Genomic DNA, 72,089 nt, shown 5'->3' with positions numbered 1-72,089 from the left:
CGATGGTGCCGTTTTCTAAGTATCTGAAGAATCTTTTTAAGGACACAAATCCGCAAGTAATTTGAACGTGTCACACTAGTTTAGACAATTACACGCTCACAGGGCGATGCATGTGAGGCGAACAGCACGGCGTCAGGGTGTCGGTGGGATGAAGTGCGTGAGCAGGCGGACTGGCGCGGGGCGCCTAGCGAGTGGGTGTGGGTGGTCTGGCGGGCGGGTCTGTATCGGGTGACGGTCGGCCGGCGAGTCATTAGGCGCGGCGCAGGGCCATCATTAAGATTCAAACGTCGTTAGCCGCCGGCCGCGGCGCGGATAATGAGGCGGAAAAGTTGCGCCGGCTGCCGCCTGGGCGCGCTCGTGTCGCCGCCGCCTCAGCGCTGGCTCCAGCCGTCCGTAATGGCGGCGCGCAGTGGGCGTGGCCCGAATTCCCCCGAGCCGCCACGGAAAATGGCGACCGTCGCTCGCGCATAGCAACGGGAGACACAGCTCGCTGTTCTGACGGCTTTATATTTTGTGCCGCGGGAACGACTAGCCAACTGCTCCCCGCCGTACCTTTGGTTTGTTCCATCTCTTACGTCACCCCGCATTAATGCTGCGGCTCCCAGTATTTCGGGCTTTTCAGACATCCACTTCGTTGTTCTCGGGACTGGCATTCGGAGTATGGTTAAGGACAAGTGAAACAAATGTCACAGTGCTATTTTGTTGAAAACTGAGATCGTGAGACCGTAGCACGTGAGTTCTTGCTGGCAATGAAAACAGCGTAAATAGAAATACCTGTGTGGAACCGGCACACTTATTATTAGACACAGGAATCTGTAGTCCGAAATTCACTGTAAGTCCATGGCGGAGCGTACTTAGCTTTGTACCAGTAATTACGGTTCGTTCCGTTAGAATCGCGTCTGGAGCGCGGGAGGATGATCGTTTAAACGCCTCTGTGAGTGCAGTAATCAGCCTAACCTTTCCCTCAATATCCCTATGGGAGCGGTTCGTAGGGTTATACTATACCATATGCCTAGATTCAGTGGTTAAAATAGGTTCTTGAGAGTTGATAAATAGGCTTTCTTGGACTAGTTTTCGTCTGTCTTCAAGCACATACAGGCCATATTCTTCAGTATCTCTGTGACGCTTGGCACTAATCAAATAAACCTGTAACCACTTGTGCTGCCTTCTTTGTATCCGTTCCATATTCCCTGTTAGTCCTATTTCACACGGATCCCACACACTTGAGCAGTGTTCTATAACACGTCGCACGAGTGTTCTGCAAACATTCTCCTTTCTAGAGTGATTACGTTTCCCTGGTATTCTATAGATGTACAGATCTCTGCCCCTTCCTCTACCTCCTTCAGCTTACGACATGATATACTGCGAACCGCGGATGAAGGGCAGCAGGTAGACTCCCCATTTCCGAAAAGCATTTGACAAGGTACCTCACTGCATATTGTTAACGAAGGTACGAGCATACGGAATAGGTTCCCAGATGCGTGAATGGCTCGAACACTTTTTCAGTAATAGAACTCAGTGTGTTGTCCGGTGACGGCGAGTGTTCACCGGAGACAAGGGTATTGTCAGGAGTGCCCCAGGAAGTGTGACAGGGCCGCTGCTATTTGCTTTGTAGGCCTGTATAAATGATCTGGCTGACAGGCTGGACACCAGTCTGCGGTTGTTTGCTGAGGATGCTGGTGTGCGGGCAGGAGTCGAAGACGAGTTACTGTAGGATGATACACGCTGACTTACACATAATTTCTAGTTTGTCCGATGAATGGCAGCTGGCTGCAAATGTAGAAAAATGTAAGTTAATGCGGGTGAGTAGGAACAGACAAACTGGTAGTGTTCGGATAGAGCATTAGTAGTGTCCTGCTTGACACAGTCAAGTCGTTTAAATATCTGGGCGCAACGTTGCAAAGCGATATGAAATGGAACGAGCAAGTGAGGATTGTAGTAGGGAAGGCGAACGGTCGACTTCGGTTTATTGGGGAGAATTTTAGGAAAGCGTGGTTCATCTTAAAGGAGACCGCATGTAGGACAAAAAAATGGTTCAAATGGCTCTGAGCACTATGGCACTTAACATCTATGGTCATCAGTCCCCTAGAACTTAGAACTACTTAAACCTAGCTAACCTAAGGACAGCACACAACACCCAGTCATCACGAGGCAGAGAAAATCCCTGACCCCGACGGGAATCGAACCCGCGAACCGGGGCGTCGGAAGCGAGAACGCTACCGCACGACCACGAGCTGCGGACTCATATAGGACACTAGTGCGACCTATTCTTAAGTGCTGTTCGAGTGTTTGGAATCCGCACCAGGTCGGATTGAAGGAAGATATCCAACACCTCAGAGGCGGGCTACTATATTTTTTGCATGTGGGTTCGAACAACGAGTAAGTGTTACGGAGATGCTTCGGCAATTCAAATGGGAATCCCTGGAAGGAAGACGACGTTCTTTTTGCGAAACACTTTAGAGAAACTTCCTGGTAGGTTAAAACTGTGTGCCAGACGGAGACTCGAACTCGAGACCTTTGCCTTTCTCGGGCAAGTGCTCTGCCATCTGAGCTACCCAAGCACGAATCACGCCCCGTCCTCACAGCTTTACTTCTACCAGTATCTCGGCTCCTACCTTCGAAACTTCACAGAAGCTCTCCTACGAACCTTGCAGAACTAGCACTCGTGGAAGAAATGATATTGCGGAGACACTCCGCTGCAGAGTGAAAATCTCATTCTGGAAACATCCCCCAGGCTGTGGCTAAGCCATGTCTCCGCAACTGAAATATCAAGAACGTAGTAAATGGCCGTTTTGGTGTACACGGGATGCCCAATAACGCCACTTAATGTACCGAAATAAGGCCATGTCTAGGAAAGGATGGATTGGAGACAGTGAAATGCTGAATTAACAGTCAAACGAAGTTTATTAAAAGAAAAGCAATGAGAACAAATGAGATTTTCGGGCTGAGATTTGAACTAATCTACTTCACAATAGGAATACAAATAGCTCTCAACAGTGCCTCTTTTGTCGATCCCGGCACAAAGTTCGTGAACGTACAGTCGACAGCGTCAACAGCAAATCATATCTTGTACCAAGTCTTCAGTGCAGATGAAACAATTAGCTAGATGGGCTTCATCAGGCTGCACTGCAGGTATAGCTTGCGTCAGACCGATCAGGCAGATCAGGAGCATTTTTGTCACCATTTAGGGAGTCATCATTCTCCATTACACTCGTCATGAAGTCATCTACGCCACTAGCTGCTGTTTGTGTAGATGCAGGGTTTTCTTCCCGAGTAGCTTCTCTGGGAACAAAAAATTCAAAAGGGCTGACATTGGGGTCAAAGAGGTAAGTCTATGTGCTCCGAACCTAGAAAAACCATTGCTCGGTGTCGAAGCTCTTAGCAATACTTTTGAGAAAAGATTAGCTCTTAGCAATACTTTTGAGAAAAGATTCCCGAATGACAGTTTCGTTATTCTCTTGTTAGGGTTGTTTTCTCAGCATCGCAATACTTCGTCATCCCAAAATGACTCGAAGGACTTGAACACAGACTTGTCCATTGGTGCAGGATGTGGGTTGTGTTACTTGGTACACAGTAAACAGTAATATCATTCTCCTACGCTGTATCAGAAATGTTTGCGCCACGATGAGATGAAGCTCCATCAAAAATCAATAAAGCCCTACCATCCTTTTTGTATTTGGCAAAATTTTTAAACCATTGAATGAAAAATATGGATTTCCTGGAGACTTTTGGTGTCATTAAGGTCACTAATCCAGCAGGTAAGTTTTCTATCTATGGAGGCTTTAGTCTCTTTCTTTTGAACAATATCATGGGGGGAATTTATTAGCCTAGAGCATTTGCACAAGCCACAATCATTACATTTTCTCCATTTTCCGGTGTCCTTAAATGCAGGGTTTTTGGTCAGAATCAATGGCGCGTGATGCAGTGTCAATCTGCAGCCTTTTTCATACATATTGTAAATGCCTTGTGGTTTGTAAATCAAATCGGTTTGTATCATCACCAGACCTATGGTCATAGATATCCAATGATTCAATTTCATTGTACATGCGGGTTTCAAATTTTGTATTCTCTCTTGGACTGCGAATTATAAACCCACGAAACTACTTCCTTCCATCCCCGTCCCTTCCATCCTTCCATCCATCCCTTACCCCTGAAAATGGGTGAGGAGTATTATTTACTGCTCAGAAGGCGAACACTGGCAGTCGAATAGACAGGCGTTCTGGGTTTTCCAATACCAGTCATCCAGATATTCCTCGAAATTAATTTATTTTCTTCGTCAAGGTGGAGCTATGGTAGACGGCCTACAGTTTCTACCTCAGATTCAAAACTCAAGGTATTTCTTAGTGTTTTGCGAGACACTTTTAACGCTCATTCCATTCCTGACAGAAGCCATAGGCTGATCCAGCTGATCTTCGGGCCGGAGTCCTCTTCTTGGAGGGCTTTTCTTCCTCCTTATTCAAGGTCAAGTTCGAGCCATCACCTGCGAACACAACAATAAGGAATCAAATAATAAACTCTCAGGCAGAGACACCTACAAGGATCATAGGAAACGAATTAAATTAATAAAAATAAGCTGATCTTAGTAGCTTAGCAAAAACCTCCAAAACCAAACATTCACTTCTGCATCTGAATAACGTAAAGCGTTGAGCCTCTTCTTCTCTTTTCTTACTAGGAGGCCATTTCCAGCTGTACCATCCGAAGCATTTGACTGGAAGTTTCTAAAATTAGTGGGGGGGGGGGGGGGAGGGTAGGCCTTATTGGAGACTATGGTCTTATTTGGCACCAACATCTTATAATTTCTAAGGCAGTGCACAACAGATTACCTAAACTAGTTTTCGTAAAGCAAAGAAGGTGTTTTACATAATAGTTTCAGTAGTTCCACAAAGCAATGGAGAAATAATAGCTCTACCATTGTAGAGAGTGTAGGGCATCAAGCAAGACGGCTGAAGGCGTTGGCTGATTATGAAAGGTAACTTGTTTGGATTGTTTGATTGATTGAGAATGTTGGCAAAATTTAGTGGAATAACAACATTTATTTTACCAAACAAGACATCAATTATACTTAACAGGTTATAGATTGAATTCCCTAAACAACTAACAGAAGATTAAACACTCCACTGGGTGGCGCCTGGTTGGCAAAGACAGTGAGTCAAGTACTCAGGCCCTAAAATGTGGATAAAGCAAGCTGAATTGATCTGACGTTGAACAGACTTTGATTGATCAAATCTAATGAAGTTTCTCTACGTAGGTGCAGCTGAGAGCAAGTGGCGATCTGTACCCCCTGACAATGCCGGAGCGACCGTACGTTGCCGTGTGTGCTTCGTGCGGCGACGTGATTTGCAGCTGGCGAGATGTGTGCAGCGGAGGAGGTGAGATGTGCACAACTTTCGTGGTCTAGCGATCAGGCAGATGGATCGCAATTTACACTCTACCAGAGCCCTGAAATTACGGTAGATTTCAGTGTGTGATGCACCCGTTCGCTGGTCTTACCAAGGACCAATTTGGCTCACTTATACGACAGAGCGCACAAGGATACCAAACGTCAAGACTGGTAAACCAGAAACGCACATGTGTGCCCTCGGCAAACGAGTAGTCCGAGACGTTTGAAGTCACACTGTCAGTACAGTACGAACTTCACCACAGGCTCCCCAGTCTAAACTACTTGCAAGTGAAATCAGTCTCAGGACAGGTCCCAAGTACCAACCACACATACCAAAGCTTCGCCCAGAAGAGATTTCCAGCCCTGAGATCCCCGTACCCAAGAGCTTCCCACCTACCCAGACAAAATGCCGTTTTCTCACAAAGTGCACGAACGACACCGCCTTCACACCGTCTTGAGCCAAGCACAAGACTCTAGAGGCGAAACTCAAGTCGAACCAGAACAAGCGTTAAGAAACCTGCGTCACTGAAAAAAAAAGAAACCGCCAATTACTGGTTTTTTTCTTAAGTTTTCGCAGAGGGGGAAAGATGAATTTCTCTGAAGTCGTGTCACTTCCCACGGCAACAAGTTAACATATACAATCTCAAAGATCTTTATCTAAAGCACCTGTGCCATTGTAGCTTGTTAGTCCTAGCTAAGAGGTGTAATAAAGATTCCACCCCTAAACGTTTCTCAGATGCCGGAGTTTCCTTAAACAACAGGGGCGGCAAAGGGAAGTGGCTCACTGGCCTTTTTGTAATATTGGCAAACACAAAAACATGCGAATTTTTATTACACATGGCTCTGCACATAATACCCGGTTTACAACTCCACTGTGTAGACATGTTCTTTTAGATCATCGCCCCTGCCCAGTCTTCTGCTGTCACTGCGGCAGTATCGTGGCATTGTTCTGCTGGAGCCCTGTCTTGACGAGAGGCTGCCCTGCCTGCCCTGTACGGCTGTGGGCCTGTCTGGCAAGATTTACTAAGGGATGGGCTCGCCGCCAATTGCTTTCAACTCCCAACAAGCCGTTTCTATGAGCTAAGAATCGTAAAAATACCTCATGTTTTAAGCGCTCTACTAGACTATCAACATCTGCTCAGGCACTTAACGTTATGGAATCTCGCTCAAGGTGCGTCAGGTTGTAATAAAATATTTAATAATTTTTTGTATGTGACAAATACGTGAGAGAGTAACTTGTTCTCTCTCAATTATTTAGCCTACTCCTGGCATGCTACAAGATCTGAACCTGTTGACCCAGTCATTGAACCGATCACTCCCTATGAGGTCATGTGAAATAAAAAGTAGAACAGCGCAACGGATAAGCAACTGAATATCTGAATTAAACAGGGGTGGCATGAAATGTGGGTAACACAACTCACATTGAAATACTGATAAGGTCAAAACTAAAGGTCACTATAATAATCGGATTTATTGTTAAATGCGTGAATGTGATTCTGGTTACTGAATGAACAGTACACAAAATTACGAAAGGGCACAAGTATGCAAAAATATGTGCGAAAGACCTTGGCTCAGGTGAGTGTGTTTGTGATAGACTGATGTAAAAACTGAGCGCACGAACATTGCCGATGATTGCTGATATGTTGACAGCCCAAGGAAAAGATCCAAAAAAGTGTGCACGAGCACCAGTTCACTCGTCCAAGTGCATACCGAGAGCGCTAGCTGGCTGTGAATTATTCAGATGAAGGAAACCTGAAACAACTAACTTCGGGGTCCCCTCGTCACGACGCACGGAAATGCGGCCCATACTTACTACTCTGTTGATACTCAAAGTCGAGGATGGCTGCAGAAGTGGCTGAGAATTCTAAGTGCAACCCTGGTATATGTGATCAGCTCCAAACCGATTCATTTCTGCAATACTAGTGTGATCTGCAGTCCCATGATGAAGTCCTCTGTGGATCTGAGATGAGTCTCTATCTCCTCTTAAACACAAAATCTAACTGGTTCTGTCAGCGTCGAAACCGCAGTAGGCAGTAGCTGTATACATTCAGAGTTCCAACCAATCAATAGTTTACAACAGTTGTAACGATTTCCCTTCTCCTAATGGAGTGGTTGTGGTTAACAAATACACCTCAGTTCTCTCTTGAGGTGGGACAGTAGCCAGAAATTTTCTCCCGCTATCATGATTTGTGCTATAGAAACGCCTGCACTTCCCGCTCACAAGTCCCCATCAGCACATTAAAATTAATTATCATGAGCTAACCACATGCTTCCTTACAAAAATTTAAACGCCTACACCTGCGATCCACTTCGGACTGCAGTAGCTGTCTCTCAAGCTGAGTGTGCTGAGTTTTTCTCCTGCCTTCAAAGATTTCATCTTTTATCTGTAGCTCTTTAAGCTCCTTGCATTCTGAGTGGTTACACCGTTCTGGACACTCTCTCTTGGCCTGCCACTGCCACAGCGACTGCCTGGTGTTTTTGCATCTGTGGAAGGAACAGCGCTCAGTTCTCGGTCCATACCTGACCGAGTGCTGATTGTCAGCAGAAACATTTTTATGGTCTGCCTGCTGCACTCCCCATCAGACCTCTTGTTCATTCTCATGGATAGGTGTTAAAGGAAACATTACTACATGTATCTGCAATCATCGTTATTAGTTTAATTGCATGCCCACTACCAAGCAGAGTTAATAATTCAAATGTACTGGATCTCCTTATCGGAATAATGGTTTATTATCTTTTGGTTCGTGTTTAGTAACCTTACCATCGGATGATGTAACTCATAAAGTTCCTTCGCACCTTAGAAGCACAATTTAACAATTATTCGATTTCCTAGACGTTGCCAATTTCTCGTAATATCTATGCCCATTTTGCAACATCAGTCAGAGGTACGTTCTTTGTCACTATCTAGCCTCTTTCAACAGATATCCTTGCCCAAAAATATGTGCTTTTTTTTCAAAAATTAATTTATTAGACAAGTGGAAAAAATTTCATTTTTCTATGTGATTCGGAGATATGAAGAATTTAAAAGTAGCCCTCCAGAAGTCTTTCCAAACGCCATACTCTCGACTTAATTGGCACACAGAATAATGCAGTTGTCGCTTTAAAAAGGTCACTTGCAGTGTTATTGTTCATCATCAGGTCTGCTTGTAAAGAAAAAAACATTTTTCCAAAATCCGTCCTCGCTGAGATTCATTAAAAAGCGTTTACCACGTCTGGAAATCGCTGACACGTCATCGTCAAAGCAGTAGAAGAAAGACGTTTGTCTAAACATGCACAGCGGCCTGAATGTGAACTTATACATTCTACATCTGCACTTTGGATCCGCAAGTCACTTTACGCTGTGTGACGGAGGGTACCTCGGGTATCACTATTATTTACCCGACTCTCTGATCCATTGGCGAATGGCGCTTGGGAGAAACTACATTCGATTAACTTTCTTACGAGCTCTAACTTCTCTGATACATTCATCGTGACCATTTCACTAGACGAAAACTCAGATGCCAAAAGTCTTGAGATAGCAATACGCACACACACAGCAGGTGGTAGTATCGCGTACACAGGGTGTAAAACGGCAGTACCTTGACGGTGCCGCCACTTGTACTTAGGTGATTCATGTGAATAGGTGTCGGACGTGATGATGGCCGCACTACCGGAATTAACAGATTCTGAACGCGGAATGGTAACGGCAGCTAGACACATGGGACCTTCCATTCCCGAAATCGTTCAATATTCCGAGATCCAGAGTATCAAGAGTGTGCCGAGAATACCAAATTCAGGAATTACCTCCCACAGCGGACAATGCAGTGGCCGATGGCCGTCATTTAACGACCGACAGTAGGGGCGTTTGCTAATGGTAACAGACAAGCTACACTGCGTGAAATAACACAAGAAATTAATGTGGTACGTACGACAAACGTATCTGTTAGGACAGCGCGGCGAAATTTGGCGTTAATGGACAATGGCAGCAGACGACAGACGAAAGTTCCCTTTCTAACAGCACATCGCCTGCAGTGCCTGTCCTGGGCTTCCGACCATATCTGTTGGATCGCAGACGAGTGGAAAACCGTCGCCTGGTCAAATGAATCCCAATTTCGGTTGGTATGAGCTGATGGTAGGGTACGAGTGTGGCGCAGACTCCACAAAGCCATGGACTCAAGTCATCAGTAAGGTATTGTGGAAGCTGGTGGTGGCTCCATAATGGTGTGGGCTATGTTTACATCGAGTGAACTAGGTCCTGTTGTCCAACTGAACTGATCATTGTCTGTAAATGTTTATGTTCGGCTGCTTGGAGATTCTTTGGAGCCTTTTGTAGACTTCAAGTTCCTAAACATGTCACCGAGCCACAGTTATTCACAATAGAGTTGAAAAGCCTTCTGGACAATTCGAGGGAATGATTTGGCCACCCAGATCGACAGACATTTATGGGCATAATCGGGAGATCATTTCGTGCACAAAACCTTGCACCGGCAACAGTTTCGCAATTGTGGGGATCTATAGAGGCATCAGCTCAATATTTCCCGAGAAGACTTCCAACGACTTGTTCAGTCCATGTCACGTCGAGTTGCTGACCTACGCTGGGCAAAGGGAGGTCTGACACGATATAAGAAGGTTTCCCCCGACTTTTGTCACCTCAGTGTATGTGACAGGAAGTAGTACGTTGCCCAACTCTTCTTCTACGCTCTCGGAATTTCGACAGCAACCTTCTCCATGGTACACAACGCCTCTCATGTAGCGGCTGCCACTGGACTTTGTTGATCATCTCCGTAGCTCTCTCACACTTACTAAGCTCTCCGTGACGAAATGTACAGCTATTCGCTGCATCTTCTGTTAATCCTACTTGGTAAGTGTCCCAGGTTGATGAACAATACTCAAGAATTGCTCATTTGTAAGGCACCTCTTTCGCGGATGAATTACATCTCCTTAAGATTCTTCCATTGAATCTCAGCGTTCTTCAATCTCAGCACTGGGGATAAGCTTTTACTGTAACTAGTTTTATGTGATCATTGCAATTAGTTTGTTCCCGACTGTTAATTTCAAGCTCTTATTCTTTTTACAATTGTTACTGTTTGCAGTAACTTATCGACAACAGTCTAATCGTACAGTAATTGATCTCTTCACGTATTAACGCACAGTAAAGTCATTCCTTTGTAGGTCTTCCTGCATTTCGCTAAAGCGTACAGACTTATACAACAGCATCGTCCGCGAACAGCATCACGCAGCTGTCGAGTGGACGGAGTAAATTATTTATGTATATCATAAACGATACCAGTCCTATAACACACCACTCGGATACTCCCGAAATTACCTTGACGTCTGTCGATTTCGTCCCGTTAGGAACAGCAGGAATTATTACTTCAACATAGATGAATAGTGATACAGGGTTCAAACACAATCTTATCGTATAATTGCTCCTATTGCTTTCAGCCACCTGCTAGATAGCACTCTCTTGTTGTACAGAACTTGTAACATACCGAATATAACCCTTTTGTAATTATTTAGAGAGAGAGAAATACTAATCACTAATCTACAAAAGATACTACTCATAACTTCTTTTTGGCTTGATCGCAAAAATACTTCATAAGTCTATCACCGTACATTACGCGTATCTGGTTCGCCTCGTCATCCAAGCAGTGCGAAAAAAGCAAAGAGTAAAAATATACCACAATAGGCAGTATCACAGACTGTGTCCGGGCAAGAACATCTAAACTCTCTTCTTCCAAAGGCCCGTAGATTTAATAGCCTAGCCATTGCACAAAAATAGATCTTCCGCTGTCCAAGCAAACTCGATCATTGGGCACATGAGCAAATGTTCGTTCGTCTGTGTTCCTCCGCATTCGTGCTGGTCATCTTAAGAGTAGCCTCACCTAACCACGTTTTTTTTATTTTTTATTTTACGCCACTTGTTCTCTTTTTAAAGTATTCAGTGCTGTCCATACACTATACCGTAGTTGCAGCCCGTGCGTGATTCCTTCTTTGGAGTCCGCAGCTCGTGGTCGTGCGGTAGCGTTCTCGCTTCCTACGCCCGGGTTCCCGGGTTCGATTCCCGGCGGGGTCAGGGATTTTCTCTGCCTCGTGATGACTGGGTGTTGTGTGATGTCCTTAGGTTAGTTAGGTTTAAGTAGTTCTAAGTTCTAGGGGACTGATGACCATAGATGTTAAGTCCCATAGTGCTCAGAGCCACTTGCCATTTTGCCTTCTTTGGAGAGTAGGTTTGTGTTTTGTAGAGAATTCAACCATAAGTTTATGGAGTGGGTGTCAGGTGGGCACTCTAGCGGTGTTGTCCGTTGGATAAAGCTCTTCCTTAACTTAAGACGTGGTGAAACTATCTGGTGGTTACACACTCTGAGACAAAATAATGGCTCACCACAAAGGACTTGTGCACACTGGCTACAAACTGATATTCGTTCAGGTGTGAAAGGTAAATGCAAAACTGTAAACTTCGGCAGTCGATTGGTGTATGTGTGAGGCTGCAGCGCAATTCCACCGCTCAACTGGCAAGGATCGTAATCAGGGGACATGTCGATACCACGTCATAGCTGTAAGCGCATTTCATTCCTTGTACTCTGACAGTAATTATGCCTCGCAGGCAGCCGCGTGAAAAATACACGTCGATATCAGCATTTGAGAGACGAAGTGCAGATGAATCAAAGAAATCGGGTGCAGAGATCGGCGAATCGTTCGACATTTGAATATGAGCGATGCCACTGTTCGATGGCTTTCAAACGGTTCATTTGACTGTAAGCATTATGGGACTTAACATCTGAGGTCATTAGTCCCCTAGACTTAGAACTACTTAAACCTAACTAACCTAAGGACATCACACACAAACATGCCCGAGGCAGGATCGAACCTGCGACCGCAGCAGCAGTGCGGTTCCGGACTGAAGCGCCTAGAACCGCTCGGCCACAGCTCGGTGGTTTTAGCAGGAATGAGTGAACCATGGCCGAACACAGCGTCAGGAAGAAAGCAGTCGACCTAGAGAAATGACAGAACCTGAGGACCGAGAAATCGTTGAGAGCCCCCGTATCATCATTATTATCGACCTGATGTGCAACTGGTGCTTCAGTGACCACAAGGGCCATTAATGAGTGGCTCACGGAAAGGTAGCTGAGCTCACGACGTTCCATGTACACCAATAAGCCGTTTTGCAGGGGTATGGGGGCACATTCCACTCGCTACTCCATTTACTGGAGTAAAATTGTCTTAAGTGATGAGTCCCGCTTCGAACTGAGCACCGATATCAGCGAAGACGCGCCTGTAGACGCCTCGCAGAGCGCTGGGATTACAACCTGACTGTCGCACGCGATATGCCCCGACAACCAGGAGTGATGGTCTGGGGGTGCCATTTCATTTCATGGCAGAACTCCTTTGGTTGTCACCCGCGGCACCCTTACCGCACAGCGGTAAGTCGACAGTATTCTACGCCCCGATTTGTTGCCCTTCACGGCAGTGTATCCTGGGATTACGTTTCAGCACGATAATGCCCGCCCGCACACGGCGAGAATTTCTACTGCTCGCCAAACCCGACCTCGGTCAGCGAGGTCACCGGATCTCTCCACAATTGTGTGAGTTTGGAGGGTTATGGACAGCGTGTTGCAACCATCTCGGGATTCTGATAATGTAACGCTCCAATTGGACAGAATTTGGCCCGATATCCCTCAAGAGAATATCCAACAATTCTGTCAATCAATGCCAATCCGAACAACTACTTGCATAAGTGCCAGAGCAGCACCAACGCGTTATTGAGTTCCTTAATATGTGAAGCTATTTTTCTTGAATGTTTCTCTGTACATTTACCGATTTCCATCCCTTTCGGGAATTTCCTTTTTGGTGTTTTTTTTCTTTTTTTTAAGCGAGCAGTGTCGTGCATCGGTTTGCTTTTTATTCCCCTCTATTTCACTGGCTACTTTCATCTGATATTTCGTGGTGTTGTGGTCGCAAGTTGGTACATTTTGTAAACTGATGTAGACCTTAGACATCCGGTGACAACCCTGACAGCCTGAAAAGTCACATGACAGTCTCGTTTAAAGCGACTTTTACTTCTATTCAGTGGCATGACGCCTCTTACATTGTTGACATATATTTTCCGTCTGATGACCGAAGAACTTCATACTGCTTTCCCCCACTCACTTGCACGTATTATATTGTTTCTTGCATGTATTTTTCCTTTAAGCTCACTGCAGTGCTTTTTAGATGACAGTGTACGGTTTGGCCTGACTCCCAAGCAGTCTCAGTTGGTTCAGTGTTCTATCCTAACCCATTATATTTCCATCTGTCTTGTGGCTTGTCTATTACACATGTGGGATGTGTTACTTGAGTTTTTTCTGGCTTAGGTCTGAGATGATTTTCCTCACCGTAGTTCGCTAAGGCTTCCGAAGCCTCTGTCAGTTTCTTCCAGTCTCTTCCAATGCTCTTCTTCGAGCAGTAATGACGCTGTAGTCTGCATATATGAACCATTTTATAAATAAAATAGCAAATGAACATACCAAGAAACATCAAAGCAAATTATCACATCAAACAGGATATTATTCCCTTGGTGTCCAAAGCGGAAAAAATGTAATGATGAATGATTAATATTTGTGGTGATCAAAACAAAAAGGTCGCAGATCTTTTAAAAGACTCTGTGTCCAAAATACCTACAGAACATAAATGCAGAAACCTTAATATTTGTGCCAGAAGCAGACTGATCTTGTTTCAGAGGTACGCGCCGGACCCCACCTAAGTAGAGGAGAGAAGCAAGCGTTCTGCTGTGAGGCAGAGCCGGTGCCAGGTTATACAGGTTCCGCACGTCTTCATTACGTATTGCTTCTCGTCGTTAATTAGAGGAACGAATTGCGAAAGGGCGGAGACGCTACGGCTCAGAGACGGCTGCGCTGCCGCTGGCCGCTAAATAACCGCTGCGCCTGCTGTTCCGTGCTGAAAGCACAAAGGGGAGACCTTCCCTCGCCTGCTCGCAAAGTAGCAGAAAATCCAGTTATCGTTCGTTACTAGTCTGTGTGAACGACCAGAGGGGAACAGCGCTAAAGCCATTTTCCGCTTCGCGTTTGCAGAGAAGAAACCTAATTCGGACAAACCCCAACGGGCGAGCTTCGTGGGCAATAAGTGAGACGAAGCGTCGCTCGCATGAGTGATTGGAATAATATGGCACCCGGAAGTTCCCGATTGTATCTTTTTGCGTTGTTACAAGTTTTACATTTCACTGGCACGCTATTACAGAAAATCAGATTACTCTCATTGTTCTTTCCGATTGTACCTAGCAGTATTTCAGCCTTAGATTCCACAAATATTATTAGCGACGTCGTCTTATTACCAAGTCATCATCAGACCATCTGTCTAGAAAAAAAGAAATGGGAGATAGTAAAACTCTAGGAAACTAAATTAGAAAACAATTTATCTACTGTGTATTATCATAAGGTCTTGAAACTACTAAACTGTAACGTGTTCTCTGAAGAGGCCTAGGATGTTGCTAACCTGAAACTTACACTGCAAATATTGCGCGGGTGGAAAGTGTGTATTTGTGCAGACATTGCTTTTTAAATGGAACAATGCCCATTGACGTTAGCTAATTAAAAGTAGGGTAAATTAGAATGTCAGTCGTGTTTGTTGAAGAGTTCTAGTGCGAATCGTTCACGAGATACCGTATTTTAAAAAGTTACCTCAGCGACACTTGTACGGTACCTGTGGTAGCACACATTGAAGAACAAGCGTATACTCTTGGTTTTTGGATTCTGATCAGTAACGATATAACTGACCATCACAGGTTCTGTTCAAAATGACAACCGGCAACGGCAATACACGCTTCCAGATTCTGTACACATGCTAATATTTCAGCGGAGATGTCCGAGCAAGCTGCAATAAGATGTCGTTGCATATCATCGGGCCGGGAAAAGTAGAGGTCCTCTACATCCAATGCAACGATTTGGAAACAATTCGTGAAGATATACTATAGTACTTCGTGCACTATGAGGTGGACAGCCATCACGTTGGTATCACAGGATCCTCCTAGCCTGCAGAGGAAGATCTTCTAGCATCCGTGCAAGATGATTTGTAACGTGGCTGCGATACTCGTGTGCGTTCAGTGTCCCATTTTAAAAAAAACAGGCCTATGAGGTGATGGTTCAGAATTTCACACCACAAATTTACACTGGATGGGTGGTGACGTTCCACCTGAAGAAGCCAACGAGGATTGTCAACAGACCAGTAGTGCATATTTCAGCAGTTTACTTGACCATGATTGGTAAATGTGGCTTCGTCACCAAACAAGATATGTGATACATCTGGAAAATCCTGTCTTAATGTCCATATACAGAAGTTAACACGATTCTCATAATCGTTTTCATGTATCTCTTGATGGAGAGAGATGTGAATGGAATGGATGGCTCTGAGCACTATGGGGCTTGACATCCGTAGTCATCAGTCCCCTAGAACTTAGAACTACTTAAACCTAACTAACCTAAGGACATCACACACATCCATGCCCGAGGCAGGATTCGAACCTGCGACCTTAGCGCTCACGCGGTTCCAGACTGAAGCGCGTAGAACCGCACGGCCACATCGGCCGGCTGAAAGGAATGGAACCTGTGTCGATAGAGAATCCGTGGGACACTTGCCTCACTCATGCCAATTCCTCGTGCGATTGTGCGGGAGCTAATGTGTTGATCAACTGCAACAGCAGCAGGAAAATTAATTTCCCCCTCTTCTGTCGTTACTTATTTTCTTCTGTTACGTTGTCTAGATGTTAATAAAAAACTGCCGACATGGTTGACGCCTATTGGGATATCTTCCCGCATGCACAGAACAAGAACGAACTGCGTTTTTCCTACACTTTCCATACACCATGAGCACGTCGAATTTTTCTCCACTGGTAAACCCCGTCGTCCGCTTACGAGCTACTGCTTGGACTGCCACACATTAACTGACTAGCAAGTCGCAGTGCACTCAAAGAACAAACAAGAACACTGTAAGCAACCTTAGCAACATCGACCAAGCAACTAAGCAGGTTGAGCGGCATAAATACCTAGGAATTACAATTACGAACAACTTAAACTGGAAAGACCGCATAGAAAATGTTGTGGGAAAGTCAAACCAAAGACTGCGTTTTATTGACAGAAAACTTAAAAAATGTAACAGATCCGCTAAAGAGACTGCCTACATTAAGCTTGTCCGTCCTCTTTTGGAGTACTGCTGCACGGTCTGGGATCTTTACGATACAGGATTAACGCACTACTTGGAGAAAGCTCAAAGAAGAGTAGCACGTTTTTTACTATTGTGAAATGCGGCAGAGAGAGTCACTGATATGATACAGGATTTGGACTTGACATCATTAAACAAAGGCGTTTTTCGTTGCGGCGTAATCTTCTCAAGAAATTTCAATCACCAACTTTCTGCTCTGAATGCGAAAATATTTTGTTGATGCTGACCTACATAGGGAGAAAAGATCATCATAATAAAATAAGAGTAATCAGAAGTCACACGGAGAGATACAGATGTTCTTTTTTTCCGCGCGCTGTTTGAGACTGGAAGAATAGAGTGTTACTCATATTATGAAGGTGGTTCGATGAACTCTCTGCCTGGCACTTGGTGGTGATTTGCAGAGTATCCATGTAGATGTAGAAGTATCGGCGTGGAACTTGTCAAAATACGATATCTCGTAAACGACTAGCAATAGAAACCTGCAACAAACACCACTGACAATCTAATTTTCCCTACTTTTAGTGTGTCAATATCAGCAGGCATTGTTTCATTTAAAAATGTGTAGGTCTGCAGAAAAAATACGCTTTGTAAATATTACTATAATCTGTTATTTGGATAATAATGCGATCCCTTGACTAGCAATCCATTCTGCAAAAACCGCACATTCATAGAACTTTCCATTTCCGCAATATTTGTGGTGCGAGTTTTAGGTGATGCATCCTGTATAAACATACAATACCCGATAAGAAGTATCAGGGCAACCAAATGTAATACGAGATTTACCACTAGATGTCACCACTGTGGATCAGCCAGTACCAAAGGAGGAGGGGAGTACAGGGTTGTCAGATAAAAGCAGAGTGTGTCGTCAGGAAAGAGACCTCAGTGACTTCGATCATGGAATAGTCACCGGATGTCACCTAACTAATAAATCCGCGATAGTCACGCCATCCGTTCTAAAGCTGCCCAAGACGACTGTTGGTGATGTGACTGGAGAACAAACGTGAACGAACTGAAATAGCTTTATACAAGACCAGGCAAACCTCGTGTACTGACAGATTGCGACCATCGAGCACTGCGACAGTGGTTGTAGAAAATGGCATGAAATCAGCAGAAGGAGTCACTCGTGAGCTACAAAGCACTACCAGCAGTCCAGATGGCACAGTGACTGTGCGTGGTGAGTAAAAAATAATGGGGTACGAAGACTGAGCAGCTCCTCATAAGCTAAGCATTTAGTCAACGCTAAGCGACGCTTCAGATGGCGTAAAGTTCAATGCTGCTGGATAGTACATTACTGGTGCCCATTACAATTTTAAATTTACGACATGAGAATACAATTACAAAGATACAGGAAACATCATTAAAACATAATAATACAGATAACATTTGCAGTAATACAGGCTTTACAAAAGAATAGAAATAAACATATACATCAGTGTTACAGGAATTATGACATAAGTAAATACATAAAATAATGAGAATAGTTTTCGAAACATTAATTTCACACATGAGCATTGAAACAAAACAGAATAAATAATGTCTAAACATCTTTACAAAGTAAATAACATATTGTTGTTGTTGTTGTTGTTGTTGTCTTCAGTCCCGAGACGGGTTTGATGCAGCTCTCCATGCTGCTCTATCCTGTGCAACCTTCTTCATCTCCCAGTACCTACTGCAGCCTACATCCTTCTGAATCTGCTTAGTGTATTCATCTGTTGGTCTTCCTCTACGATTTTTACCCTCCACGCTGCCCTCAAATACTAAATTGGTGATCCCTTGATGCCTCAGAACATGTCCTACCAACCGATCCCTTCTTCTGGTCAAGTTGTGGCACAATCTACTCTTCTCCCCAATTCTATTCAATACCTCATCATTAGTTACGTGATCTACCCATCTAATCTTCAGCATTCATTCTTCTGTAGCACCACATTTGGAAAGCTTCTGTTCTCTTCTTGTCTAAACTGTTTACCGTCCATGTTTCACTTCCATACATGGCTTCACTCCATACAAATACTTTCAGAAACGACTTCCTGACATTTAAATCTATACTCGATGTTAACAAATTTCTCCTCTTCAGAAACGCTTTCCTTGCCGCTGCCAGTCTACATTTTATATCCTCTCTACTTCGACCATCATCAGTTATTTTGTTCCCCAAATAGCAAAACTCCTTTGCTACTTCAAGTGTCTCATTTCCTAATCTAATTCCCTCAGCATCACCCGACTTAATTCAACTACATTCCATTATCCTCGTTTTGCTTTTGTTGATGTTCATCTTATACCCTCCTTTCAAGACATTGTCCATTCCATTCAACTGCTCTTATAAGTCCTTTGCTGTCTCTGACAGAATTACGATGTTATCGGCGAACCTCAAAGTTTTTATTTCTTCTCCATGGATTTTAATACCTACTCCGAACTTTTCTTTTGTTTCCTTTACTGCTTGCTCAATATACAGATTGAATAGCATCGGGGGGAGGCTACAACCCTGTCTCACTCCCTTCCCAACCACTGCTTCCCTTTCATGTCCCTCAACTCTTATAACTGCCATCTGATTTCTGTACAAATTGTAAATAGCCTTTCGCTCCCTGTATTATACCCCTGCCACATTCAGAATTTGAAAGAGAGTATTCCAGTCAACATTGTCAAAAGCTTTCTCCAAGTCTACAAATGCTAGAAATGTACTTTTGCCTTTCCTTAATGTTTCTTCTAAGATAAGTCGTAGGGTCAGTATTGCCTCACGTGTTCCAACACTTCTACGAAATCCAAACTGTATATTATAAATGCAAATTATATTTGAAGATAAAAGTATTCCTCATCACAGTGAATGTAGCTGAGTATTATAAAAATTCTACAACATAAGTCTTATCAGATAAACACATAAAGACAGGAAAACCACAAATACACAAGAGTACACAACCACATAGCGGAATAACACAAAAGGAAAGGACAGGGTTCGTTTTCAGTGTAACATTTGGTACTGCAGTCCAACCCAAAACTTCATTCCATAGATCTTACCTCCTATTTCAACATTTGCTCCTGCAAAAAAAAAAAAAATCCTATCCAAGCATGCTTTCTGTATTCCTATTCTCCATAGTTAGTTTCTTATATAGTCTTCCCCCTCTTAAGCTAACTTAAATCTACTGAGCTCAGATATGCGTACTAAGGGATGAGGCAATGCAGCAACTCCCAACAAATTAACACAAACAGCAATGTCAAAAAATGCAAATTGGCAAAGCAAGCAGCAGTATATCTAAATTAGCAAAGCAATTGCAATGTTATAACTAATATAAGGCACTGTGCAGCAAACAAGAAAAATAAATCAGTAGTAAAATTGGCTTAACAGAGTAATACAAAGTGAAATTCAGTAGCACTATGCCTGGCAAACAGCAGCAGCAAATGCTATAACTTACACCTAAACATGACAAAGCTCAAGTAGAAAAAATATTACAGTAAAAATGGCCATGTTTAATACCTATGTCACATCTTAACACTAGAGTGATTCACCTCCTTGCCTTACACTACGAAACAAGTTACCCAGTCATTGACAAAAATTATGTATGCAATTCCTGTGAAGGGAAATATCTGTTTGTGCTCCCTCGTTTTTTTGGAAGTAGATCATAAAATTATTATTTACTGGATCTGTAGGCATAAAATATCTATATTCATACATCTATTATATTTTATTTTAACCAATGCTGCAGTGCAGCTAGAAACTAGATATTAAACAAAATAGGCAAATATACATACAAATCAAGAAACATCATTCACTAGGCAAAATGGCGTCTCCAAAGGCAGTAAAATAATCTCTCAACTAAAAAGACAATAGATGTAAAAATGTTTCTCATCATTTCATTAGGCATTTTAGTAAATATAAATTAAGAGCTCCACAGTGTAATCATATGTTTTCAAGTTTGAGCGTGTCGTATTTCCGATGCTTTTTACAAAGAAATGTCAATAGCGAGGATAATGGCCTCTTTTTTTCTCCACCTAATGGCTTTCTTTTTTCAGACGACTATCTCTCAGCTGGGCGCCCAAAACGCGTTACGTCAAGGTCACTTACCTTTTTTACCGAAATATTTACGACAGCAGTTTCCGCTACAGTGACAGTCTCATACAAAAATTTCACAGGTCAAGAATTTACGTTACAAATGTGTAGAAACAAAACCTGTAAATATAATAGTGTCCAAAAAATTTTCGCTAGCATTGTGATACATTCACGCATTTACACATATTTCATAACTCTTAAAGTACGATTCTTGGTTTCCAACATCCTTTTTCACAAGTCAGAGTCCCTATCCACTACTCATTATTCCTTACCTTATTGCACATATACATATTCGTCGACACTTATTCAATATTCCATCATAATAAATACATGGCATTATCAAATTCCTCATATAGCATCAGCTTATTGATCATAAACATACCTCAACAGCATAATACATATCGTCGTTGTAATAACACCTCAGTCAAATCCCAAAAACGTCGTAGCTTTCTGCAATAATGTCAAAACCTAAAAAAAATTCTCTGCTCATTTAAATAGTGTCATCTACCTCAAACGTACTTTAAAAATCATGATCCCATATCGAATACATCATTCAAAGCTCTCATAGTATCACAGTGGTTCCGAAAAAATATGAACAGTTCACAAAGTACAGACAAAATATAATTTCGTAAGTGTGAAGTTATCCAGCTATGTAATTACGCAAACATCTGTCACTGATGTAGTAAAAAAATGTTTGTCTCTCTCAGTTAAATGATCAGATAGCTGTGTAATTATGTGTTAGAGAAATATGGTACCGATGTGTAAAGTTGTATAAGCAAATACCATATTAGCTAGGGCTCCTTGTGCTTGCCAAACACATGTTACACAAAGTAGGCATGTACCCCCTGAGGATTAATGTAATTATACCCTCAGGTGTTACAGATTACAGCAATGGAATGAAATGTATCACGGAAAGCCTTTGCATCTTTGTAATTAAAAAATCTTTAAAAATAAATGTTTTAAGTACAAAATTAATCACTCAAATACGTGTCCTGTAGCGCTAAACTGTGCGTCTTGCTGTAAGATAATTGTGTGGAAGTGTCGTAGTTATCGTCCTCCGTAAGCAAAGTTCTGCAGAAGTCAATGTACTTACCTCGTCATAAACAACAGTGAAATGCTTTGCGCATAGATATCGTAGTTATTACGATTACTGCTGTGATGAAGAAGGTACTGTAGTGTAATGTATTGTTGTGCTACAGAAAAGGCTGTCTCACTGTAGCTATACCACAAAAGTTACTACTAAAACGTGTTTTACTTTCCAGAAGAATTCAGAAAAACTGTGCAGATATAAAACAGATACAGCACAAAAGCAACAATGTAAATTGTGTCACACATTAGTAGCGTCTTGATACAATCGTGTAGCTGTCAAAGAAACCAAATACTAAGTCATCTTTAATCTCACAGAAAGTACCTTAAATCCAGAATGTATTTTCAAGTAAACCAAAATGTTGCATTAAAATCTCATTAGCAGTATATGTTCTAAGTATGTAAGCCTTATAGTCGTTACGTAATCATGCAACTAACAAGCAAGAATGTACAAATAACAACATTGTGTCGTCTGTTCACTATAACAATGCATTAGTAATTTCTGTTTAAATAAGTTCTCTTGGTTCTTGACTGGATATTTAACTTCAAACATTGTTGCATGTTAACTGTTTCTAAGTGTGACAAAGAGTGCTACTAACGCAAAGTGAAAAATTTTATAGCAAAGACTAAGTAAAAAACAGGTTATCTCTCAATAAACGGTTTTACAAGTGAAATGTGGTGCAATCTTTTACCCTTTCTAGTGCGCAGACTTTCAACTTCAAAGCAATTATCATGTTGTATACGTCGGTAAGGAATGCAAAAAATTTTCTCAAGGTTAGGGTGTATGTTATTTTTCTCTGAGCTGGCCGGCGCACGTCGCTGCCTGCGGTGCAAGTCATTGTCTGCTATCTCTTTGTTGGCGTGCGTCGTTATTGGGATTAGGAGACCTAACTTCTACAAATTCACCTTGCCGAGAGGGCCCAGCCCTGTTTGAATCCCGCCAGTTCTGATGAAATTCAGGTCTGTCGTTATGATTATATCGTCTGTCGTCATGTCGGTAGTTCCAGTAGTTCCTTTCTTGTAGGTTAAGTGGTGGAGAATTTCTCCCTGAATTATCACTGCACAGTGGACCGTTGCATCTGAAGTTATTCTGTCTCCCGTGATAATAATAGTTCTGGTTGCCATATTGTCTGTTTCTATGATTGTCTCTGTCATATTCATTACTACGGAAATGCGATCTTTCTCTGTAACTATTACTCTGCTAACGGTAGTCATACGGGTGGTGTCTGTTTTGGTCACGATTTACGTTGTAAGAATAGCCTTGTCGTGTCCAATTATTATTTCTGTCGTGACGGAATTGTGATGCATGTGACGTGTAATTGTTGTGTTCCTGTTTACGTGTCCCGCGATTGTCAGCGTCAATTAACAAATCTTGTAACAGTCCCTGAAAAGTTTCAATGTCGTCTTTGCAACGTCCTGCCAAAATAATTTGTCGTAAATGTTCAGGCAATTTTATTAAGCAAATGCGGATGAGTTCTGAGGGGCTGTATGGGTTTGAAAGATGGTGATTCTTATGTAACATGTCTTCGAAATATTTGACAAGACTGGAAAATTCAGATGGTTCGAAATGTTTCATCATTATGATGCTATGTTTTACTCGGTCTTGTGTAGCTTGAGACCAATATGCTGAGAGGAAGGCATGATAAAATTCTCCTTCACTGTGACAATCGTGAATGACCGATCGCATTCTTACAGCTGGTTCATTCTCTAAGTAGCCACACATAAATTCTAACTTGTGCTCCAATGACCAGTTAGAAGGAAAACAATGAGAGAATTGATGGAGCCATGCTTGTGGATTAATGTCGGTGCCTGAATTCTTAAATGTTTTGAATTTACGTGTAGTAATGAACAGCTTATAGTCAAAATCATCATGTCGGCGATTCGCATATCGGTCATTGTTACTTCGTTTCGGCGGTTCCATCTCAAAATTCGGTGTACCTTGCCAATTTCTTTCATATTTTCTGAAGTGCCCTGTGTTATTATTTTGTCGCTGTTCCGTACTTCTATGTCCCTCTTCCCATGTTGGAGCGCAAGTCTCCTCTGAAATATGTAATTCTTGTATTATTTGTGCCAACTGATCTTGTACTTCCCGGATTTATCTTTTGTGTTGCGTATTAACTTGATTCTGATTTTGTTTGAATTTCCTAATTTGTTCGTACTCTTCTGTATCATTAAAGACTACTGGTCTTGTGTCATTCAGATCATCATCTACCTTTGTAGATAAGTTAGTGAACTGATCCGAAAGTTCGGCTACTTTCTCCGATATTGTACTGATTTCCTCAGTGCGTTTTTCTGAACCAAGTTTCAGAGTGTCCATTTGTGTTGAAATCGTATCTACTGTGTCCTTTAAGTTTTCCTGAGTTTTTGCAAGTAGCGTAACCGAATCGGTAGATGCAACTGAGTCAATTTTAGCCCACAAGGTCTCATGATTTTCATGAACAATGATTTGCAGTTCTTTTATGGCTGCTTCGTGATTCTGTAATGCATTTTCATGCCGCGAAAAAATAGGTTGAAAATGCTCACAAATCTGTGTTTTTACGTCATTACAGACTTTTTGACATTTCGATTCAATGTTATGTAACTCAGTAGTTAAATCTTCACGTGTTTGTTCAAGTGAGGTGTCTAACTTTTGAAGCTGTTGCTGTGTTTGTCTCTGATTTTGTTCCATTGTGTCTAACGTTTGAAGCTTTTGTCCCATTTGTTGCACTAATTGTAATAACAATGCACTGGTGTCTGAAACATGTTCCGCAGTGCTATTCGGCAGTGCATTTGAACCGGCAATATTCGCATTTTCAAAAGCAGAAAATGTGTCTTGACTTATTTGAGAAAACGGTGAGGACGCAAAACCTGAATCTACAGTATTTGCGAGATTGTGTCCTGTCATTTCGGATTCCTGAGGCGAGCTGTTGCCGACCGATCGATCAATAATGCTTCCCTGCTCACTAATTGTTTCACTGTCTACACCATTATTTGACGCCCGCTCCATTTCCCTATGCACAATTACCAAATTACTACTTTGAACATTAGTCAATTCATTACTCGGCGGCGCTAACACACTGCTTTCGTCTTCACTGTCATTTCTCAGTTTACTTTGGAGCCTAGTATTACGTTTTTCACACGCCATTATTGTCGCAATATTTCACACGATAACACAGAAAGGCACAATTTGAAGAGCGAAATAAAAAAACACATTAACATAGCACTGAAAATAATATCTCGTTAATTGCTAGTGCAGCTGCGAAATACTTGGTGCAAATCTACATGCATGCCACAACTGTTTTACTGTACAACAGTGAAAAACTACAACTAGAAAGGAAATTCTCTCTATAATTGTGTGCTAGCAATAAACAATAGCTACACTAATTACACAAACTACAAGAAAAAATCAGAAGATTCAAGTGAGGTATCCTCGGCTAAGGGTCGACATATGAAACATCCCCTTAGAAAAATTATAAATGACTGCTTAGACTGACACACAGTTCTTTTAGCGCAAAGCAATCTGACTTTCAAAAATCCCTACAAAAGAATGGCCCTGACTAACAATAACCTATACCTTTCATGAATCACTTACCTCTCAAAAATCTTCGTTACTCGAACTACTGCAATACAGCGAGCGCCACTACTGCCAGCTAAATAAAAGATTCAAACTACTGAAGGCACTAACTACTGATAGGCATAATTTGCAAATGAAAGATTTTGATAGAGAACAAACAATTTATTTACCTTAATAGGGTTCAAAAGTCATTATATATATATATATATATATATATATATATATATATATATATATATATATAATAGAGGGAAACATTCCACGTGGGAAAAATATATATAAAAACAAAGAAGATGTGACTTACCAAACGAAAGCGCTGGCAGGTTGATAGACACACAAAAAAACAAACATTATGATGCCCTGACTAACAATAAGCTATACCTTTCATGAATCACTTACCTCACAAAAATCTTCGTTACTCGAACTACTGCAATACAGCGAGCGCCAATACTGCCAGCTAAATGAAAGATTCTAACTCCTGAAGTCACTAACTACTGATAGGCATAGTTAGCAAATGAAAGATTTTGATAAAGAACAAACAATGTATTTACCTTAATACGGATCAAAAGTCATAATGTATATCACTTCATGACATCCAGTCTTACAAATTTACTGTCTCTGATGGACACACGTCCAGATCATCCGCTCTCAAAACTCCGCCTTCTCTCTCCCCACATCCACCACTGCTGACTACCTACAGGTGTAGTAATCAATGTCACGCAGACATGCACGTATTGCTGAAGAAACAGACACTGCTGCAATCTACAGCTGCATGAAGCAGAAGAAATGTATATTCGCAACTGCGAACACAATCGAGCTTCAGTTATAGAACGTAGCAGCGCATATCTGAAGGATATAGCATAGAACACTGTGAAACACAGACGTTGCAAAACAGCATTACTTGCCTAGAAAGGTCGCTACACTAATAACTAAGTCCCACCTCGTGTGCCAATCACAGCAACAGTGTGAGTACGGGATGTGGACAAATGTTGAAATTTGGGTATTTCTGTTGGTTCGGGAGGTGTGCTCGGATAGCCCACGTGGTTAAAGTCACCGCTCGTGTACAGCGCGAAGCCGGCCGACGTGGCCGAGTGGTTCTAGGCGCTACACTCTGGCACCGCGCGACCGCTACGGTCGCTGGTTCAAATACTGCCTCGGGCATGGATGTGTGTGATGTCCTTAGGTTAGTTAGGTTTGAGTAGTTCTAAGTTCTAGGGGACTGATGACCTCAGAAGTTAAGTCCCATAATGCACAGAGCCATTTGAACCATTTGAACAGCGCGAAATCCGGGTCCAAGACCCGCTTCGACACAAATCTTCGAATGTAATTAATAAATTGTACAACTAAAGTCTATTTGTATTCGCGATTGAGAATGTATTTCTTCCGAGGAAATAGCTGTCCTGATCGACACGGCATAAACATACAAACTTTCAAATTATAGATACGCCTGTTCTAATATACGGAAGCAAATCTTGAACATTAATTAAGAAAGGTAAGGGAAGAATACAGATGAAAAAATATTTTTAAAGGTAGTTAAGGGATGTGCACTTAGAGACCAAATATAAGGGAAGATAATAAGAGAAGAGCTTAAAATATTCGGAGTAAATGAAAACATACAGCAAATGTATAAAAAATGCAATATATCTTCGGAATGTGAGTAGACAGATTAGTTAAACAGGGAACAAGACGACTGAGGATTGGATGACTTCAGTGAAGGTGAAACAGGTGGAAAGCCTACACCAAGGAGTGACGAAAAGGAAAACGAAAAGCTTTGTTAAGGATATCACTTTGCTTATTTAACAACTGATGTCGGTTTTTTTCTCTATAAAAACATATTCTGATACTACCCACACAACTCAGCAGTTGTGCAGAGGAGCATAGATGCCAGGTGTTACCAATCCTTTCCATGTAAGCTCCCGCACCTCAAAGTATTTTCTTCTAGATAGTGAGTTGTACAGTACCAAATTTTGTTAAAATTGATCTGGTGGTTTATGAATAGATGTGGAACGCATAAACACAATTACACCTATTTTCATATGCACAACGGAAAAAAATTGCGACGCTAAGAAGGAGTTGCGCAATTAAACGAAAGTTGGTAGGCGTGTTTCTACATCTGAAAGAAGATGTCTGTCCGTATTTCGCGCCTGTCGCTTAGGACTGGCGCTAGTAGTGCCACTATGAGCATGCAAATCCGGTTAGCCATAAATACGTTATGCAACAGTCGTGAGACTGGGCATCGTGAGTTGATGCTGGTCAAGAAATCCTTTCAGGAGACAAAGACGCCATTATCCGCACTTCCCTGAGTTTGTACGAGGGCTCCGACCGTATATACAGGGTGATTATAACTAAAGTTAAACTTTCAAACCGCTGTAGAAATAACTCCTCTGGTCAGAAGACGTCAAATTGGCAACGTAATTTTATCGGAGGAGGAGCAAAACGTATGGCAGAAGAAAAACAAATACACTCCTGGAAATGGAAAAAAGAACACATTGACACCGGTGTGTCAGACCCACCATACTTGCTCCCGACACTGCGAGAGGGCTGTACAAGCAATGATCACACGCACGGCACAGCGGACACACCAGGAACCGCGGTGTTGGCCGTCGAATGGCGCTAGCTGCGCAGCATTTGTGCACCGCCACCGTCAGTGTCAGCCAGTTTGCCGTGGCATACGGAGCTCCATCGCAGTCTTTAACACTGGTAGCATGCCGCGACAGCGTGGACGTGAACCGTATGTACAGTTGACGGACTTTGAGCGAGGGCGTATAGTGGGCATGCGGGAGGCCGGGTGGACGTACCGCCGAATTGCTCAACACGTGGGGCGTGAGGTCTCCACAGTACATCGATGTTGTCGCCAGTGGTCGGCGGAAGGTGCACGTGCCCGTCGACCTGGGACCGGACCGCAGCGACCCACGGATGCACGCCAAGACCGTAGGATCCTACGTAGTGCCGTAGGGGACCACACCGCCACTTCCCAGCAAATTAGGGACACTGTTGCTCCTGGGGTATCGGCGAGGACCATTCGCAACCGTCTCCATGAAGCTGGGCTACGGTCCCGCACACCGTTAGACCGTCTTCCGCTCACGCCCCAACATCGTGCAGCCCGCCTCCAGTGGTGTCGCGACAGGCGTGAATGGAGGGACGAATGGAGACGTGTCGTCTTCAGCGATGAGAGTCGCTTCTGCCTTGGTGCCAATGATGGTCGTATGCGTGTTTGGCGCCGTGCAGGTGAGCGCCACAATCAGGACTGCATACGACCGAGGCACACAGGGCCAACACCCGGCATCATGGTGTGGGGAGCGATCTCCTACACTGGCCGTACACCACTGGTGATCGTCGAGGGGACACTGAATAGTGCACGGTACATCCAAACCGTCATCGAACCCATCGTTCTACCATTCCTAGACCGGCAAGGGAACTTGCTGTTCCAACAGGACAATGCACGTCCGCATGTATCCCGTGCCACCCAACGTGCTCTAGAAGGTGTAAGTCAACTACCCTGGCCAGCAAGATCTCCGGATCTGTCCCCCATTGAGCATGTTTGGGACTGGATGAAGCGTCGTCTCACGCGGTCTGCACGTCCAGCACGAACGCTGGTCCAACTGAGGCGCCAGGTGGAAATGGCATGGCAAGCCGTTCCACAGGACTACATCCAGCATCTCTACGATCGTCTCCATGGGAGAATAGCAGCCTGCATTGCTGCGAAAGGTGGATATACACTGTACTAGTGCCGAGATTGTGCATGCTCTGTTGCCTGTGTCTATGTGCCTGTGGTTCTGTCAGTGTGATCATGTGATGTATCTGACCCCAGGAATGTGTCAATAAAGTTTCCCCTTCCTGGGACAATGAATTCACGGTGTTCTTATTTCAATTTCCAGGAGTGTAGTTACAAAATGTAGCAATAGATTGTGCTGTAAGCATCATAATTTAATAGTGGTCGACTACAAATAACAAATGAATCATACAACAATGCCTAAGATGTACGGTTGACGTTAAGCAGCGCGGGATTAGCCGAGCGGTCTATGGCGCTGCAGTCATGGACTGTGGCGGATGGTCCCGGCCGAGGTTCGAGTCCTCCCTCGCGCATTGGTGTGCGTGTTTGTCCTTACGATAATTAAGGTTAAGTAGTGTGTAAGCTTAGGGACTGATGACCTTGGCAGTTAAGTCCCATAAGATTTCACACACAATTTTTTTGACGTTATCCAAACTGTACTACTCAGGGTGCATGGGTGTACAGGTGTGATACTGTTAGTTACGAAAGCCCATCCACCACAGCAAGGTCATATCACATCGAATGGGAAAAAACGGTTTTAAATTGTTCTTAGGCCAAAAGGTCTCATAAAAAGCATCACTCACATCGGTTGTAATTGTTCTGAGACCAAAAACCGGTAAAAAGCATCTGACTGGCACGAAACATGTTCAATATGCTGTCCACCGTTTCCTGCAACAAGTTGAAATCGAGAAAAAGCATGTTCCACAACTGATCGAAGTGTTTCCGAGGTCACGTTCAGAATGTGTTGCGCAATGCGTGCCTTCAATGCAGCTAAGTTTGCAATCGGAACACTGAACACATCGTTCAGATAGCCCCATAGCCAGAAGTCACACATATTAAGATTAGGTGATCGGGACGGCCAGGCTGTAGGAAAATGGGGCCTGATAATTCTAGCATTTCCGAAATGGCGCTTCATCACCTGCTTCACTGGATTTGCAAAGTGCGGAGGTGCGCCATCTTGCATAAAAATGATCCAGCCCACACATCCACGCTGTTGGAGAGCTGAAATGGCGTAGTTGCGCAAAAGACACTCATAGCGCTTACCAGTGACGATACAGGTAACAGGACCGAAAGCACCTGTCTCTTCGAAAAAATATGGCTCTATGACAAATGATGCTGTAAACCCGCACTACACAGTGACCTTTTCAGGATGAAGTAGTATTGTCTGACTTGCGTGTGAATTTTCCGTTCGACAAATCTGTGTATTGACATATCCTCTCAGGTGGAAGTGGGCTTCGTCTGTCCACAAAATCTTCCACGGCCAATCAATCTCCACATCCACGTGAGGAAGAAATACTGAAGCAAAAGTTTCTCTTGCTGGCAGGTCAACAGGAAGCTACTCGTGCACATGAGTAATTTTGAATAGATAGCAAAGAGGATGTTCGCAGGAGTTTAAGCACCATGCTCACTGGTATGTCCAATGTTCAGGCAATTCTCCGTGCACGACACATTTGCACACCACCACACGTCTCCTCCTGCATTGCTGTGCCCACTGCTTCCACTGACGTCGGATCAATTCGTTTCCTCCCTCTATCAGGTTGCACACCAAAAGAACCCGTCTTTTCGAATTTCCGAATCATTTTCTCCAGACCACGGCAGTCGTCGGACCAACGCCTTTTCTCAAACACTTCAGTGTCTGCAACTTCTGCAGAGCGACGTGTGTACAGTCATCATTCTTGTAATACAGCTTTACAAGCGGAGCGTGATATTGCATTGAGACAGTCATGGCGAACTCGCAGACGCGAAAAGAGGAAAAGCCGTGTACCCGTGTTTATACCAACTCCAGTGGGTCGTGCGCATGACAGGTGTTTTCATTTACGTATTCTGATACATACAGCGCCATCTATTGATCAATTTTCTCACCATTTTTTTTCTTCTGCCATACGTTTTCCCCCTTCTCCGATAATATTCCGTTGTAATTCGACGTCATTCTGACCAGTGGTGTTATTTCTACAGCGTTTTGAAACTTTAATTATAATCACCCTTTATATATAACAGCGGCGATGCCTCGCGGCATGGAAACAATAAGGCCTTGGTAGGTCTCTGGAGGGCAGGGAGCTGGCACCACATCTGCACACACAAGTCACCTAATTCCCGTACATTCCAGGGAGGGTGACATTGAGCTGTGACGTCACGTTCAATTACATCCCAGATGTGGTCGATCGGGTTAGGATCTGACGAGTTGTGGGGCCAACACATCAAGTGGGACTCGCCACTCCATCACACTCCTCTGACATGCCGCATTACCTTGTTGAAAAACACCACTGCCGTCGGGAAATATGGTCGTCATGAAGGGGTGAACATGGTCTGCAACCAGTGTACGATACTCCTTGATCGTCATGGTGCCTTGCACGAGCTTCACTAGACCCATGGATGCCCATGTGAATGTTCCCCAGAGCGTAATGGAGCGGCTACTAAGAAACTTCCTGGCAGATTAAAACTGTGTGCCGGACCGAGACTCGAACTCGGGACCTTTGCCTTTCGCGGGCAAATGCTCTACCAACTGAGATACCCAAGCACTACTCAAGCCCCGTTCTCACAGGTTTACTTCTGCCAACACCTCGTCTCCTACCTTCCAAACTTTACGGAAGCTCTCCTGCGAACCTTGCAGAACTAGCACTCCCGAAAGAACGAATATTGCGGAGACGTGGCTTAGCCACAGCCTGGGGGATGTTTCCAGAATGAGATTTTCACTCAGCAGCGGAGTGTGCGCTGATATGAAACTTCCTGGCAGATTAAAGCTGTGAGAACGGGGCTTGAGTAGTGCTTGGGTATCTCAGTTGGTAGAGCACTTGCCCGCGAAAGGCAAATGTCCCGAACTCGAGTCTCGGTCCGGCACACAGTTTTAATCTGCCAGGAAGTTTCATGTCAGCGCACACTCCGCTGCAGAGTGAAAATCTCATTCTGGAGCGGCTACTAGCTTGCACAGGCGTCTAAGGAGCTGGAGGACGACAGTTTAGAGCCCTCCCATTGGCATGATGAAAAAGGTAACGGGATTCATCAGGTCACGCAGTGCTCTGCCACTGCGACAACGTCCAGCGCCGATGGTCACGTGCCCTTTCCAGTCGTAGTTGCCGCTATCGTGGTGTTAACATTGGCACGTGCGTGGGTCGTCGACTGCGGAGCCCCTTCGTTAGGAGTGTTCGGTGCACTATATGCTCAAACACACTTGTACTCTGCCCTGTCTTAAAGTCTGATTTCACCACCTGTTTTACCAGTCTGCCTAGCCTACGACATCCGACAACTGTAATGAGGGGTCGCCCGCCAACCCCATAACCTCTGGACGTAGTTTCACCTTAGTTTCGTCATGTGTTGAAGACAATCACGACAGCACTCGTCGAACACGCGACAAGTCGTGCAGTTTCCGAAGTGCTCGTGCCAAGCCTCTGGGCCATCACAATCTGCCCTCGATCAAACTCAGAAATACCCATTCTAAACACGGACAGCACGCTTACTGATACTACATGCGCCGTGCATGTGTGTGACTAGTAGTCATTCCCCGACAGCTGACGCCGCTATCGCCTGGAGCGATTTCTTTCGATAGTATTTCGGCAGTCATAATGTTCTGGCTTACTTTACAGAGAGAAGCAAAGATTGTATTATCACCATTTACGTTACTGTATTCTCTAAAGTGAACATAAAAAAGACCGCCCATTTGCCTTACGTAAAATATCGATAGGCGTCGCATTTTACCTTGCATACACATATCCATTGATTGTGACCTGGCCAAATATCACAAGAAATAAGCATCAAACGAAAAAATTACAAAGAACGAAACTAGCTTGAAGGGGGAAAGCAGATGGCGCTATGGTTGGCCCGCTAGATGGCACTGCATAGGTCAAACGGACGGATATCAACTGCGTTTTTTTTAAATAGGAACCCCCATTTTTTATTGCATATTCGTGTAGTACGTAAAGAAATATGAATGTTTTCGTTGGACCACTTTTTTCGCTTTGTGGTAGATGGCGCTGTAATAGTCACAAACATATGGCTCACAATTTTGGACGAACAGTTGGTAACAGGAAGGTTTTTTGAATTAAAATACAGAACGTAGGTACGTTTGAACATTTTATTTCGGTTGATCCGATGTGCAACATGTACCTTCGTGAACTTATCATTTCTGAGAACGCATGGTATTACAGCGTGATTACCTGTAAATACCACATTAATGCATTAAATGCTCAAAATGATGTCCGTCAACCTCAATGCATTTGGCAATACATGTAACGACATTCCTCTCAACAACGAGTAGTTCGCCTTTCGTAATGTTCACACATGCATTGACAATGCGCTGATGCATGTTGTCAGGCGTTGTCGGTGGATCACGATAGCAAATATCCTTCAACTTTCCCCACAGAAAGAAATCCGGGGACGTCAGATCCGGTGAACGTGCGGGCAATGGTATGGTGCTTCGACGACCAATCCACCTGTCATGAAATATGCTATTCAATAGCGCTTCAACCGCACGCGAACCATGTGCCGGACGTCCATCATGTTGGACGTATATCGCCATTCTGTCATGCAGTGAAACATCTTGTAGTAACATCGGTAGAACATTACGTAGGAAATCTGTATACATTGCACCATTTAGATTGCCATCGATGAAATGGGGGCCAATTATCCTTCCTCCCATAATGCCGCACCATACATTAACCCGCCAAGGTCGCTGATGTTCCACTTGTCGCAGCCATCGTGGATTTTCCGTTGCCCAATAGTGCATATTATGCCGGTTTACGTTACCGCTGTTGGTGAATGATGCTACGTCGCTAAATAGAATGCGTGCAAAAAATCTGTCATCCTCCCGTAATTTCTCTTGTGCCCAGTGGCAGAACTGTACACGACGTTCAAAGTCGTCGCCATGCAATTCCTAGTGCATAGAAATATGGTACGGGTGCAATCGATGTTGATGCAGCATTCTCAACACCAACGTTTTAGAGATTCCCGATTCTCGCGCAGTTTGTCTGTTACTGATGTGCGGATTAGCCGCGACAGCAGCTAAAACACGTACTTGGACATCATCATTTGTTGCAGGTCGTGGTTGACGTTTCACATGTGGCTGAACACTTCCTGTTTCCTTAAATAACGTAACTATCCGGCGAACGGTCCGGACACTTGGATGATGTCGTCCAGGATACCGAGCAGCATACATAGCCCACCCCCGTTGGGCATTTTGATCACAACAGCCATACATCAACACGATATCGACCCTTCCCGCAATTGGTAAACGGTCCATTTTAACACGGGCAATGTATCACGAAGCAAATACCGTCCGCATTGGCGGAATGTTACGTGATACCACGTACTTATACCTTTATGACTATTACAGCGCCATCTGTCTCAAAGCGAAAAAAGTGGTCCAACTAAAACATTCATATTTCTTTACACACTACACGAATATGTAATAAAAATGGTGGTTCCTATTTAAAAATACGCAGTTGATATCCGTTTGACGTATGGCAGCGCCATCTAGCAGACCAACCATAGGGCCATCTGGCTTCCCCTTCAAGCTAGACGAGTTTCGTTCTTTGTAGTTTTTTCGTTTGATGCTTAATTCGTGAGATATTTGGCCCGGTCACTATCAATGAACCACCCTGTATACACACGTTTCGAAGGAGCGGGATGTGCTGCAGGACACATTTCCTGAGAAGCGGGTGGGAGGGTAGTGATAGGTCCATCGCATGACGCCCGTGTCCCAGTGTCACACCAAGAGACTTCTTTTTGTGAGATTACGTCAAGGAGGGCTTGTACGTAATACTAGCCAGTGGCATTGTTACCCTTGTTCCCGAATCAGAGAAGCAATGGGAACTGTCGATCCTGCGATGCTGAAAAATACATGGGCAGAACTCTCATATAGCCTTGATGTTCTAAGATTGACGATTGGGCACACACTAAAATTCTGGCATAAAACTTTGAGAGCTACTAAACGTTTCACGTTGAACCAGGATGCTCTAACTCTAATAGTTTCCAAGTTATGGATTTTTGAAATGATAGCCCGGCTTTGTGCACACACTTCCATGTACGGGTTATGTTACCTTGGCGTCCAGTACATCACCTACGAGACTGCTATTTGTAATGACGCACTACTTCTTCCCAAGCTACGTAATGTCAGAAAGCATACTCCAATAAATCAGGAAACTTCATGACTCGTAATAGTAAGATCAATACGATTTACCTTTTGTGCACGGAGTACAGTTAAGCCTTGAGATTAGATAGACCTACATGTGGGCAGAGTACAAAGGACCATACGAGGCTCGCGCTGGTGTTCAAGCCCTTGTTCAGAATTCTTGATTTAGGATTCCGTTACCTACCTCAACCAGTGTCCCTGAATGTCTGGATGGTTCCTTGAACCCACGTCCACTCCCATCCTTCTCCACCAGAATCAGTTCGTTGTATGTTAGAGTCTGGATTTTGATTAAAATGTCTTTCTTCCGATCTTCCTTGACCTACTTCCGTAACTGAGGTCGCTAAGGAACGCCTGCAGAGATAGCTTGGGAGCGGAAGAAATATTCTCCAGTATTTTGCCACCAACGGGAGTTCCTTATCACAAGAATATAACCCAATGTTCTGGTTTAAATTCCAAACTTCTGCATAGCGTCTCATAAGGTGGAGGCACATGACATTGTCAATGACGGTCCGTCAGTTGCATTAGGATGTTAAACCCTGCGCCCCCCTAGGTGTTATTCGTGAGGAATCTACATCTACACAAACTGATGGAAAAAATAAAACGCCAAAGATAATTAATATAGAACAATGATATTTCGGGAATATGTTTGCCTAGGTAACACATGTAAGTGATTAACATTGCAAGATAACAGATTAATGCAAGAGCGACATAAGCCATTGAAAGTATAAAATGCTGTACATTAATATCCGGCGTAACCGCCAGCATTTTGAATGCAAGCATGCAGACGTGCATGCATTTTGTTATACAGGTGCGAGATGTCAGTTTGTGGCATGGGGTTCCATTCCTGTCACACGTGGTCGGCCAGTGCAGGAACGGTTAATGCTGTTTGTGGATGACGCTGAGGTTGTCGTCCGATGATATCCCATACGTGATCGGTTGGAGACGGATCTGGTGATGTAGCAGGCCAAGGCAAATGTCGACATACTGTAAACCATGTTGGGTTACAACACCGGTATTTGGGCGAGCGTTATCCTGTTGGAAAACTCCCCCTGGAATGCTGTTCATGAATGGCAGCACAACAGAACGAATCACCAGACTGACGTACAGATTTGCAGTAAGTGTACGTGGCATAACCAACCAGAGTGCTTCTGCTGTCATACGAAATCGCATCTCAGACCATAACTCCAGGTATAGGTCCGGTGTGTCTAGCACACAGACATGTTGGTTGCATGCTGATAACTGACCTCCTAACCAACACACGGCCATCACTGGCACCGAGGCAGAAATAACTTTCATCGGAAAACACAGCAGAACTCCAACCCTCCAACCTGCACCCCAAAGACCTCTCGCTTGACATCACTGAAGTCGCAAATGGTGGTGGTTTGGGGTCAGTGGAATATACACTACAGGGTGTGTGACGCGGAGCTGTCCTTGAAGTAACCGACTTGTAACAATTCGTTGTGTCACTGTGGTGCCAACTGCTGCTCAAATTGCTGCTGCAGATGCAGTAGATACGTCAGACCCATACGCCGAACACAACGGACTCCCCTCTCTGTAGTGCCACGTGGTTGCCCGGAACCCGATCTTCTTGCCACCGTACATTCCCGTGACCACTGCTGGCAGCAATCATGTACAGTGGCTACAATCCTGCCAAGTCTTTCTGGAGTACCACAAAAGGAACATCCTGCTTCTCGTAATCCTGTTACACAACATCGTTCAAACTCAGTGAGGTGTTGATAATGACGTCTTTCAAAAATGGTTGAAATGGCTCTGAGCACTATGGGACTTAACTTCTGAGGTCATCAGTCCCCTAGAACTTAGAACTACTTAAACCTAACTAACCTAAGGACATCACACACATCCATGCCCGAGGCAGGATTCCAACCTGCGACCGTAGCGATCGCGCGGTTCCAGACTGTAGCGCCTAGAACCGCTCGGCCATCCCGGCCGCCAATGACGTCTTTGTGGCCTTAAAGGCATTCTTGACTATCATCAACTCACCACGTCCAATCTCAAAGATAATGAACGGTCACTGCCTTTACAGTGTGTTTTTAAAGTAAACCTGATTTGCAACTCGTAGTGAAGCTACTTATGCAAATATTATACGAACGGTGCAAAATTTGAAGAGACATCTTCTTTCCGATGTAATAACGCGCCTACCAACTTTCATTTCTGTCGCACAACTACTTCTTACGATTGATTTTTTTTTTTTTTTTCATCAGTGTATATACACGGCAGTCCACTGAACAATGGATGACACAGGGCACATCGTACCAATACTATAGATTTTCTTTCGTCTTCCATTCGCTTACTGAGCGAGAGCAAATGACTGTCTCTATATCTCTGTATACGTCTTAATCTACCTTATTCTCAAGCTCCTCACGGAGGCGGCAGCATGATGGTTATATAATCTTCCACGAATACACTTTTTGTAAGTTTACCTGCCAGGCTTTCGCGAGTGTTACAATGTATTTCTTGCAAGGATTCCCACTTAAATAACGTGAACACTTCTTTTACACTTTCATATGAACTATACCGACCTGCGACGATCCTAGCAGAGCGTCTCTGAATTCGTTTGACGTCTGTCGTCAGATCTGCTTGACAAGGCCTCCAAACACAGCAACAGCCTAGAATTGGTCACACTAGCTCTTTGTATGAGATTTCATTTAGAGATGTGCAAGCACCTCTTCCTACCCCCCCCCCCCCCCCCCTCACTCCACCGCCACGACCACCACTATATTTGTTTCTATTGAAATTTCCCCCAAATCTGCTTTCCACTCTATAAAAGTTTACGAATTACTAAAACCATGTCCCCATAAACTGTTATACAACTTAAACTCGTATGCTAATCTCTGACCAAACAGAACCAAATTTGAACTGAACTGTAACTGATCTGAATGCAATTTGTCTTTATATTAAATGCTCAACTGAAGTAAAACAATTATCTGGCGCTAATCAAAATTTCCACTTACCTCGCGTCTTGGCAGCATTGTTGCAGATTTCTCGAAAGGACAACAGCAAACAGCAAGCGGGTAGCGTTTAAGCTAGAAAATAAAATTTCAAACTGTTGCATACCACACGTAGTAATGAATAGTGATAAACAGTGGTGCGGGGAGAGTAACTATTCCTATGAAATGATATCCCAAGTCAACGATTGTAGAATAAAATATATGTTGAAAAAGACAGAGTAAAACTTCGCGTTATCTTCACATATAACACAGGTATGAAAAATGCCATGCCTAACAAAGTGAACAATGGTTTAAAGAGGGTACAATGTCAACAGAGAATTTCTATAAAAATCAAACAGATTAATCAATTAATATGTTAATGCATGACTCAGGGAAGTGGGGAGCCCGCATCTCGTGGTCGTGCGGTAGCGTTCTCGCTTCCCACGCCCGGGTTCCCGGGTTCGATTCCCGGCGAGATCAGGGATTTTCTCTGCCTCGTGATGGCTGGGTGTTGTGTGATGTCCTTAGGTTAGTTAGGTTTAAGTAGTTCTAAGTTCTAGGGGACTGATGACCATAGATGTTAAGTCCCATAGTTCTCAGAGCCATTTGAACCATTTTGAAGTGGGGAGGTCTTTCTTTCATCTCTGAGAAGTTAACTAGTGACAACAATCATTCCGACAAACTAGCTGCGCAAAGCAATAATATTACCTCAAAATTCATCTCTTCAAAAACTAATAACATTATTAAAAAGTTATATCCCTTTCACCTTTCAACATATACGTCATATTCATCCTTGCTGTCTTTTACAATCATTCTCTCTTCATCTAACAGATACCATCACAAGTCAACACACAACTACAGAATACGTCCATCGCCTACCACACTTCAACTCAGAATGTATCAGACTCCGCAGAGGCAAAGACTGCCACGACAAGGCCAAAGATTGTGTAACAGTAACGTAACTTGCTCTACCTCTGACGTGCACATCGATAACATACAAAAACCAAAATGACAGGACCACCATACAGACGAATTACATTTTCCCACAACCCTTCCCACAAATCTATGTCTTGTATTCGGCTTCCCTAATATTAATTTTACGTCATAATTCAATTTCATACCGCTATAAATATTTATACGATCTGAGGTGGTCATGATGATAATCACTAATCTTGGAATCAAATACTATCCGGTTCTTTCTCTTTGTTATAGACAGTGTCTTATATTATCTGCACTTGAAAAGAGCTGCCATCCATTATACCAACTGGAAATTTTGTCCAAGTCTTTCCGCAGTTCCTTACAACTTTCTAAGAGCGATATCTCCCTGTACACGACGGTATTGTCAGGGAACAATATTACAGCGCTGCTAATACTAATGGATAAAGCATGTATGTACTACGATTTCTTGCGGTACTCTCGATGTTACTTTCGCTTCTGCAGAACATTTCCCGTATAATATAATGTGCTGGGTTCTATTAGTCAAACACAGACGACCACTAATGGCAGGTAAGACACATGCTAAGCAGAGGTTCACTGAAAAAATTCTCGGGAAATGTACTCCGTCAACAAAGCAGGTAACTTGGAAAACACGAGTTCGGTCTACATTTGAGGACTGTTCATCAGTATGGGGTCCATACGGGATAGGACTGATAAGAGGCAATAGAGAAGAGGCAAAGAACAGCAGTGTGTTTCGTTGCAGGTTCATTTAGTGAGCACTCAAGTGGCAGAAGCTGCAAGAGGCGTTCTGCATCACGGTGTGATCTACTGTTAAAGTTGCGAGAGCGTACGTTCCTAGAAGAAACAACCAATATATTGCTTCCTCGAAAGTATGTTTAAGAAAAGACTGTGAAGGTAAAATAATGAGATTCGAGGCCACATGGAGGCTTACCAGCAATGCTTCTTCCCGCGAACCATTCACGACTGGAACAGGAAAAGGAGGAAGTGACTGTGGTTAACGAAGTACCCTCTGCCACCCACCGTAAGATAACTTGTGGAGTGTAGATGTAGCTATGTGTACAAGTCTGGTTGCGTGAAGTCATCCGCATGCGTACTAACAGAAATCCGCTAAATTTCGATTGCACGATAAATGACTCAAATCTAAGGGCTATAAACTCATCTAAATCCTTAGGGTTTACAGTTACGAATAACGTAAACTGGAACGATCACATAGGTAATGTTGTGGGGAAAGCAAACCAAACAATGCGATTTATTGGCAGAACACTTAGGAAGTGCAAGAAATGGTTCAAATGGCTCTGAGCACTATGGGACTTAACATCGGAGGTCATCAGTCCCCTAGAACTTGGAAATACTTAAACCTAACTAACCTAAGGACATCACACACATCCATGCCCGAGGCAGGATTCGAACCTGCGACCGTAGCGGTCGCGCGGTTCCAGACTGAAGCGCCTAGAATCGCTCGGCCACACCGGCCGGCTAGGAAGTGCAACAGATCTTGTCCGCCCCCTTCTAGTGTATGGTATTGCTATGCGGTGTGGGATCCGCATCAGAGGGAATAGACGGACGACACAGAAAAAAATTAAAGAAAGGCAGTTCGTTTTGTATTACGCGAAATAGGGGAGAGAGTGGCACGGACACGATACGTGAATTGGGATAGCAATCATTAAAACAAAGGCGTTTTCCGTCGTCGCAGGATCTTCTCGTGAAATGTCAGTCACCCAGCTTTCTCCTCCGACTGTGACAATATTTCTTTCGCGCCTACCTTCATACAAATGAGCATTATAATAAAATAAGACAAATTAGAGTTCGCACAGAAAGATTGAAGTGCTCGGTTTTCCTTGCGCAGTTCGAGAGTGGGACGGTAGATAAATAGCTTGAATGTATTCGACTGAGCCTTTGCTAACCACTTAATTCTAAATTGAGGAGTAATCATGTAGATGTAGATGTGGATTTCTCAAACAAACCATAGTTTTGGAAAAATACTCCGTATGATCCTATCTTCGTTAGAAGTCGATGATGTGCCTGCACCTGGTTCCACGTCTCCGTCCTTTCAATCGCCATAGAACGCAAATATGACATCGCACTTTATGAAAACCCGTTGCAGAATAATTGAAGCCCTCGATACCGCTTCTTAAACTTGTGTGGTTTCCATATTACAAGAGGTGGCAGTTTTGTTTGAACAGTTGACACAGAGATCGTATTCCCTGAGTACGTGTATAGAGGAGACTCTTTGGATACCAAAGTTTATATTGCTGCGCGTAAACAGTCACGCTGGCTAGCCCTTCTTTGTCGAGCGCTGGTAGAATCGGACGTGTTGTCTTGGTCGCGCTGGTGTGCAGGATTGATCTCGGAATGCAGCTGATGCAGCTTGGTGCAGGATTGATCTTGGAATGCAGCTGATGCAGCTTGCAAGATTTCAGGTAAGGTAATATCTAGATATACATTTGCATGCGCTAATATGTCGTGTTAGGGACGGTTTACAGTTTAAGCTTCTTCAGTGTTTGATTATTGGAATATTTTATGACTTTGCCTTCATGTGGAGCCACAGTCATATAAAACCACCGAAAAATGTAGCCGCCAATAAAAAAAGTACCCAGGGAGTTGGCGCAGCGGTTAGCACACTGGACTTGCATTCGGGAGGACGACGGTTCAAACCTGCGTCCGGCCATCTTGATTTAGGTTTTCCATGATTTCCCAAGATCGCTTCAGGCAAATGCCGGGATGGTTCCTGTGAAAGGGCACGGCCGACTTCCTTCCCCATCCTTTCCTAGTCCCATAGGGCCGATGACCTGGTGTTTGGTCGCCTCTCGCAAATCAACCAACCAAACAAATGTCAAAAATCGTCTGACTTGCGTGGAACACAGTAAAATGGCGGTTGTACCCCTACGTAAATATTACAACATTGTCGCTTTAAGCATTTCATAATATGCATGAACTCACGAAAGCATCACATCACTCTTTCCTCATTTCTTTTTAAAATGCTGAATGTAAGAGGAAGTTTTGTCAAAACGCTCATTTCGTGAGCTTTACATCCAAATTACCATAATTGTTAATTACAATTACCATCAACGTAAATACCGTAAAGTGACAGAAGTCATGAGATAGCGATACGCAGATATAAAGATGGCAGTAGTATTGCGCACACAAGGTATAAAAGGGCAGTGCATTGGCGGAGCTGTCGTTTGAACTCACGTGATTCCTGTAAAAAAGTTTCCGATGTGGTTCTGGGCGCACGACGGGAATTAGCGGCGCAGTGTTAGTTGGAGTTAGACGCATGGGTCATTCCATTCCAGAAATCGTCAGGGAATTCAGTATTCCGAGACCACAATATCAAGAGTGTAACGATAATACCCAAGTTCAGGACTTACCTTTCATCAACGGCAACACAGTGACAGGCGGCCTACTTAACGACCGAGAGCAGCTGCGTTTGCGTAGAGTTGTCGGTGCTAACAGACAAGCAGCTCTACGTGAAGTAACAGCAGAAATCAATATGGGACGTGCGACGAACGTAAACGTTAGGACAGAGTGGTGAAATCTGGCGTTAATGGGCTATGGCACCAGACGACCGACGCGAGTGCCTTTGCTAACAGCACGTCATCGCCTGCAGAGCCTTTCCCTGACTCGTGACCATGTCGGTTGAATCTTTGACGACTGGAAAATCGTGAAATACCGATTTCAGTTGGAAAGAGCTGATGGTAAGGTTTGACTGTACACAGACTCCAAAACGCCCTGGACCCAAGTTGTCAACAAGGCACCGTGCAAGCGGATGGTTCCATAATGCTGTGGAGTGTGTTTACCTAGAATGGACTGGATCATTGCCAGGAAATGCTTATATATCCGCTACTTGGAGACCATTTACAGCCATCTTTGCTCTTCATGTTCCCAATCAACGATGGAATTTTTATGGATTACACTCTGCCATGTCTGCGTCACAATTGTTCGCGATTGGTTTGAAAAACATTCCGGTCAATTCGAGCGAACGATTAGGTCACCTATCGAACATTTGTGGAACATAATCGAGAGGTCAGTTAGTGTGCAAAATCCTGCACCGGGAATACTTTGACAGTTGTGGACGGCTGCAGGGCAGCACGGTTCAGTATTTTTGCAGCCGGCCGTTGTGGTCGAGCGATTCTAGGCGGTTTAGTCCGGAACCGCGCTGCTGCTACGGTCGCAAGTTCGAATCCTGCCTCGGGCATGGATGTTTGTGCTGTCCTTAGGTTAGGTTAGGTTTAAGCAGTTCTAAGCCTAGAAGACTGATGACCTCAGATGTTAAGTCCCATAGTGCTCAGAGCCATTTGAACTACTTGAAGTATTTCTGCAGGATACTTACAACGAATTCTTGAGCCCATGCCACGTCGGCTTGCTTTACTACTCCGGGAAGAAGAAAATCTGACACGATGTTGACAGGTATCACAAGACTTTTGTCACCTTAGTGTACGTGCACTGTGGAATAGATCGTTCTTCACAATCGTTGACTTCACCAACTCGCAGTCAAGTTATCACCCTTCAACCTAATGTATACGTCAGGTTACGCTACGTCAGTCCGTCACCAGAACCAACCCTCCAAAAAGTAACAAAAAGTATTCACTGTTATTCACTGTTTTCTGTTCTATTTGCGCACGTGTTATATCATATCCTACAACACCGTTGCGTTAAGGGACGAAGCGTACACCCGATGTCAGTTCGTGCAGTTGACCTGTCACCTCCACTCAATAGATACATTTGTGACACAACCCTCGTACACTGCATGGAAATGCGGGGAGGAAGAAAAGCCTTTCCGATTAGATGCATGAAGCTACGCCTCGGGTTGATAACGCATGCCGACAAAAAATTTTGGACCTTACAGAGACCTGAACTCATAACGGTGTACATACTTCTGTGGCTGGCGGGCCTCGTTGGACAGAGACTGGCGACGCAAGACGGCGGGGCAGCAAAGGGGTGCGTCCCGCCGCGGGCTCGGCGCTTTCTCTTCCGCTCGGAGCGGAGCGGCGAATTCGCGGCGCACTGCACGATGCCCGCTTGTCATAACGCATTTAAACGTATGGAGGGCCCTCAGGCGACATTACTAATTGCTAAAGAAACTGCGATTACGCGAGGAGGGCTCTCGGCGCTATCCTCTTTGCGCTGCGTGCTACTCACGCATTCGCGGGCGCGCCGCGGAACGGAACGGCGTGTAATTAGAATGCGGGACACTCGTCCCTACACGGAGTAATTAATGCGCCTCTGAGGCCGGCGGCCTGGACAGCGACACAGAACGGGGACAGGCGGAGACGGAGACGGCGGCGGCCGCTCGATACGCCCAGACTGGCCGCGCTACCGGGCCGGCGTCGTCTCCATTCATGGCGTTCGGTTGGTGCTCTTCAGCAGGCGTATTTGCCAGTGGGGCGACGACAAAAGCAGTAGAAGTTAATCTAACTTAACCGAACTAGATATCATTGAGACCTACACACTTGACGTAGCCTTCCATGGACGAGCCAAACAAATATGTAACGCTTCCCACGCGCTGTTGTAGACATTTAGCAAGAAGCATGTTATCTTAGTTGCCATACGGTGCAGATCTGTAACACTTCAGATTACAAGTGTAGGAAGCGACGCCACGCTGTGCCAAATTATTGAACCACTTCAGCAGTTACACCTTGAGAGTTCTTGTAACTCCTTTGTTTTGAGATCTATTTATTCTCGTCTTCGAATTACTTGTGCAGTTTGACTGTTTCATCATTTACACAGTCTATTCACTCCACCTATAGTCAGTCAACGGATAACATTACCCGGATTCAATGACCTGTTGTTTGAACCGTATTGGTGGTTCTCTTATCATGAAACAAATTGTATCGCCATTGCAACAAATTTAATCAGGCCCCCGCTCTAAGAGCTAAACTCAACCCTCTTCCTAACTTACAGGCCACTAATAGGATTTATTCTTCACTAAGAAAATGGGATATTACATATCTTTTATGCAGAAGCTCTAACCTGACTTTGATTTTATCCATACTGGATGAGAGGTCGTGGTTGTGAACGTCAATGTTAAAAAATATATCGGCTCAGCCACATGTTTATAGTGTAAAACACTAAGATTGACGCGTTTCGGAAGTCAGGCTTCCATCATCAGAATAATAAAAAGTGAAAGAACCTGTAAAAACTCGCTAAAATGGAACATGCACCAGGCACAATAAAATTGATAATAAAATTAAAACATCGTGGCTACTTCCCTTGTTGCAACTGTGTCTTCCAAGGTGCATCTCCACATAGTGGTCAAAATATAAAAAACTCTAAAATGGTGTCGCCTATGGTGTTCAACATCTAACCACATGGCTCTCTTCTCTATCGTCGTAAACCGCCCGTGCGTCTTCATTGATACCACACACCACGTAGCCAAACACGACACTGAAACGCGAGTGAGCTCACGCGCAAGTAAACAAGTAAGTCACAGAGATGTCTATACAAACAGATAACGTATACATGTTCCGAGGACCTCATGAAATGACGGTATCCTGCCAATTGCTAAAAATGTAGTTACTAAAACAAACCAGTGAAATGTTTGAAAAAGTTATTTGTATCACCAGTTAGCTTTTCATTCAGTGTGTTCTGATTATCCACGCTATGTATCGTAATTTCCAGCTGTTCTAGTAGATCCAGCTTTTTGCCTTTGTCCTGTCTATGTAAAATAACGAGATCCTGATCTGTTCCCAAATATGCGTGGCTACAGCTGACTTTTCGAAATTATTAAGCCGGAAAGCATCGCTATGTTCTATGTAACGTACTTTAAAGGACCTACCATTTTGGCCTACATAGCTTGCCTTGCACGTGTTACACTGAATTTTATAGGCCCCAGCTCTCTCTTATTTATCGCTTTCCTGCTGTAAATTATTTCTTAGTTTAAACCGCAGCGTATTATTGGTCTGAAAAGCGGTATCAGCTTTAAAAGGTTTGAAAATGTTAGCCACTTTTTGCGAAATATCACCGAAGTATGGTATTGTGATCTCGTAATTTATCAATTTTATTGTGCCTGGTGCATGTTCCATTTTAGCGAGTTTTAACAGGTTCTTTTACTTTTTATTATTCTGATGATGGAAGCTTGACTTCCGAAAGGCGTCAATCTTAGTGTTTTACACTATAAACAAGCGGTTGTGCCGATATATTTTTTAACTTTAACTCTAACCTGACTTGCTTTTCTCAAATATACCTTAGCACATATATTATTAACGTCATCTCAAATGCTGTAGGTAGTGGTGTGAGATCACCGTAATGAATGTTACTTTCTTCTGGGTATATCTAGCGAAATAACCACGAAGATAAAATTAGAGAGATCTGAGCCCGCATGGGTTACGAGCAAGCGCTCTTCCTTAGTGTCCTGCTCTCTTTAAAAGACAATATGTTGGGTCACTTTGAAAATGATCCTGATAAATGTCCTCAACAAGATTTTGTTAAAGATCTATACTGTTATGAAGGAAGGTTATTCTGTTATCTCATCTCACAAATAACCGGTAGTGTCTCTAAGTCGACAGTTTTAAGGTGTTTTCCAACTTTTGTAACTCCGAGAGCTCTGTATCACGTTACTTGTCTCGTAGTTCTCTAAATCACAGTCTATAGACAAAAAAGGCGACCTGTAACATCTTCTATATTGACATAAATCTTCAAAGCCTTTCTTAACTGTTCTTTTGACCAAAGAATAGCCCAGGTAATTAAATGTTAGCAGCGGGTTCAAAAGAGATGTAGTGAGTATGACGCTCACAGAAGACTCAGAAAGAGCAAGTAAATTCTGGACTGCCATTTTGATCAACTGGTGCGTTGTCGTGAAGCAATTAAAGTACTACACGTTACAGAATACCCTTTTCTTCTTCTAGTGCCACTGTCATTTCCCCGTTTTCCTGTTCCAGTCACGTACGGTTCGCGGGAAGAACGATTGCTGGTAAGTCTCCATGTGGGCTCCAATCTCTCTGATTTTATGTTCACAGTCTTTTCGCAAGTATACATGGGAGGAAGTAACATACTTTTTGACTCTTCCAGGAATGTATGCTCCCGGAACTTACACAAGATCTTGGAACATTAAGGCAGTTTTTCCCACTTCACTCTGAAAAGACGGCTGACGCAGATCAGTCTACGCTAAACTGTTTTGTACTCTGGTTTTGTATTCTGGTTGATATATTATTTATTTATTTATTTATTGCAAAATTAAAGGCCTGTTACCTGAGGTTTTAAAACATGTCGTACATCTTACATTTTTGGTTGTCATCTTTTTTATAGTTTTTTGTTTTTTTGTTTTTATCTACAAAACATAATAAAGAATAATACTTTTTTTAAAAATAACAATAATTTTAGGTTGAAATATAAATAAAATTTTGTTCTTTTAAGGAGAGTGTAAAAAGATGATAGAATAGAAGAAAGTTTTGTTAGTGTCACAACCGATTGCGACTGGTTGTGAATACCACGGAATGGTGTCTTCAAGCTGTTGACCGTCAGTCACAACAAAAAAGTTTGGTTATTAGTAGAGAAATGCTATTGCTAATCCTATACATTAACATTAGGTGCTCTTCTGAGTACATTTCGTGCTTTCTTGGCTACATTGCCAGCACCCTACGCCTACTCACTGTTACATCCCGTTTTCGTCCTCCTGTTCCTCTTTAGGGTCACTGTTTTCGATGTCACTGGGAGAATTGCTGTCCACCCTCTGGAGATTGTTGTTACATTACTTATAGGCATGTCTGCTACGTCGTGTCCGCAAGTACTCTTCATATGTTTGTGTTGTCCTCATCATTTCATCGTCATTCAGGAAATGGCGAGACTGGACGGAGGAAAGATTGGGAATTTGTACGAGCCCTGATAACCACGCCGTTGAGCGCCCCACAAACCAAAATCATCATCATCTTCATTTTCATATGTTGTTTTTGAATTACTGTTTGTTAAAGCATTACTTGTGCCCATTTTCTTCGTTTATTATTGCTGTGTATAGATGTGTGTTTATTTCTGTGTGGACTAAGTGTAGTGTGTCTGTTGTTCGCGTACTGCCCGCAGAAGAAGACAGTGTACTGTGGAGAACCTTCTGCCCCGCATGTGCTTATAGGTGTCTGTCTCACACTCACGCGGCTTAAGAGCATGGTGTAAGGTCCAAATCCAGTTAAGAAATGTACTATATTGCGGCTGGGATCGATATGTTTCATTGTCAACCGCTCCCGTATGTCAGGGAGGAAATCTACGTCCCTTATCACTTACATCCCTCTCACCTTGTCAACTTTTAAGGTGACGTATCGTCTGTATCGGTGCACCAGTTATTGTGTGTACCTTATCTAGTCTCCCCATCTTTAAGCAGTACTTGGCACCTCTGTATATGATCGTGATATCTATGAGGAAAGTTTCGAGCAACTCATAGCACACACAGAGCGTCCACTGAGGTGGTGCCGAAGGCTCCATATAGCCTAAGTAGGACATTTCTCTGCACTCGTCTGACATGCTTTGTTGGTGACCAGGTTTAGTGTCTGTGCCCAAGTGCTAACTGCAAAGCTGAGTACTGATTCGAAGAGAGCACAGTGGTTTGTCTGTATGATTGGTAGAGGTAGTCTGCACTGTTTTGAATTTAGTCTCACCAATCTATGCAATATTTTTCAGCTTTGTTTTTATCCTTATGTGGGAATTCTATTTCTCATCTGTGTGTACCCCAAGATACTGCGTACCATGTGGTCGTTTGATGTTTGTGTCTCCTATTTTAACTGAGGGATTTCTTTGGAGTGATCCTTTCCGTAATGTGTGTGTTATTTTCATTTCAGCAATCCTGAGTTTGTTATTGTGACACCGCTGTGTAATTGTTTGTAGTATTCCACTGGCTTTCTCTTCTGGCTGGGATTTGTTGTCTGCAGTGACCACAATTATTAGGTCATCTGGGCAGGCGACAATTCTGCCTGACCTGTCATTTCCATCTAAAAGTTGCAGGAGGGGTTCGATTGTTATGTCCCAGAAGATGGGGCAGCAGATCGATTGTTGAGGACAGCCGTTGCTGATTCTTTTCTTTCCGGCTGACCAGCTACCGTTCGACTCAAAAAATGTGTGTGAAATCTTATGGGACTTAACTGATAAAGGTCATCAGTCCATAAGCTTACACACTACTTAACCTAAATTATCCTAAGGACACACACACACACACACACACACACACACACACACACACACACACCCATGCCCGAGGGAGGACTCGAACCTCCGCCGGGACCAGCCGCACAGTCCATGACTGCAGCGCCTGAGACCGCTCGGCTAATCCCGCGCGGTGCCGTTCGACTGCTCGGTATTTACTGAAGTCCAGGGAACTGTCACAGTGATTGCGGTACCTCCAGATCTTAACCTTTAAAACACTGCAGGCCACCACAGGTTATCGAATGACCTACAACGTCATTCATTATTGTCATGGCGTATTTTAGTATTAACTATTTGTAGAGCATGGTTAATGGCATCATCTATTGATTTGCCAGTTCTGAAACCGAATTGGCGCTGGCTCATGCCCCTGAGAGCACTGTTGGTTTGTAAGCGCTTACACAATAGCTTTTCCTGAATCTTTGCTAGGGCGTTTATTAGGCATATTTGCCTGTAATTCTTTGGATCTGAAGCATATCGGTCTGCTGATTTCTTCATAATGACTGCTTTCGAGGTTTTCCATTCTGTAGTTACCCAGCCGTAAAACAACGTCAGTAACGTTGTTAGGAACGGGGTGATGTGAGGTGCTAGTCTTTCAGTGTTTCCGAGTGGATACACTATCTGGTCCAGGTGCTTTTTTGTTTTTGAGCTCTGAGATGGCTAGCGAAACCTTTTCTTGTGATTTGGAGACTTTTAAGATCTCTTTGGCATGTCACAAGGTTACACTTCATTTTGTCACACATTTCTTCAATGCCTTTTGCCTTCACACGTTTTCCACTGATGTTGGTGGTTCTTGCTGGTTTGGTGTCAGCGATGGCGGTGATTTGTTTTGGACTGACTATATGTGTTATGGTGTCTTTGTTGATGTTTGAGGTAGTTTCGTTTCTAGGTGCACTTTGTCATCGGTGCAAATGTAACATGCCTCCCTCAAATTCGTCTACTTTTATAAGTCTGGGTTCGGTAATCATGGGTTTTGTACTCGTTCGCGGCCTGATTGTTTCGGCGCCTACTGATTCAGGCTCTATGGATACGTCTATTACCTGCGGTGGAGAGTGTCTCCAGAAACAAATTTGACTGGTTTTATGTATTGTTCAAATTTACGTGTGTCATGGGGTTTTCCATGTGATCGTGATTCTGGTTTGTGTGTGTCTTGTGTATGTGTGATGTGATGTACTTCGGTTGGGTGAAATTGTGTACGAGTGTGTCGGTTTTATTTGTACATTTTCTTGTGTTCAGTATATGTAAGCTCATCTTCCAACTCATCTATCCTCTGCGTTAATGTTATGTGGAAGTTTGTTAAGTGGTGTAATTGTCTTTTGATTTGCTTTGTTACCTCGTAGTGGATGGAGCCACCAGCTGTCATGTTATAGTTATCCTGTAACGTCGTTGAGTGTACTAGGAGCGAGTTGAGTTCATTTCCGTCGTAATTCTCTGGCAAAAGACTCATTGGCTTCTCCACTAAATTGTTCTTCCGTAACTCCTCTGTATTGTTGATGGCGATTTGTATTTATGTGTTCTGGGCGATTGGTTTTGGATGTTCATGTTTGTTGTGTGTGTGAGCTGATTTTAGTTGCCATCTCTTGTATTGTTCAGGAGCCGGTCACGCAGTTGATTATAGGTTTGACACTCAGTGCGCTTGTGTCCTTGGTTGCCAGACTTGGCACGCGTAACGTCGGCCTTTCTGCAGGTTTTAGTCGTACGTCCAAGGTCATAACACTTAAAACACTGAAGTATTACTGTATAGTCTTCACAGACAGTGATTCGAAGTCTATGTGGACTCCTTGTCTTTGTGTTAGTACTCTGTACAGCTGGGGTCCGACCTCCAGTGCCTGACGATTGAAACCCCTTCCCTTAAGCTCTATTTTAAACTCTCTTTTGATTTCTCTGTTGAAGGCTTCTTTCGTGGTGTCCGCTCATAAAGGCTTTCTAGAAATTCGTCGTCGACAAGTGTATCGGGCACGTGATACGCTGCCACTAGAGGTTTGCGTTTTCGCGGCCGTTCAGACAACGGTGTGCAGGTCTTTTGTTTTTTTTTTCTATTGTTTTTCGACAATCGTTCAGTATTGCCATTTCTATTATAACTGCAGTTGGGGTGGTTCTGATTCGCTTGGTATGTAAATTCTCTTTCCTGGGGTTTATGGTCTTGGTGATGACTGTCGTACACCTTAGGCGTCTTGATTTGCTGTCGATTTGATATACAGTGTTGGGAGCTGTTTTGTTTTAGCCTGTTCTGTTCTCCGCGGCTCTTTGGTTTTGCACTCTATTGTTGAGCCGGCAGCATATGTCAATGTCTGCGCTTGTGTTTGGGCTTCTTCTGTGACTTTATCAGTTAATTCTCTAGTTTGCAGTCCGCAGCTCGTGGTCTCGCGGTCGCGTTCTCGCTTCGGGAATCGTGCCAACAGATGGCGGCCCACATCAACAGAACGGCGCCGGGAAGCATCACAGTGGAAGCAATCACCGCCCCAGACTGCAACCCAAGCGACTGGCGACACTCTGGATCCTCGCCATGACGGCACTCGCCATCGTAGCGAGGAGGCAGACCGACCAGCTGGCCTTCCTGATGGACCTCTGGGAGGAGAACAAGACGGCCCAGCAGCACAGGCGCTACCGCGAGAACTTCAGAAACTTCTTGCAGATTCCATTGCAGACAGCAATCGCCAGAGTCCTTCCCAGCCTGTGACCCTCAGCACCGCCACCAGCCACCTCACCACACTCACCACAAGAATAACGTGTGCAGTGATAGTGAATAAGTGCAACACAAAAGATAAAGTGCTTTCTCTTCTCGCATCAAATAGTGAAGTATAGTAGTATAAAGTGTTTCTTCTTAGTGAAATGAGTGATACAAAGTGCTTCTCACCAAACATCTGTCATGCTCGCGGCCCAGTACTACTACCAGTGTTTTTTTTTTTTCTTCGTTATTTTACTGTATTGTCTAGGACACAAGCATTACTTAGTGGAAAGAGCCAACTACTCATAATTGTTTCTTAAATGATTCCCTTTACTTGTGCCCTATAAAATTAATATGGTTTACTCACACTTTCCTCTCTGCTTCTCTTATATAATATGACATAAATTTCTCTCTTCTTCAATTTATGTATAATCTGTAGCGAATAAAAAAGTTTCTTCCACTTCTGCTCCATCTATCAAGCTGATGTTTCCCTCATACTGTCCCACCTAACAGTGCAAACTAGAGGAAGAGATCACACCAGAATGCACAGTGTGCCTGTGGCATCACAAGTGCATGACATTAACTCAAAATCAATGTGTCGATGCTACATATAAATTATTATGCCTGCCCTGCAATGTTTTACCCAAAATAGGATGACAAGTGGCCATGTAGAAGGGTTCAAGGAACAACAACAAGAGAAAAACGAAAACGGAAAAGAATATACAAACGAGAACCTATAAAATGACAGTAATGTTAACCAACACTAGGAATGTAATAGGTTAATAGAATAAAATGTTTTTAATGTATCGTTGATAATATATTTAAAGAAATATATATGGTTACAAAAAGAAGGTTCATCTCCCGGCGGGGTAAGGGATTTTCACCTGCCTCGAGATGACTGGGTGTTTGTGTTGTCCTCATCATTTCATCATCATCATCATCATGAAAGTGGCGAGATTGGGCTGAGCAAAGGTTGGGAGTTTGTACGGGCGCTCATAACCGCGCAGTTGAGCGTCCCACAAACCGAACATCATCTCATTTTTATTTATTTATTTTTATCAAGTCTTGGTTCGGTAGACTGAGTTCCCTTTTTTCGTCCGTTAATTTCTCAGCCTTCTGTTGCAGAATTTGTATTTGTAAGTCTTTAACTGGATTACTCTCTAGTTCAAATGTTAATCGCCTGTTTTCATCGTTTAGGCAGGGCACTTCAGCTTCAAGGGTGGTTATTTTGAAAGCTAATGGAAACACTCTGTTTCTAATGACGGTTAATAGAACAAACGAAGCACGCTTAGCTTTTACTTCCATCCCCGTTTCGCTCAGTAGTTTATCTGTGGCTACTCTGTTTTGACGGGGGAACGCAATCACGAGTTCTTCGTTCACGTATTCCATTCCGTATGTGAGGTTGATGGCTTCAACTAGCGTCTTACCCCACACTGGCCTTCTTCCTTCGGCCCCTGGTGCGGTGGTGCCACCGCTTCGACTGCTGGAATCAGGAACCGAGCGTAGGCAGGCGATTGTTTATCGACAGCAGCGACAAGGCTGGTGACCGCGTGTGCTGTCGACCGCGCGGCGCGGAGCAGCCGGTGGCCGCTGCCGACGCGCCGGATTCCTCTGCGGCAGGCGATGGGGAGGTGTCGTAGTGCACGGCACGGCTCGCTGGCACGCAAGAACCGACGTGGGAGGGCGGCGGCCTCTCCGTCCACGCGTCGCGACAGTGCCAATAGACGAACGCACTACGGGTACTACAATCGCTCTCTCTGTTTTATCTACAGTACCTAAAGCAAAAGCTATGTAATAGAACACTCTCGTTACCCGAGAATTAAATATCACTGTCCATAATCAAATTTTTACCAGGGAAAATTGTGTATGAATGCCGAGCCACCCGATTCGGCGGCCATCTTGGCACCTTGTAAGTAGGCTGTGAAGGTTTTTATATTGGTAACGCCACGTAGCGCTCTCTACTAAAATCGCTGACTGCGCTGTGTGCAGTCTGTGGCTGGTTGGACTCGTTGTTGGAAGTTATTCGCCAGTGTGTAGTATCGGGCAGTTGGATGTGAACAGCCCGTAGCGTTTGGCAGTTGGTGGTGAGCCGCCATGAGTGATGGATGTGGGGAGAGATATCCCAGAGTTTTGGGATGTTAATATGAGCGGACGATCTGGACTTGTGTCCGTCAGAAAAAGGAAATCTGTTAAATTGGATGCCAATATATATATATATATATATATATATATATATATATATATATATATATATATATATATATATATATATATAATGACTATTGAACACTATTAAGAAAATACATTGTTCTCTATCAAAATCTTTCATTTGCTAACTATATGCCTATCAATAGTTAGCGACTTCAGTAGTTAGAATCTTTTATTTAGCTGGCAGTATTGGCGCTCGCTGTATTGCAGTAGTTCGAGTAACGAAGATTTTTGTGAGATAAGTATTTCATTAAGGGTATAGGTTATTGCTACTCAGGGCTATTCTTTTGTAGGGATTATTAAAAGTCAGATAACGTTGCGCTAAAATATTCTGTGTCAGCTTAGAAATGATCGGAATAAGTAAAGGGAAAACAGTCTCACTACGTTCATTTTGAAAATCAAGTAACGTAGAAGTTTTACCAGCATAGTCATTCTTTACATTCAAAGGGGAAGTTTCAACCTCAACGTCTGGTTGATATAACCGGCGATTTAGAAAAGTGATCTTTCTGACATAGCCCAACGCACACGTACTGAAACTTTCCTTCCTACGGCAAACATCCTTCCGGCCATATGGTACAGCTTGTCAAAATACACAGTATACCCCCAGTAGTATCTCGGGAGGCACCACCTTAAAAGTTACAAATAAAATAATAGAGATCATTTTCACGGTGCGTTCTTTGACGTTTGCCGGCCGAAGTGGCCGTGCGGTTAAAGGCGCTGCAGCCTGGAACCGCAAGACCGCTACGGTCGCAGGTTCGAATCCTGCCTCGGGCATGGATGTTTGAGATGTCCTTAGGTTAGTTAGGTTTAACTAGTTCTAAGTTCTAGGGGACTAATGACCTCAGCAGTTGAGTCCCATAGTGCTCAGAGCCATTTGAACCATCTTTGACGTTGGTGGGACACGGCCACCTTGAAGAAGTTGCAGTTTTATTGGGCACAGTGTACTACGAAAAGCCGTTCCCGTAGGCTCATAAACGGCAGATTAGCGAGCGCGGCCAGTGGGAGGAGCGGCGTGGGTGTCCGCAGGCGGGGTGCTCGGTCGCGTGTCAGCCGGGACGGGGGCGACCTGCAGCAGCAATAAAGTGGCGATTAGGAGACCGGCTTTAATAACGTTTTGCCAGTCATTACCGGCGTTATCCGGCGCGGCGCGCAAATCGCTGATCGGGCGCGCCGGGGATTACCGCCCCCGCCGCCTCCGCCTGCCCCCGCAGACCCTCCGCGGACCGCCGTCCCCGCTCCGCCCCCGCCGCGCGCGCGTAATTAATATGAAACAGCAGTAAAGCGTAATTGCATTGCCGCTGCGCTCGGCCCCGCTGCGCGACTACCGCAGCGCAAACAATGCGAACGAGGGACCCGCCAGAGGGAGCAAAAATCATAAAGTAATGCGATCGCGCGCTGTGTTTGGTGCGCAAACGCGGAAGGGGCGTCCCACGGGGAGCGCGGGTCTGCCAGTCTGCTGCGGAAGCAAAGGCGCCCTTCCCTCCACTCCTGCTGCTGGCTGCACGTTTCCCAGGGACCCGCGCAGCCTCCACGGCGCACTGCAGCCAAGCGGGGGCGCGCATATCCGCAGGAATGACTACTTTCCGGATTAAAGCCAACACCGAGGCAAATCTCCTCGACCATATCTTTGGATATCTCAAATAATAATTACTTTCTGGTTCAATTTTAAAGCGTAGTGTCTTTATTTACATACGGGGTGACAATTATTGAACTATATAAAAAAATGTAAATTAGTTACAAACTAAGGTGTGCACACACATGTAAGTTTATTTGCACTCCTGGAAAATGAAATAAGAACACCGTGAATTCATTGTCCCAGGAAGGGGAAACTTTATTGACACATTCCTGGGGTCAGATACATCACATGATCACACTGACAGAACCACAGGCACATAGACACAGGCAACAGAGCATGCACAATGTCGGCACTAGTACAGTGTATATCCACCTTTCGCAGCAATGCAGGCTGCTATTCTCCCATGGAGACGATCGTAGAGATGCTGGATGTAGTCCTGTGGAACGGCTTGCCATGCCATTTCCACATGGCGCCTCAGTTGGACCAGCGGTCGTGCTGGACGTGCAGACCGCGTGAGACGACGCTTCATCCAGTCCCAAACATGCTCAATGGGGGACAGATCCGGAGATCTTGCTGGCCAAGGTAGTTGACTTACACCTTCTAGAGCACGTTGGGTGGCACGGGATACATGCGGACGTGCATTGTCCTGTTGGAACAACAAGTTCCCTTGCCGGTCTAGGAATGGTAGAACGATGGGTTCGATGACGGTTTGGATGTACCGTGCACTATTCAGTGTCCCCTCGACGATCACCAGTGGTGTACGGCCAGTGTAGGAGATCGCTCCCCACACCATGATGCCGGGTGTTGGCCCTGTGTGCCTCGGTCGTATGCAGTCCTGATTGTGGCGCTCACCTGCACGGCGCCAAACACGCATACGACCATCATTGGCACCAAGGCAGAAGCGACTCTCATCGCTGAAGACGACACGTCTCCATTCGTCCCTCCATTCACGCCTGTCGCGACACCACTGGAGGCGGGCTGCACGATGTTGGGGCGTGAGCGGAAGACGGCCTAACGGTGTGCGGGACCGTAGCCCAGCTTCATGGAGACGGTTGCGAATGGTCCTCGCCGATACCCCAGGAGCAACAGTGTCGCTAATTTGCTGGGAAGTGGCGGTGCGGTCCCCTACGGCACTGCGTAGGATCCTACGGTCTTGGCGTGCATCCGTGCGTCGCTGCGGTCCGGTCCCAGGTCGACGGGCACGTGCACCTTCCGCCGACCACTGGCGACAACATCGATGTACTGTGGAGACCTCACGCCCCACGTGTTGAGCAATTCGGCGGTACGTCCACCCGGCCTCCCGCATGCCCACTATACGCCCTCGCTCAAAGTCCGTCAACTGCACATACGGTTCACGTCCACGCTGTCGCGGCATGCTACCAGTGTTAAAGACTGCGATGGAGCTCCGTATGCCACGGCAAACTGGCTGACACTGACGGCGGCGGTGCACAAATGCTGCGCAGCTAGCGCCATTCGACGGCCAACACCGCGGTTCCTGGTGTGTCCGCTGTGCCGTGCGTGTGATCATTGCTTGTACAGCCCTCTCGCAGTGTCCGGAGCAAGTATGGTGGGTCTGACACACCGGTGTCAATGTGTTCTTTTTTCCATTTCCAGGAGTGTATTTCTCGTTCGATCTGCCAGATATATTTTACAAAGAACAGATAAGATTAATATAAATCACAATAAACGTTTGGAACTTACAATGTGGGAACAAATTATATTTGTTATTACATTACAATTATGTCAGGGAAACTACATTATTACATTAACTGGGATAAAAATCACATAAAATGAAGACAATTAACTACACATTAACATTAAGATTATGGAGCCATTTTCTGGCATTGTCCGTTAACTTGTGGAACCATGAATGCTACAAACCAGAAGATGGTCCATTGTCTGTACCTCGCCACAGTCACAACACGAATCATCTGTATAGCCCCATTTGTTTGTTTGCTGTCTGCATCGTTCAACACCCGTGCGAAACCTGTTTAGAGCGGACCCGCGTTTCCTGTTGAAATTGAAGCCTTCAACCTTTTTGGTTGGGTCGTGGATTTGGTGATGGTTTTCCACGACGCCTCTTCTCAGACCCTGCCATGCATTCTTCCATTCAACGTCGAGACCCTCTGTGCTCAATGTTCTGCTCCAGACAATAGATTTCCTGGACTTGAGTCTCGTGGGTCCTCCCATGTCGGCATGTATGCGTAGCCTTGGGTTTGCTTCAAAAATGGTTCAAATGGCTCTGAGCACTATGGGACTTAACATCTGAGGTCATCAGTCCCCTAGAACTTAAAACTACTTAAACCTAACTAACCTAAGGACATCACACACATCCATGCCCGAGGCAGGATTCGAACCTGCGACCGTAGCAGTCTCGCGGCTCCAGACTGAAGCGCCTAGAATCGACGGCCACAACGGCCGGCGTTTGCTTCAATTTTTTCTACTATGTCCTGGGTTGCTTTCTCTCTGCGTATAGAAGCAGGAGCGATGTTTGCCAGCACCGGAAGCCACTCAACGGGGGTTGGTCTGGGAGTACCGGTGACGGTTCTCAGAGCGGCATTTAGTTGTACAATCACTATTTTGCCGTGTGGGCTTCTGCTCCAGACTGGGGCACAGTATTCTGCAGCGGTATACACCAGTGCCAGTGCAGCGGTTCGTAGAGTGGCAGCATCACAACCCCAAGTGGTGCCTGCCAGTCTGTTGAGCAGGTTATTTCTCGTCTTTAGCTTTTGGGCAGTACCAGTTACGTGTTGTCTGAAAGTCATGCAGCGATCTAGCTTAATACCGAGATATTTTGGGAAACTCTCGTGGCTGACAGCTTTACCATTTATAACCAGGCGCAGTTCCCTTCTCGCTTCCTTGTTGTTTAGATGCATGACTGTGCTTGCTGTTTTTGTCACATTGATTTTTAGATGCCATAGTATTTTTTCAGTGTAGCTAGATCTTCATTTAGTGTTGATTCCAGGTTTCCAAACGAGTTACTTTGCGCTGTAATTCCTAAATCATCTGCGTAGGCAAATTTACGTGAGTGCAGATCAGGCAAATCTGCTACATAGATGTTGAAGAGCCAGGGAGCTAAGACTGATCCATACAGAAGACCATTTTTTAGGCTATGGCACTTGCTGGTTTCACCATTTAATTTGACCCTGAACTTCTTTTCGCTCAACATGTTGTTCATGAGCTCCAACGTTGTTTTGCATTGGTCTATCTTTGCCAGTTTTAACATGAGACCATTTAGCCATACAATGCCGTACGCTGATGTCAGGTGAACGAGGACTATCCCTGTTTTCTTCTTTACCTGAAAGCCTCGTTCAATGTGTGTGGTAAGTGCCAGCACCTGGTCGCAGCAGCTGCTTCGTTATCTAAAACCTGCTTGCTCCACTGGTAGTAAGTGTCACTACAGATATTATCATTTAGTCTGCGACTTAACTGAATTATGTCTTCGTTCGAGCTATTTTAAATACAGTGGTGAATTCTATGAGCAGGCTGACGGCCTTGCTATGGGATCACCCATTTCTCCAGTAGCAGTTGACGTTTTTATGGAACATTTTGAGCAACAGGCATTAAGCAATGCTCCTTCGAAGCCTTCTTGCTGGCTCCGCTATGTGGACGATACATTTGTTATATGGCCACACAGCGAAGAAGAACTTCATGCGTTCCACAATTCTTGAATGGAATTCATCCCAAAATCAAATTTACCTTGGAGGATGAGAGTGAGGTTGGTCTCCCGTTCCTAGATGTTTTGGTATAGAGAAGATCTGATAACATTCTAGGTCTTAGAGGGTACAGAAATCCGACTAACACAAACAGATACTTAAATGCCACTTCGCACCACCACCCAGCCCAGAAGCAAGCAGTACTCAACACTCTGTTCAAATGATTCAAATGGCTCTGAGCACTATGGGACTTAACTTCTCAGGTCATCAGTCCCCTAGAAGTTAGAACTACTTAAACCTAACTAACCTAAGGACATCACACACATCCATGCCCGAGGCAGGATTCAAACCTGCGACCGTAGCGGTCAGGCGGTTCCAGACTGTAGCACCTAGAACCGCTCGGCCACTCCGGCTGGCTCAACATTCTGTCTTCATGTGCCTTCCGCATAAGCGATGACGAAAACTTGCAATCTGAGTTGAATCTTTAAGAAGGACATTGAAGGTAAATGGGTATGATACTTATTCAATCGACAGGACTTTTATGCGAAATATTTATAACGATAATAAGAATGACGAGGAACCGCTTTCTCACTCCGTTAGGTTAGCGTTCGTTTCTGGGGTTACTGACCACATAAGCAGAATTCTAAAGAAAAATGGTATTCAGACAAAACAAAATAAAAGATTTTTTCCGACGGAAAACGGATGCACCTGATTGCCTCCACAATGCAGGCGTCTATCAAGTGACATGTGGCTCTGGCAAAGTGTATATAGGCGAAACGGGAAGAACTACTAAGGAAGGCATTAAGGAACACCAACAGCACATGCGGCTAAAACAAAGCGCAAAATCGGCAGTAGCGGAACATCATGAGAACTGTGGCTCTGACATCGATTTTAATAATGTACGTGTACTATCATGTAATTTCAATAGAGAGGACGGCTATAAGCTTCCGGCATCGTGGTTCCCCGCCGCCAAGGAAATGAATACGTGGCCGCGGTGTGCGAGCGACATAAACAACGCGCTGCAAGTCACCTCGGCGGACAGTAATATTTTGGGTAAACATTCCTCCTCTCTTGCTCTGTCCGTTTAGAATACAGCCAATGATGACGACCAACCAATAGCAATAGCAGGAATTTCAACCAGTCCCCCTTTTCCAGTGTAAGTGTGGAATAGTGTCTTTCTATCCAATGGCGATGGGCCGCCAATGATATCCACAGGAGACTAGCCAACAACGCCCCATCTTCTGCATCAAAGCGGGAATATTAGCCTATGAGTATGGCCCACCAACGGTAGCTATACGAATTTTAACCAACAGTATTACTTCTCCAGTACGAACGCGAGAAATCCCCTTCATAAGAGGACGCGACACTCGTCTCTGACAGTATTCTAGCAGTAGTGGACGCCATAAGATCCTGAGGAAGATCCCAGCAGAGAGGTCGAAACGTCGATCATTTTAGTAGAAATATGACGCGGTTTAATAACCCAGAAGACTTTAACTTCAGTTATTTTCAGTTTATGACATGTCTGATACGCCGGCCATCATTGGCGATGATGTGGCTCAGGCGATTAGTGAAATTCTGCATGGCCCGATGAAGTGTCGGAACATCGATGGTGTCGATGACCTCCTGAATGGCTATTTTTAGCTCAGAAATGGTTTTGGTGTTATTGCTGTGCACCTTGTCTTTAATATAGCTCCATAAATAGGAGTCGCATGTGTTTAGATCCGAAGGATATGGAGGCCAATCGAGGTCCATGGCAGTGGCCTCTGACCCAGAATGCGGTTTCCAAAGTGCTCCTCCGAGACATCAAAAACTCTCATAGGGTCGAGCTCCGTCTTGCATGAACCATATCAGAGTCACTCTGGATAATAGGGATGAAATCATCTTCCAAAAGCTTCCTGTACCGTTCGGTAATCACCGCAACGTCAGGGAATATCTCACAGGACATTGCACATCACACAGTCAACCGTTGAGATTGGCAAGATATCTCGATCGCAAAATGCGGAATTTCAGTACACCAAAAATGCATCAATTTTGCTAATTGACGAACCCGGCCGGTCGGAGTGGCCGAGCGGTTCTAGGTGCTACAGTCTGGAACCGCGCGACCGCTACGATCGCAGGTTCGAATCCTGCCTCGGGCATGGATGTGTGTGATGTCCTTAGGTTGGTTAGGTTTAAGTAGTTCTAAGTTCTAGGGGACTGATGACATCAGAAGTTAAATCCCATAGTGCTCAGAGCCATTTGAACCATTTGACGAACCCATCCGAATGAAAGTGGGCTTCCTAGCTAAACCAAACCATCATGCACATACTAATTCCCATCATTACCCACGGCGACCGTACAGTTTAACGTCCTGACGCAAACAGTTCAGAAGTTACGACGATTTTATTTCATATAATTCAATAATTCTCACCCTGTACGGCCGATATTAGGAGATGTGTCAGTGACGGACACACACTCCAATTTGTACATTTATAAGAATTCCCTTCCCCCATGAACCATGGACCTTGCCGTTGGTGGGGAGGCTTGCGTGCCTCAGCGATACAGATGGCCGTACCGTAGGTGCAACCACAACGGAGGGGTATCTGTTGAGAGGCCAGACAAACATGTGGTTCCTGAAGAGGGGCAGCAGCCTTTTCAGTAGTTGCAGGGGCAACAGTCTGGATGATTGACTGATCTGGCCTTGTAACATTAACCAAAACGGCCTTGCTGTGCTGGTACTGCGAACGGCTGAAAGCAAGAGGAAACTACAGCCGTAATTTTTCCCGAGGACATGCAGCTTTACTGTATGATTAAATGATGATGGCGTCCTCTTGGGTAAAATATTCCGGAGGTAAAATAGTCCCCCATTCGGATCTCCGGGCGGGGACTACTCAAGAGGACGTCGTTATCAGGAGAAAGAAAACTGGCATTCTACGGATCGGAGCGTGGAATGTCAGATCCCTTAATCGGGCAGGTAGGTTAGAAAATTTAAAAAGGGAAATGGATAGGTTAAAGTTAGATATAGTGGGAATTAGTGAAGTTCGGTGGCAGGAGGAGCAAGACTTTTGGTCAGGTGATTACAGGGTTATAAATACAAAATCAAATAGGGGTAATGCAGGAGTAGGTTTAATAATGAATAAAAAAATAGGAGTGCGGGTTAGCTACTACAAACAGCATAGTGAACGCATTATTATGGCCAAGATAGACACAAAGCCCATGCCTACTACAGTAGTACAAGTTTATATGCCAACTAGCTCTGCTGATGATGAAGAAATTGATGAAATGTATGACGAGATAAAAGAAATTATTCAGGTAGTGAAGGGAGACGAAAATTTGATAGTCATGGGTGACTGGAATTCGTCAGTAGGAAAAGGGAGAGAAGGAAATATAGTAGGTGAATATGGATTGGGGGGAAGAAATGAAAGAGGAAGCCGCCTTGTAGAATTTTGCACAGAGCATAACTTAATCATAGCTAACACTTGGTTCAAGAATCATAAAAGAAGGTTGTATACCTGGAAGAATCCTGGAGATACTAATAGGTATCAGATAGATTATATAATGGTAAGGCAGAGATTTAGGAACCAGGTTTTAAATTGTAAGACATTTCCAGGGGCAGATGTGGATTCTGACCACAATCTATTGGTTATGAACTGCAGATTGAAACTGAAGAAACTGCAAAAAGGTGGGAATTTAAGGAGATGGGACCTGGATAAACTGAAAGAACCAGAGGTTGTAGAGAGTTTCAGGGAGAGCATAAGGGAACAATTAACAGGAATGGGGGAAAGAAATACAGTAGAAGAAGAATGGGTAGCTCTGAGGGATGAAGTAGTGAAGGCAGCAGAGGATCAAGTAGGTAAAAAGACGAGGGCTAATAGAAATCCTTGGGTAACAGAAGAAATATTGAATTTAATTGATGAAAGGAGAAAATATAAAAATGCAGTAAATGAAGCAGGCAAAAGGGAATACAAACGTCTCAAAAATGAGATCGACAGAAAGTGCAAAATGGCTAAGCAGGGATGGCTAGAGGACAAATGTAAGGATGTAGAGGATTGTCTCACTAGGGGTAAGATAGATACTGCCTACAGGAAAATTAAAGAGACCTTTGGAGAGAAGAGAACCACTTGTATGAATATCAAGAGCTCAGATGGCAACCCAGTTCTAAGCAAAGAAGGGAAGGCAGAAAGGTGGAAGGAGTATATAGAGGGTTTATACAAGGGCGATGTACTTGAGGACAGTATTATGGAAATGGAAGAGGATGTAGATGAAGATGAAATGGGAGATAAGATACTGCGTGAAGAGTTTGACAGAGCACTGAAAGACCTGAGTCGAAACAAGGCCCCGGGAGTAGACAACATTCCATTAGAACTACTGATGGCCTTGGGAGAGCCAGTCATGACAAAACTCTACCATCTGGTGAGCAAGATGTATGAGACAGGCGAAATACCCACAGACTTCAAGAAGAATATAATAATTCCAATACCAAAGAAAGCAGGTGTTGACAGATGTGAAAATTACCGAACTATCAGTTTAATAAGTCACAGCTGCAAAATACTAACACGAATTCTTTACAGACGAATGGAAAAACTGGTAGAAGCGGACCTCGGGGAAGATCAGTTTGGATTCCGTAGAAATGTTGGAACACGTGAGGCAATACTAACCTTACGACTTATCTTAGAAGAAAGATTAAGAAAAGGCAAACCTACGTTTCTAGCATTTGTAGACTTAGAGAAAGCTTTTGACAACGTTAACTGGAATACTCTCTTTCAAATTCTGAAGGTGGCAGGGGTAAAATACAGGGAGCGAAAGGCTATTTACAATTTGTACAGAAACCAGATGGCAGTTATAAGAGTCGAGGGGCATGAAAGGGAAGCAGTGGTTGGGAAGGGAGTGAGACAGGGTTGTAGCCTCTCCCCGATGTTATTCAATCTGTATATTGAGCAAGCAGTAAAGGAAACAAAAGAAAAATTCGGAGTAGGTATTAAAATTCATGGAGAAGAAGTAAAAACTTTGAGGTTCGCCGATGACATTGTAATTCTGTCAGAGACAGCAAAGGACTTGGAAGAGCAGTTGAACGGAATGGACAGTGTCTTGAAAGGAGGATATAAGATGAACATCAACAAAAGCAAAACGAGGATAATGGAATGTAGTCAAATTAAATCGGGTGATGCTGAGGGGATTAGATTAGGAAATGAGACACTTAAAGTGGTAAAGGAGTTTTGCTATTTAGGGAGTAAAATAATTGATGATGGTCGAAGTAGAGAGGATATAAAATGTAGACTGGCAATGGCAAGGAAATCGTTTCTGAAGAAGAGAAATTTGTTAACATCGAGTATAGATTAAAGTGTCAGGAAGTCGTTTCTGAAAGTATTTGTATGGAGTGTAGCCATGTATGGAAGTGAAACATGGACGATAACCAGTTTGGACAAGAAGAGAATAGAAGCTTTCGAAATGTGGTGCTACAGAAGAATGCTGAAGATAAGGTGGGTAGATCACGTAACTAATGAGGAGGTATTGAACAGGATTGGGGAGAAGAGAAGTTTGTGGCACAACTTGACTAGAAGAAGGGATCGGTTGGTAGGACATGTTTTGAGGCATCAAGGGATCACAAATTTAGCATTGGAGGGCAGTGTGGAGGGTAAAAATCGTAGAGGGAGACCAAGAGATCAGTACACTAAGCAGATTCAGAAGGATGTAGGTTGCAGTAGGTACTGGGAGATGAAGAAGCTTGCACAGGATAGAGTAGCATGGAGAGCTGCATCAAACCAGTCTCAGGACTGAAGACCACAACAACAACATAAGAATTCCCCATATTTTACCTCATCACCCCACTAACTGCTTTGAAATGGCCCGCCGAAACATCCTGAGAATACAACTTACACCCAACTTCCTCAATTATTTGTTGCATGTTTTTCAATATCTGGCTTCCACTACAGTTTTTACTCTCTACTGTTCCCTCAAGTACGAGTTTGAAGTTATTCCTTGACGTCTTAACACATCTCCTATCAACTTGCCGTTTCCTTTTCAGTGTTTTTCAAATTACAGACCACATTTTTTTTCTGGAATACTATCAACGTAAAAATCTTATCACTGATAACAATAACTGTTCCAGAGATTCGACAAGCAGTAGACCACTCCATTCTCACCATCAACAGTACAGGCTCTGCTAACGGTATACTTCGCCTTCCAAGTCGCTGGAAACGGGTTCTACACAACGCTGGTGACTACTTTGAAGGACAGTAACAGGTGGAAACATGTAACTATTTGTATCGGTTGTGAATAAATATTTGCCACTATTTAAGTTCCAACGCTCGTAATAGCCTTTATGGTTCGTGTGTGTGTGTGTGTGTGTGTGTGTGTGTGTGCGCACGCGCGCGCGGGTGTGTGTGTGTGACTGCTAGGGTGATGGGAGAAGGAGCGCAAATTTGGTATCAGATTGATATGCAAATTAATTAAATTAATCAGTTCATTACTCCAACCAAACCACAGATGAAGTCTTGTGTTTTTATCAGCCTGCACGTGGGTCCCAGCCCCATCCCCCCTCCCTCTCCCCCAACCTATCCTATTGTCGAGTATTTCGAATTTTTTCGGTAATCCCGAATTTTGGCGGGAATTTCGAATTTTGCTGGAAATTTAATCCCAAGGCTGTGCTGACGTCCCATCCCACCCCCCACCCGGGGATTGGCGGGAAGTTAAAAATGGCAGTGCCCTTTCCGGGACACGAAACCTGGTCCTTCCGGACGGAAATCCCAAGTGCACCCCCACCAACACGTGAAAACTGCCCAGAAGCAGGAGAGGAAGGTTAAGTTAGGGTACCTTATTTATTTTGGTTGGGAAACTGAGGTAGAGATCGGTCCTAATTACGTAATTAATCCTACAATTTGGTGCTAATTACACAACTATACGCATAGCGCTACACAAGGATTGCCTAAAACCGCAATGCAGCTCAAAAATTGACGACGCCATACACCAGGTGTTATCCTACTGGGAAAAATATTCACAATACCACTCGAAACTAGCGGCAGACGCACTCAAAGTCTACGCTACACCTACAGTCTGGCAGGAAAAAGGCTGGGTTGTAGGGTACTATCGACAAAACTTTATGCAGATCTGTGCAAGCCTTAGAGAACTGGCCACGTGCTCCATTGGAGCGATGCATGTATATGTAATATGCTCAACGTCAACATGCAGGTGGTATTTGTTTTTTCAATATATCGGAAGAAAGAGATGTGATAAAATCTTATAGGAGTTTCTATTACAAGGAGTGGTATAACTGGTTAAAGTTTGGATACAGATATTTCTCTCAAAACTGTACCAATTTTGCTTATAAATCTAATATAAATTGGCTGTATCTATTCGAATGCAATCATGACTGTTTTTGTTATTATTATCATCATGATAGCGTGTTTAAAAAACAGGTGTTACTGGAAGTCCTGGGTCATTTCATACTTCATAACCTCTAATTATAAAGTTGCCACCATTTGAATTACAGCTCGCTGTGGAACCTAGAAATGATAGTGTTTTTTTCTCCGCCGACATGTGAGTAGATTGCGTGAAGCAGGCTGAGATGATGAAATTGCTTACAAAATTAGAACACAAGAATCTGCTGCATGATTAGAAACTTTACAGACATGTCGGTAGAGGGGAGTTATGGGACAACAATATGAAATTTAAGCACGCAGATGGTAATTGATTTCGATGTAACGGAAGAGAGAGAAACACGTTAAAATCTCATAGGAGGTTCTATTAAAAGACAGGTTCAAAATGGTTCAAATGGCTCTGAGCACTATGGGACTCAACTGCTGAGGTCATTAGTCCCCTAGAACTTAGAACTAGTTAAACCTAACTAACCTAAGGACATCACAAACATCCATGCCCGAGGCAGGATTCGAACCTGCGACCGTAGCGGTCTTGCGGTTCCAGACTGCAGCGCCTTTAAGGGGATACGGAATCGGATTTTGGGTTAAAAAATCGAATTTTTTTTTATTGGCGTATTATATTCTGCCATGTTTCCTCTTTAAAATGACGTATCATACATAGCTCTACTACAATTATAACTATTTTATTTTTATATATTTGTGAGATCGGGTATTGCGCTTTAGTTATACACGTCTCTCGTGGCTGACCATGAACTTTTTGGCAGTACCTTTAAAGTGACATGAATTCAAATATCCCGGTTTCCAGCGACTATTTATACACTAGTTGCCCGAAAATGTGTCTCTCTGGTTTCCTCAAGTTACTCTTTGACTTTGTGGCGGGACTGTTTTGTAAACAGTGTGATATAAGAAAGTAGTTGTTGTTGAGTTATTTCGTATTTAGTGCTTCATTTTTCGCAGTGAAAATGCCTAGAGCTAAAGCAAAAGTATTTAAAAAGCGTGTGAACTGGCAAAAGAAAAGAAATAATGATTCATTAGCAAAGCAAAGCAGTTCATCATCATCACTGTTGGAAAATGTGAATCCACTTATTACTGATTTGCCGAACGAACTTACACCAAATGAAAACAGTGCTTCTCATAAAAAACTAAGAGATTTGGAAGAGAAATATAATTTACTTGATAGAGGGAATGAAGTTTTTGAACTCATTGATACGAATATATTGTGTGAAGCTCTTGAAAACAGTTTGTGCTGCAAAAAATGTCATGGAAACGTATCTCTGAAAGTAGAATCCCATGTTGGCCTGGCTGCCCAGTTTAATTTAATATGCAGTGTTTGTAAATACAGCTGTAAGTTTCCAAGTTCGGTTTCAGTAACTGTAAATAATGGATACAAGAAAACTGAACTTTATAGTGTAAATATTAGGTTAGTTTATGGATTGCGAGCAATTGGTAAGGGCAAAGCAGCTGGTGATATGCTATGTGGTGTTCTAAATCTTCCAAGTGCACCTTCAAAGTTTGAAGCTTACAATTATGTACTAGGATCTGCAGTTGAAGATGTAGCACAGAAGTCAATGCAGGTTGCTGTGGAAGAAGCAGTGGAAGAAAATGACGGCAGTCGTGACCTCACAGTGGCGTTTGATGGCACGTGGCAGAAAAGGGGCCACACCTCCAACAATGGTGTTGTAACAGCAACTAGTGTTGATACTGGCAAGGTTATTGATGTTGCAATAATGTCTAAATACTGTAGGTGCACAGGCAGGCTGAAAAATGAACACAGTGATGACTGTATTGCTAATTATTATGGTAGTAGTGGTGGCATGGAGGTTGCTGGGGTGAAGAAAATTTTTCATCGCTCTTCACAGTGGTATAATGTTCGCTATGTCAAATATCTGGGAGATGGTGACTCTAAAGCATTCAAAGAAGTTTTGGAAAGCAAACCATATGGGAACAGTGTAAATATAAGCAAACTTGAATGTATAGGACATGTGCAGAAGAGAATGGGTGCCAGGCTGAGAAGGTTAAAATCAGTTATGAAAGGGAAAAAACTAGATGATGGGAAAACCTTGGATGGCAGAGGAAGATTGACTGATTCCATAATAGACCACATTCAGAACTGCTATGGCCTTGCAATCAGGCAAAATACAGGCAATCTTGAAGAAATGAGGAGAGCTATATGGGCTTTATATTTCCACACCGCATCCACGGATGAGCATCCACAACATGGTTTGTGCCCCAAAGGTGAAAACAGCTGGTGTAAATACAATAGGGGACTAACAACAGGAGAGAAATACATTCACCACCACAGTCTACCATCAGCCATCATGGCAGAAATAAAGCCCATTTTCAGAGATCTGGCTGACAGAAGTCTTCTGATGAAATGTCTTCACGGAAAAACGCAGAACCCCAACGAGTGCTTGAATAGTGTGATATGGCATCGTCTCCCAAAAACAGTGTTTGTCGGAATTAATACACTACATTTTGGTGTGTATGATGCTGTGGCAACCTTCAATCTTGGAAATATAACTAAATGCCAGGTCCTTCAAAAGTTGGGTATGTGTGTTGGTTCCCGTACGGTACGTGCTATGTTCTTTTTAGATCAGCACAGACTAAGGCATGCTGATAATATAATCAAGACATTAGTGAAAAAAGCAAGACAGGTGCAGAGGGGTGCCAAAAGAAGACTTGAAGATGATTATGAAGACTGTGAAGGGGGTATTAGCTACGGATCAGGAATGTTTTAATCTTCTTTCTCCGTTTCCCGTAAGTTTACTTTTTACTTCATCTAGGAACATTATCTCAGGTACTGGTCAACCTAGAAGTCTGAAATTTTTATGACGTAGTGACATAGGTCCCTATTACATACTGAAACAACAATTTTTTAATTACTTGATTTACAAAAGACTTAGGGGTGATAGTCTAGTAAAAAGCGATGGAAAAAATTTACTTAAAAATAAATGTACAATATCTCTGTAAGAAAATACTTTGACAATAAACTGTTGTTTCAGTATTGTTGTAACATATGAATGCACATACAGTAAAATTTTTACCTCTCTGTCTCCAGTAGTTTGTGAGAAAATGTTCCCTATAGTAGGCATATATTAACATTGCGGGGATAGGTGATTCCGTATCCCCTTAACCGCACGGCCACTTCGGCCGGCTAAAAGACAGGTTCTCACGATTTGTTTCGTAATTGCAGGAGTGATATAGCTCTACATTTGTAAAACGGGACTTGCTGTACTGTACAAAACAGTAACGTCCTCTTGAACTGTTGCATGTTGTTGTCGAACATAAAATGATAGTGTTTTTTCCGACATGTGAGCCGGTGGTGTGCAAGATTTTATTCGCTAATGTTATTTCCTGTGGTTGGAATGTTTGTAATGCGCATGTGCATGACAGTTTATTTACAGATACTGATCTGAATGCGAGAGATGCTCTCAGGTCATGTAATTTGACCTTCAAGCTGAAAGAAACTGTTTAACATAGATGTATTTTCTTCAGAGTTTAAATTCTCGCTTTTTCTTTGATCCAATGACGATTTCGAAATAATGACAACATTCTGTGGTGCACGGTTGTTTTCGAAGCAAAACAGTGGAACCTTTTTTCTCGTTTTCTTGCAATGTGTATGTGTGTAGGGGTTCTATAGCCTAATCATTTGTTATCGGTGGTGGTGTGCTTCACTGGATGTCGTAAAATAATGAAATGCGAATTGTATCCTGCTGTTGAACGTAAAAACTATACCGATTTTGCTCAGAAACTAAAAGAAAATGGACTGCGCCTATTTTCGTGGAAAGAGGACATTTATTGTCAAAAAAAATGGTTCAAATGGCTCTGAGCACTATAGGACTTAACATCTATTGTCATCAGTCCCCTAGAACTTAGAACTACTTAAACCTAACTAACCTTAAGACATCACACTCATCCATGCCCGAAGCAGGATTCGAACCTGCGACCGTAGCAGTTGCGCTGTTCCGGACTGAAGCGCCTAGAACCGCTCGGCCACACCGGCCGGCCGTTATTAAAAGAAGCTTGATTATAAGAGATGCATTGACGTTAAATACTATTGCTCTCCATCGCAAAACTTCGATCGCATGTGGTGGGGCAGTGTGGAGGACAGTCCAGTGTGTGTGAGATTGCCGATCCAGTTGCATGTGACCTGGGCGGTGGCATGTGGGGATGGGGCTGTGTCGCTACAATTTAGACGAACAAGTTGCACTTCCGGCGGCCTTCCATTTATTTCCTGTTGTTTGGTTGACTGTACACGCTTTTGCGTTAGCGAAGGACCGTCACCTGAAGGTGGTCAACAACTGCAGCGAGCCCGTGCCACGTGTTGCAGGCTGCTCTGGTCGTAACTGAGGAATACTGTGCTCACAGATATGGCGGGGTCTGCGGTCGCTTTAGACAGAGGACTTCGTGTTTTCCAAGTCGTTGCTGTTCCATGGGGATCCAGTCTTTCCGAGAAATACGTTTAACAGATTGCAGGAAGCGTTCTCTTCACCTGAAGGATCTCTTTGCGGTCCACCAATGGCAAGATAGAACCTGTGGAGAGCAAAGGGAGGGAGGAATGGGGGGTGGAAGAAGAGGGGGTAAGATTACCTTGGTGAGTCCGCGAGCACCCATCGAGGAGGACACAGCTGTAACTGCTGTTCCTCTGCAGTCTTCTGGGGTCGGCATTTGCGGTAGTTGTGTTATTGTGATGATTTTTTTCCCCATCCCCAGTACATGTGTTGCATTACCACCCATTGATTACGAATGCTGGTTTTTTGTTTTCACGACAATTTCGATTTGTTGTTAGAACAGTGATGCATTTTTCCATCAGTTGTGGTAGTGTTGTAAGTAGGCTGTTTATGTTTTTATTTTGGTAACGGCACGTAGCGCTCTGTATGAAAATCACTGGCTCTGCTGTGTGCAGTTTGTGGCTGGATTGCATTGTTGGAGCTTTTGCTGTTGTAGTGTTGGGCAGTTGGATGTGAACAGCGTGTAGCGCTGCGCAGTTGGAGGTGAGCCGCCTGCCGGCCGCGGTGGTCTCGCGGTTCTAGGCGCACAGTCCGGAACCGTGCGACTGCTACGGTCGCAGTTTCGAATCCTGCCTCGGGCATGGATGTGTGTGATGTCCTTAGGTTAGTTAGGTTTAAGTAGTTCTAAGTTCTAGGGGACTAATGACCACAGCAGTTGAGTCCCATAGTGCTCAGAGCCATTTGAATCATTTTTTTTGTGAGCCGCCTGCAGTGGTGGATGTGGGGAGAGAGATGGAGGAATTTTGAGAGTGGACGATCTGGACGTATGTCCATCAGAAAGACTAAATCTGTAATACTGTATATCATGAACTTATATATATATATATATATATATATATATATATATATATATATATGATGACTTTTGAATATTACTAAGGTAAATACATTGTTTGTTCTCTATCAAAATCTTTCATTTGCTAAGTATGCCTATCAGTAGTTAG

This window comes from Schistocerca americana, chromosome 1 (genome assembly GCF_021461395.2).
Source record: "Schistocerca americana isolate TAMUIC-IGC-003095 chromosome 1, iqSchAmer2.1, whole genome shotgun sequence".
Classification (NCBI taxonomy): domain Eukaryota; kingdom Metazoa; phylum Arthropoda; class Insecta; order Orthoptera; family Acrididae; genus Schistocerca; species Schistocerca americana.
This window is presented reverse-complemented; position numbering follows the sequence as displayed.